Below are 69,564 nucleotides of genomic sequence, written 5' to 3'. Positions count from 1 at the left end.
GCTATTCGGGGTCTTTTCTGATTCCACACAAATCTTAAAATAATTTGTTCTAACTCTCTGAAGAAAGTCCATGGTATTTTGATAGGGATTGCATTAAACGTGTATATTGCCCTGGGTAACATTGACATTTTCACAATATTAATTCTGCCAATCCATGAGCATGGAATATTTTTCCATCTCTTTGTGTCTTCCTCAATTTCTTTAAGAAGTGTTCTATAGTTTTGAGGGTATAGATCCTTTACATCTTTGGTGAGGTTTATTCCTAGGTATCTTATGCTTTTGGGTGCAATTGTAAATGGGATTGACTCCTTAATTTCTCTTTCTTCAGTCTCATTGTTAGTGTATAGAAATGCCACTGACTTCTGGGCATTGATTTTGTATCCTGCCACGCTACCGAATTGCTGTATGAGTTCTAGCAATCTTGGGGTGGAGACTTTTGGGTTTTCTATGTAGAGTATCATGTCATCGGCGAAGAGGGAGAGTTTGACTTCTTCTTTGCCAATTTGAATGCCTTTAATGTCTTTTTGTTGTCTGATTGCTGAGGCTAGGACTTCCAGTACTATGTTGAACAGCAGTGGTGAGAGTGGACATCCCTGTCTTGTTCCTGATCTTAGGGGAAAGGCTCCCAGTGCTTCCCCATTGAGAATGATATTTGCTGTGGGCTTTTCATAGATGGCTTTTAAGATGTCGAGGAATGTTCCCTCTATCCCTACACTCTGAAGAGTTTTGATCAGGAATGGATGCTGTATTTTGTCAAATGCTTTCTCTGCATCCAATGAGAGGATCATATGGTTCTTGGTTTTTCTCTTGCTGATATGATGAATCACATGGATTGTTTTACGGGTGTTGAACCAGACTTGTGTCCCAGGGATAAATCCTACTTGGTCATGGTGAATAATTTTCTTAATGTACTGTCAAACACCTAAATTTTAAATGATTTCTTTATCTTTCAATCTCTGTGTTCAGCTGTCTCCTGATTTGTCTGTATTGATCTTACAAGAAAAGCTGTGGAATGTGGTCACCCTTTTGTATTTGAAACAGAATAATTTGGCCTCAGCCGCAGCAAAACAGATCATGGAAGAGACCTACAAAACAGAGTTTGTGGCCAGTGGTGTGAAGAAGAAACAAGTGGTGATTATATATCTCACAGGGGGCTTCAGGCCAAAGCCTTGCAACTTATAGTAACGGCACAGACTACTCGAGGAATTGACCCCTTATTTTATTGGGATGTATGAGAAGTTTTCACAGGAAGTAGACTTTTTCTCAGAGCTGTCTTTTTGCTGCCTTGCCCCACCTCAAGAACAGCGTTGTGGACAGACTTCTTGACCTTGTGCCTTTACTCATGCCATCCAAACCCTTTAGAAGTGGTCAAAATTCTATAGACTCTGAGTGCAGAGCCCAAGGTAGGGTCCAACCTAGGATCCTGAGATCATGACCTGAGCTGAAACTAGAGTCCAACATTTAGCCAATTGTGCCACCCGGTGCCCCTGTAATCTTGTTTCTTAAATCAGCAGTCTATTTGCCAGGACCAAATCCTTTCACAGCTGTACTAGTGTTCTTTGTTTGTTTGTTTTTGTTGTTTTTGTTTTTGTTTTACCATCAACATCTCCTGCATAGCCTTAGAAAACAGTATATTGCTTAAAACTTCTTTCCTTAACTCAGTAACTGAAGAGCTGGAGAATGTATCATTTTCATCCCTGAAGGAGATTCTCCATCTTGCCTGTCATTACCTTAGAACCAAAATAATACATAAAGGCCACATTTTAGGAGAAACAAGGATTACAGAAAAGAGGGATCAGTGTAAGAAATAAAGTTACTTCCCACTACAAAGAGAGAGAGATTCCACAAACTATTTTGTGTCCATAAATTCAACAAATAGTTGAAATAGACTAATTCTATAAAAGATGCAAATTATGAAAATTATTCAGAAGACATAGATAACCTGAGTAGTCCTAGATCTACCAAAGAAAGTAAATTTCTAGTAAAAATCTTTTCATCAAAGAACCTTAAACCCAGAGAGTTTGGGGGAGAAATTGTCAAACATTTAAGAAAAAATAATACTATATCTTCATACAAAAACTTTCAGAAAAATTGAAGAGGAGGAAAAGAAATCAAAGGGAAGGGAGTATTCTCTAAGTTTGTGGGGTTTCATTGATATCAAAATTAACAGAATTAACAAAAAATAGAAACTATAAGGCAAAAATACTAATGAATTTAGACTCAAAAAGCTTTAGCAAAATGTTATTATATCTATTCCAGCAACATACAAAAAGAATAACCTTGAAAAATAGCATTTTCCATGAGTGTTAACATATCACAACATGCTAAAAAAGAAAATGCTGTGGTCATTTTAATGGACATAGAAGCATTTGGCAAAGTTCAATACTCACTAATGATAAAAGTTATCAGCAAACTAAAAGTAGAATGGAACATTTTTATCTGATGAGAAGCATCAACAAAAACCTTATAGCCAAAATGATACATAATAGTGAAAGGCTAAATCCTTTCTAACTAAGATTAGAACAAGGCTGACATCCAGCATTGTATTCAAAGTTTTAACTAGTGCAAAAATAAAAAGAAACAAGATTCATCCAGATTAGAAAGGAAGAAATAAAACTGTTTCAATTCACAGATGATATCATTGTCTCATAGAAAATCCAAGGAATCTACGATAAATTTACATTAGTTTTATGTGAATTTTGCAAGGTTGCAGGGTGCAAGGTAATATAAAAAAACATTAAATTTCTATTTACCAGCAGTGAAACATTGAACCCAATTTATAAAGCAAATACTATTTACAAAAACACCAAAAAATAAAATACTGGTCATAAATTGAACAAAATTTTTGTGTGATCTATATACAGAAAATTAGAGAATACTGATTTTTAAAAAATGAACTAAATTTGAAGATATAGAGCATGTTAGTTGATTTTAAGTTTCAATGTTGTTAGAAGTGCCTTGGTGGCTCAGTTGGTTGAGCACCCAACTCTTGGTTTTGGCTCAGGTCATGATCTCAGGGTTGTAAGATTGAGGCCCATGTAGGGTTCCTCACTCAGAGCAGAAAATGCCTGAGATTCTCTTCTTCTCCTTCTCTCCGGAATAATAAGTAAATAAATAAAATATGTTTTAAAAATATGCACTATTGTTACATTTGATGTCAATCAAGAAAAAAAATCCAAACAAGCTGTGTGCTTTATTTAAAATATCATTTAAATTTATATGGAAAAACAAATTCAAAGCAATCAAAATAAACGTTTTGAAGACTGATTGTAAAGCCTAGCTAATCAAGACAGTATTAAGGCTTAAATTAAAGTTTTTTCTTCCATAGAGTATTTGCCTTTGTTTCTGTCATGGAGTTGATGATACTACCAATCAGAAATTTCTTCAGATTCTTTACTCTGGGGTTTCAGATAATAAAGGTAAGTGGATTTTAACCCCAAATCTGAGTGCACATTTGTGCTTAAAAATTTTCAGAATTTTTTTTCCTGCTTATACCAGAACCAAAATTAGACATGTATTTTTCCCTGTTCTCAAGCTCTACTCACTGAGGAGTTTGTGCTTATGGAGTCTTAGGTCCACTTGGATGCCCCAATTTGAACTTTTTTACTGCTCCTATCCTTGGCTTTGTCATTTGTCCTTTTACTTGGTAAATCCCAGTCTCTAGTAGCCAAGGATAAACACAATAGATAAAATCAACACAAAGGCTATTTTGGAGGGTTTTTTTTTTCTTTTTTTATCTCTAATGGATTCCTAATTTAAAAAAATAAAATCACACTTCTGAAGTACTGCAGTAATTTTGCATCATCTCAATTTTAAATACATATATTCTAACAATTTTAAGAGAATTGTATCAGAGAGGTTTCACCATATTTCCAGTTAAATGTTGAAAATGAAAATCCAAACCCTTATATTTTAGGAAAGCTAAAAACCCCTCTAATGCATATGATATAAGGGGAAAGATAGAGGTGGGGTGTGTGTGTATGTGTGTGTGTATAAAACAGTGTAAAAATTTTTCTTCAATAGTTTTTTCTTTAATATCCTTTTGTCTTCTATTCTAAAAATCAGGTCATATTTATTATTGACTTGAAACCTGGATTTTATATTCTGTAAAGTGACTTTCTCAATATTTTCTACTACTGAATGTTAAGTAATGAGAGAATATTGTCACTAGTGTTGATCATGTCAGAGTAGCTTTTCATTCTTTCAAATAAACTTATTAACTCTTCAATAAAATTGAGCAGTTGGAACATGAAATTCTCTATTCCTGAAGTGAGGTTTATTTCTGAAAGATTTTATACTTATTAGAAGTACTGCTCATAAATATTATTTTGGAAAATTAATAAGTAATGCTAATGAAGAGTAAAGAATGTAATGGGTGTAATGGAGGAAAATGAATGTGTCATTTGACACCAAATGTGTCATTTTATCAATTATAAAAAATGTGTGAAATTCCTAATGCTGTTTTTTTTTAAACGCTCATTACTGTTTTAGAAAAAAGAATTAATATAATGTAACTTTAGCATGAAAAGAAATATTGCTCATTAATAGGGATTTATCAGATAAAAAGGTGCTTAGAAGGGATCATATAATTTGGGAGAAGCTATGGCTTAGCTAGAAGACTTATCTTGACATTTCACATATCAAACATATCATGTTTACTTGTAATGTACACATTTATCTGGGTCAGTGATGAACTCAGTCAGTTTGACAGGCATCATATAATACAATCAACAAAATCTAGAAAAAGGCTTTTCAACATGAAATGATGTCATAATGCATTAAAACGCACATATAGATCATTTGACAGATGCTTTAAATCTCAGACTATTTATTTTAATTTTTTTTTTTTTTTTTTTTTATGATAGTCACAGAGAGAGAGAGAGAGAGAGAGAGGCAGAGACATAGGCAGAGGGAGAAGCAGGCTCCATGCACCGGGAGCCCGATGTGGGATTCGTTCCCGGGTCTCCAGGATCGCGCCCTGGGCCAAAGGCAGGCGCCAAACCGCTGCGCCACCCAGGGATCCCGACTATTTATTTTAAAATAAGAAATACATATAATGTTTTTAAAGCAAGATGTTATTTATAGTGTGCTAAGTGCTATGTCTTTGCTCTGGTATTTTCAAGTTCTGTAAAGTCCTCAAACATGGTAAGATATTCAGAGTTTCTCCATCTTCTAAGGTCTACTTTGGGTTGAGAGCTTGAAGAAATGGCAGTTGCTCATCTTTCCAACTTCATCCAGAACTTTTTTCACTTTTTTTTTCTTTTTGCTACTCAGCATCCACTAGTTTGCTTCATACATTCTGACTATATCTTCTCTTGCTCTTTGGCTGGGTCATTATTTCCATTTTCTTTATAGGAACATTCTTGAAACTCACACTCCTTTTCCTGATTTTCACTCCCTTTAGATTGTTTCTAATATCATATTTTGAGGGATACCCGCCATATTCATATATCTAAATCTATCAATAAAATTTCACCTGGCCAGACTAGGGTCTTCTTAAAATTAGAGGATTCAAAACTAAACTCACTACCTTTCTTTTATTTTTTTTATTTTTTATTTTTTTAAATTTATTTTTTATTGGTTTACAATTTACTAACATACAGAATAACCCCCAGTGCCCGTCACCCATTCACTCCCACCCCCGCCCTCCTCCCCTTCTACCACCCCTAGTTCGTTTCCCAGAGTTAGCAGTCTTTACCTTCTGTCTCCCTTTCTGATATTACCTTTCTTTTAAAATTTGTTCCACTTAACTGATGTCCTTATCTTTATTATATCATTATTCTTTAAAGACATGAAATTTTTTTAAAAGATTTTATTTATTTGAGAAACAGAGAGGGAGGCAGAGACACAGGCAGAGGGAGAAGCAGGCTCCATGCAGGGAGCCTGACGTAGGACTCGATCCTGGGTCCCCAGGATCACGCCGTGGGCTGAAGGCAGCGCTAAACTGCTGAGCCACCTGGGCTGCCCAAAGACATGAAAATTTAAAACTATCTTTAATGATGCCTTTTGTTTATATTATTATATTATTCACTTTCTCCATTGAATTAATTATAAAGATATACTGATTTTTTTTTCAATAAATTCACATGCTTCTGTATCATACATTTCCACTGTTCCATCCAATTGCAATCTTCAAACTCTCCTTTCCTTGGAGTATGAATCCTATGCAATACATCCTTTTGCTAGCATGAGCTTCCTAAAACACTGCTCATATCATTATCATTTCCCTCTTTAAACATTCTCTAGAGTTCTTCATTCCTATATTTATAACACCCAAGTGTGATAATATATCACTCAAGTATTTTTTATTTACCAAGATTATCTTCAACTTTACCTTTGAAATATATTAACTCTGAGCAAATTGCAAATTCTACTTTTGCTATGGTCCTGTTATACCTACCCCACTCTACCTCCATACCTTTATTTTGCTAATCCCTCTGCCTGGAATATACATTAATAATTGTACTGGGAATAATGCTTTCATTCCTACCTATTGAAAAGAGTTCATAAAAAAAAAAAAAAAAAGAAAAGAGTTCATTTATTTTTTTTCTTAATGACAAATAGCATGTATCATCTCTATAAATCTATTCTGAATATATTAATCAGAAGTAATCTCACCTCATTCTTATCCTAAACAACACTTGGTAGAAGAACTATTTTACCCATGTCATTTCTAAGTTTCATATTATGGGAACCATTTGTAACTATGTCGCCTACAAGAATCACTTGAACAGCAGAAGAGGGTCAAAAGATTAATTAAAATAAGTATCTTTTAGGAAGTAATTCTTGCTTGTGAAAGCATGTGGTTGTTTCTAACCTGTGTGGTTTTGTCTTTGCAGAGTTGTTGATTACCTCAGGTGCTTTTCAGTAAAAGAGAAAACATTATAGCCTCCACGAAACATTTTGGAGGAAATCTTTAACAAAGAATATTAATGTTTTTTCCACATCTGATTTCCCACCTCTCCTCTTTTATTTTTTAAATGCTAGAATGCCTCAATAGTAAATCCTAGCACTTAAAAAGCTAGTACAGGCATTCAAATGTTAGCCTTATATTTGGAGCCCTATATTTTCATTTCAATGTGGCTGCTACTAACAAGCTCTCTGATCTAGAGCAGTCATTCTGCTATGTGCCTGATTGCCCTCTCCTTAAAATAAGGAACTAGGCTATATTATCTCTCAGTTGCCTTCATATTCAGAATTCTACAATTTTTTAAATTATTAAAAGCCGTATTGAAATGTACAACTTAAGTCAAATCTCTTAGGAATTCAGCTGAAACTATAAGCAAGTACACAACAATCTAATAAGTTCAAAGAATCTTCTCTATCAGGCAACCAGACAGAGTGGTTTATCATGGTCACAGTGAAAGCTGCAACCCTTTTCCAGTTGGGTGGAAGCCACCAAATAAACTGATCTTGCTCAGCCATGGCCAGTGCTGACTCAGGCCTTTAATACAACTAGCAAGTATCAATGCACATATAAGTTATGATTTAGATCTAGTACAACCATTAAATGCCTTTGAAAATGATGACTAGGAGGCATTTCAAGAGGCCAATGCAATTCATCCCTGGAAGAGCTTACAAAGCAAAACTTAATGTCTTTTACCTTCAATCCTTGTTGAAACTGAGTTTGAAATCAGTGTATAATTAGAATCAATATTTGATTTTTCTTATAACAAGAACCTATTTAGGGATTTATTTAGTGCTAGAGAGAAAGAGAGAGATCAGAAGACTTTTATATAAAAACATTTGTATACCCATTGCAATGCTCTCCATACTTCCTCATGAATGGTTTGCACACTGCTATACAATGCCAGGTTTTGGTGAGTGTGAAACATATCCTGACAGTTTAATTGAAATAACTATTGAGCATGAAGAGAAAACACCTGTTGCAAAGGAAATCAACAACAACAACAAAAATCCCTGCTGAATTTTTCAGACAAGGTAGAGAAAATCAGGACTGTATTCAATCAAAATGAATCAATTAATGTATCAAATGGGAGAAGTGTTTTCCATATTTAGGCATTGAGAATTATTGCTGAAAGACTATTACTGAGCCTTGGACAAGTTACACTTCCTGATCCTCAGATGGTTTTTTTTGCTTGACTTGTTGGAGTCTTGTGAGAATCTACTGAGATTGTAGAATATAAATCTTATATACCCTAAAACACTCAGTATTAAATATCAGCTGATTTGAGAGACATGTAGAAATCAGAATATTTTAATAGAAATCTGAATTTGTGATTGCTTTAGAAAAAATCTGCAGTGTCAGAAGACCTGTATTTCCTTTTCTCTGCATGCCAAAACTATGCTAGAGCTGAGTAGCTAGTTTAAGAGTTTAGCATAATTTTGCGTTATGCCATGCTGCCAAACACAGACCAGCTTCATCTTTTGCCACTGGATCCTTAAACACATTTTTCATGTGATGCTCAGGATAGTTACTCTGGAGAATTTCTATTATTTAAAAACTTAACAGAATACATATGTTTAAAAATATTTTTAAAATACCTCATATATTCCCATGTCACTTTTAAATTTCCTATAGTTGATTGGGGTAAAGGTATTTACTATAGGGTCACTAATTCCATCCTCATTTTTCATTTAGGGGTTCCTATATTTCTAGGATATAGAGAGCATGTATGTGAGGGAGTAATATATATATTAAAACTGATGTAATATATTATCAGCAAATACAAAGAAATAATTTGAAAAATTCACTCTAGATGGATATATCTTTCACATGGATCTTGACTTTAATTCTCAGATTTTATATTGCAGTAAAAATATTAAACAAATAACTGCAAATTTACCATCCTGTATCTGTTTGATGTTTATACTCTGCCTTATTTTCTGATATAATTTAGAATAAGAAATTCAACTGTTGAAAGTAAAAACAAATAGTAGAACAAAAAGACCCTTTCAGAATATAAACAAAATGAGGACAGAATATGTTATAGATTGTGATGATAAGAGGGGTACATAGGTGGCTTAGCTGGTTGAGTGCTGGACTCTTGATTTTGGCTCAAGTCATGATCACAGGGTCCTGGGAAGGAGTCCCAAGTCCAGTCCAGCTCCAGCTCAGTGGAGAGTCTGTTGAGGATTCTCTCTATCCCTCTTCCCGTTCTTTCCCACTCGCACATGTGCACACCTTCTCTCCCTCTTTCAGAAAGAAAGAAAGAAAGAAAAAAAGAAAGAAAGAAAGAAGAAAGAAAGAAAGAAAGAAAGAAAGAAAGAAAGAAAGAAAGAAAGAAAGAAAGAGAAAGAAAGACCACAAGTATGGCAGCCTGTTAGGGCCCATTGAAAGGATGTACTCTTCTCATTTGACTAATTCTAATGAGGTTGATTCTAGTATTACAAGTTGCTTAGAAGCCAGTTAGAATCTTGAAAAATACATCTCTGAAACAGAGAAATGTGTATTGTAGGATATCATTTGTCTCAAAAAGTTAAGAAAAGTATTTATGTTGTTTTATATTACACATACATGACACACACATAATATCTCTCAAATGATATAAAAAAATCTTTTAACATTGGTTGTATCTGGAGAGGTGACTGCATTTCCAGAGGACATAGTGAATGAAAGAATTTTTATTGTTTTATTTTCAATATGTGTTGAATTTTGAACTCTGAGTTTATCACTATTTCAAAAACATAGAAGTTAGCAAAATAAACAGAAAGAACAAAGCAGTTGACCTGATTTCATTTAATCAGTTTTCTATCAATTATGTACTCAGCTGAAATTTTTAACCCAGATGAGAAATGCTGTTCAATTGGATCATGATTAGCAGCCTTTTATAAAAATAGGTAAATGTAATCTCAGAAAGAGTAATTACTTTTGGAAAGCAATCTTTAATTATTATAATAATAATTATACATATTATAATATACATAATAAATAATATATAGAGATATCTACAAATAATCCTTTTTAGAAGGTCAGAATAAAACTCCTTGAAAGATGTGCCTGATGAAAACCACATTATTGGAGACATTTTCAGATACAGTTATTTCCATATCAAATGCCACTTCTGAGCTGAAATGAATCAAACTTTTTAAAAAATACATAGTTAAGGATTAAATTTTCAAAAAAATAAAAATACTTTTGAAATATGATTATGAGTTAATGAAATAATTATTATAAATAAAATAGAGAAATAAATACATGTTATTTGCAAAAAAAAATTGAAAAAGCAAATGTATATTCTCCTTGTCTCTATTCTATATAAGATTGCTAAAATACAATTTTTCAAAAATGTTCTGATACAAACTACGGTATTAAGGTATGGACTCAATGTGTATTGAGTTATGATGTCTTGAATTTGTTTAAACTATTTCTGCAATGTCTTGAGAAAAAACAACTAAGGGCAATATTCTTTATATTTGTCTTGATCAACTGTGTGTGTGTGTGTGTGTGTGCATGTGCACGCTTGCTTCTTGATTGGCGGATGGTGACTGTCATCACTTTGAGACATTATCAGTTATGATCTCTTCTAGTATGTTGCTGGTCAAACTCATTCTCCCCTCTCTAGTACTTAATACACCACTGTTTGACCTTTCTGCTAAAATCGTCTATTATTCTTTGCTATTGTCTGTTTTCCTTCCTTTTGTTTCTCTAGGCCTATACATGAAATTGACTTATTTCACAGCTCTCCAATCTTCTTTCAGTTCTGTCAAATTTGTTATTAAGCTAATTATCCTCAAACATCCATATTGTCTTTTTGTAATAAATTCTTTGTGTACCTTAAACATACACAATACATTAGTTATATCTCATCAAAGCCAACTTTTAAAAAAATGATATGCGACATTTCAAATGCAATTTAAAAAATTATTGTAACTTTGAACAGGTTAAATAAAATTTCTTTTTTAATGAGAAGAATATAAACTCTTATTGATGAGAAGTAGGAGTGAAATGTGAGAACACATAAAGAAAATGCAAATCCAGTGATATCTTTTCTGCTTCCTTTTTTACCATCAAGAAAACTTTGACCTAAAAATGTTTCAAGACAAATTAATCATCATTTCCATATTATGTCCTTTATATAACAGACTGTGAATGGCAGACAGGGAACCTATTCAGGCTTAACTCTCACTGAAACCAAAAGGGTGCAAACTTGGATTTGTTTCTAAGGTCTCAACATCGTGATTCCCCTTGCAGTCTTTCTCCTTCTTAGGAGCAAAAGAGCATAGTGACCAAACCCACTTAGAGGAAGAAAAGTAGTCCAGAAAGTAGAAGAGTAGAAAAAGAATACTAAAGAAAAACTTAAAAAGAAGAATCCTTTGCAGAAAATTGATCTCCTAAGGTGTAAGATCCATTGTGGTAAAGTAAGATTTGAGCTACAGGAGGGGCAGGATGGCGGAAGAGCAGGGTCCCCAAATCACCTGTCTCCACCAAATTACCTAGAAAACCTTCCAATCATCCTGAAAATCTATGAATTCGGCCTGAGAATTAAAGAGAGACCAGCTGGAATGCAACAGTGAGAAGAGTTCGCGCTTCTACCAAGGTAGGAAGACGGGGAAAAAGAAGTAAAGAAACAAAGGCCTCCAAGGGGGAGGGGCCCGCGAGGAGCCGGGCTGAGGCCGGGGCGAGTGTCCCCAGGACAGGAGAGCCCCGTCCCGGAGACGCAGGAGCTGCACCAACCTTCCCGGGCGGAAAGGGGCTCGCGGGGAGTTGGAGCAGGACCCAGGAGGGCGGGGATGCCCTCGGGCTCCCGGGGACACTAACAGAGCAACTGCGCGCCCAGGAGAGTGCGCCGAGCTCCCTAAGGGCTGCAGCGCGCACGGCGGGACCCGGAGCAGCTCGGGGGGGCTCGGGCGGCGGCTCCGCGGAGGGGGCTGCGCGGCCCCGGGAGCAGCTCGGCCGGGCTCGGGCGGAGGAAGAGGCTCCGTGCGGAGGGGGCTGCGCGGTTCCAGGAGCAGCTCGGAGGGGATCGGGGGCAGCTCCGCGGAGGGGGCTGTGCGGCCCGGGAGCGCGAATCCAACAGCGCAGGCCCCGGAGCACCGGGCGCCGGGACACAGCCCAGGATCCCGCCTCCCCCGGGACAGGCAGAGGCCGGGAGGGCCCAGGACAGCGAGGACGCTCCTGCCCCAGCTGAGCAGATCAGCGGCCCCGCCCGGAGCCTCCAGGCCCTGCAGACGGAGTTCCTGCGGGGGCTGAATCCAGGTTTCCAGAGCTGCCCGGCCACTGGGGCTGTTCCTCCTGCGGCCTCACAAGGTAAACAACCCCCACTGAGCCCTGCACCAGGCAGGGGCACAGCAGCTCCCCCAACTGCTAACACCTGAAAATCAGCACAACAGGCCCCTCCCCCAGAACACCAGCTAGACGGACAACTTCCAGGAGAAGCCAAGGGACTTAAAGTACACAGAATCAGAAGATACTCCCCGGTGGTTCTTTTTTTTTTTTTTTTTTTTTTTGTTTTGTTTTGTTTTGTTTTGCTTTTTGATTTGTTTCCTTCCCCCACCCCCTTTTTTTCTCCTTTCTTTTTCTTTCTTTTTCTTCTTTTTTTTTTTCCGTTTTTTTTTCTTCCCTTTTTTTTCTCTTTCTCTTTTCTTTCCTTCTTTCTCTCCTCTCTTTTTCTCCTTTTCCCAATACAACTTGCTTTTGGCCACTCTGCACTGAGCAAAATGACTAGAAGGAAAACCTCACCTCAAAAGAAAGAATCAGAAACAGTCCTCTCTCCCACAGAGTTACAAAATCTGGATTACAATTCAATGTCAGAAAGCCAATTCAGAAGCACTATTATACAGCTACTGGTGGCTCTAGAAAAAAGTATAAAGGACTCAAGAGACTTCATGACTGCAGAATTTAGAGCTAATCAGGCAGAAATTAAAAATCAATTGAATGAGATGCAATCCAAACTAGAAGTCCTAACGACGAGGGTTAACGAGGTGGAAGAACGAGTGAGTGACATAGAAGACAAGTTGATAGCAAAGAGGGAAACTGAGGAAAAAAGAGACAAACAATTAAAAGACCATGAGGATAGATTAAGGGAAATAAACGACAGCCTGAGAAAGAAAAACCTACGTTTAATTGGGGTTCCCGAGGGCGCCGAAAGGGACAGAGGGCCAGAATATGTATTTGAACAAATTCTAGCTGAAAACTTTCCTAACCTGGGAAGGGAAACAGGCATTCAGATCCAGGAAATAGAGAGATCCCCCCCTAAAATCAATAAAAACCGTTCACCACCTCGACATTTAATAGTGAAGCTTGCAAATTCCAAAGATAAAGAGAAGATCCTTAAAGCAGCAAGAAACAAGAAATCCCTGACTTTTATGGGGAGGAGTATTAGGGTAACAGCAGACCTCTCCACAGAGACCTGGCAGGCCAGAAAGGGCTGGCAGGATATATTCAGGGTCCTAAATGAGAAGAACATGCAACCAAGAATACTTTATCCAGCAAGGCTCTCATTCAAAATGGAAGGAGAGATAAAGAGCTTCCAAGACAGGCAGGAACTGAAAGAATATGTGACCTCCAAACCAGCTCTGCAAGAAATTTTAAGGGGGACTCTTAAAATTCCCCTTTAAGAAGAAGTTCAGTGGAACAGTCCACAAAAACAAGGACTGAATAGATATCATGATGACACTAAACTCATATCTCTCAATAGTAACTCTGAATGTGAACGGGCTTAATGACCCCATCAAAAGGCGCAGGGTTTCAGACTGGATAAAAAAGCAGGACCCATCTATTTGCTGTCTACAAGAGACCCATTTTAGACAGAAGGACACCTACAGCCTGAAAATAAAAGGTTGGAGAACCATTTACCATTCGAATGGTCCTCAAAAGAAAGCAGGGGTAGCCATCCTTATATCAGATAAACTAAAATTTACCCCAAAGACTGTAGTGAGAGATGAAGAGGGACACTATATCATACTTAAAGGATCTATTCAACAAGAGGACTTAACAATCCTCAATATATATGCCCCGAATGTGGGAGCTGCCAAATATATCAATCAATTATTAACCAAAGTGAAGAAATACTTAGATAATAATACACTTATACTTGGTGACTTCAATCTAGCTCTTTCTATACTCGATAGGTCTTCTAAGCACAACATCTCCAAAGAAACGAGAGCTTTAAATGATACACTGGACCAGATGGATTTCACAGATATCTACAGAACTTTACATCCAAACTCAACTGAATAGCCAGGGGAATTTTAAAAAAGAAAACCATATCTGGGGGCATCACAATGCCAGATTTCAGGTTGTACTACAAAGCTGTGGTCATGAAGACAGTGTGGTACTGGCACAAAAACAGACATATAGATCAGTGGAACAGAATAGAGAATCCAGAAGTGGACCCTGAACTTTATGGGCAACTAATATTCGATAAAGGAGGAAAGACTATCCATTGGAAGAAAGACAGTCTTTTCAATAAATGGTGCTGGAAAAATTGGACATCCACATGCAGAAGAATGAAACTAGACCACTCTCTTTCACCATACACAAAGATAAACTCAAAATGGATGAAAGATCTAAATGTGAGACAAGATTCCATCAAAATCCTAGAGAAGAACACAGGCAACACCCTTTTTGAACTCGGCCATAGTAACTTCTTGCAAGATACATCCACGAAGGCAAAAGAAACAAAAGCAAAAATGAACTATTGGGACTTCATCAAGATAAGAAGCTTTTGCACAGCAAAGGATACAGTCCACAAAACTCAAAGACAACCTACAGAATGGGAGAAGATATTTGCAAATGACATATCAGATAAAGGGCTAGTTTCCAAGATCTATAAAGAACTTATCAAACTCAACACCAAAGAAACAAACAATCCAATCATGAAATGGGCAAAAGACATGAACAGAAATCTCACAGAGGAAGACATAGACATGGCCAACATGCACATGAGAAAATGCTCTGCATCACTTGCCATCAGGGAAATACAAATCAAAACCACAATGAGATACCACCTCACACCAGTGAGAATGGGGAAAATTAACAAGGCAGGAAACAACAAATGTTGGAGAGGATGCGGAGAAAAGGGAACCCTCTTACACTGTTGGTGGGAATGTGAACTGGTGCAGCCACTCTGGAAAACTGTGTGGAGGTTCCTCAAACAGTTAAAAATAGACCTGCCCTACAACCCAGCAATTGCACTGTTGGGGATTTACCCCAATGATACAAATGCAATGAAACGCCGGGACACCTGCACCCCGATGTTTATAGCAGCAATGGCCACGATAGCCAAACTGTGGAAGGAGCCTCGGTGTCCAACGAAAGATGAATGGATAAAGAAGATGTGGTTTATGTATACAATGGAATATTACTCAGCTATTAGAAATGACAAATACCCACCATTTGCTTCAAGGTGGATGGAACTGGAGGGTATCATGCTGAGTGAAGTAAGCCAGTCGGAGAAGGACGAACATTATATGTTCTCATTCATTTGGGGAATATAAATAATATTGAAAGGGAATATAAGGGAAGGGGGAAGAAATGTGTGGGAAATATCAGAAAGGGAGACAGAACGTAAAGACTGCTAACTCTGGGAAACGAACTAGGGGTGGTGGAAGGGGAGGAGGGCGGGGGGTGGGAGTGAATGGGTGACGTGCACTGGGGGTTATTCTTATGTTAGTAAATTGAACACCAATAAAAAATAAATTATAATAAATAAATAAATAAATAAATAAATAAATAAATAAATAAAATAAATAAATAAATAAAAACTGATGGCTGGGCAGCCCAGGTGGCTCAGTGGTTTAGCGCCGCCTACAGCCCAGGGCATGATCCTGAAGTCTCAGGATTGAGTCCCGCATCAGGCTCCCTGCATGGAGCTTGCTTCTGCCTCTGCCTGTGTCTCTGTGTCTCATGAATAAATTTAAAAAATATTTAAAAAAAAAAAAAAAAAGATTTGAGCTACAACAATTTCTTATTCTTCAATCATAATCATTCACACATGTCAGATGAGTTAAAATAATATTTGACTTCTACACAGAAACCACCAATGCAGATTTTTCTAGGTATTACACATGAAAACACACTTAGATGTTTCCTATGATCTTTTCACCTACTTCAGTCAATGTTAATATTTAAATACTTTCTCAATCTTCTCCCCAAAACACCTTTTATTCTACATTCTTGTGAAGCATGAATAAAAGAGAAATGAAATTCTGTTTACTGGAAATGGGTTACAAATCAAAATAACTTTCACAACCCTCAGGCTATGTACAGAGAAGACAACTGGATTTGCAGTTTTGAATGAATTAATTGGTTCCTTTACTCAACGGAAAATGTGCAAATCTAATAGGCAAAATAAGACATATCTATGTTCTAATTTTATCTGTAACACAATTTTGGGGGAGATATTAATCTCCCAACCTAAGTTTTCTAACTACTGAAAAGGAATAATAACATTTCCAGTTGCATAGAGTTGTTATGAGCATTTAATAAATATAAAAGTTTATAGTGTACCTAGGTTATCACATGCATTTTTTTATTTTTAATAACAGTATGATTGATTATTATTTTTTTTAATTTTTATTTATTTATGATAGTCACAGGGAGAGAGAGAGAGGCGCAGAGACACAGGCAGAGGGAGAAGCAGGCTCCATGCACCAGGAGCCCGACGTGGGATTCGATCCCGGGTCTCCAGGATCGCGCCCTGGGCCAAAGGCAGGCGCCAAACCGCTGCGCCACCCAGGGATCCCTGATTGATTATTTTAATACATTTAATTTAGTTATTAAAATGCAAAAAATACAGAAAAGTTAGAGAATAGTGTAATTCTTTGAATGGCTATTGTTCAGAATAAATCCCTTTTAAAGATCTGTTATTTGCTTGGAGTTCTCTCATTTTTTAATAAAAGTAAAATATGATTATACAAAATTCAAGTAAGTGGAAGAATAGAAGAATAATAAAATGAAAACAGTATATATCACAACAGACAAATTGGTACCATTTACTTTGGATGAAGTTTATTACAAATAGAGCTAGAGATAGGAGTTTTGGTTAAAAATACATTAGTCAAGTTTAAAATCTAGGTTGGCTAACATCTGAGCCTGGGATATCTCTTTAAAGAAAGTTTATTTTCAATATCTCTGATTTCTGAGAAGATGTGGTCTTATATTTCCAAGTTGTGATTTTTAATTTTTATTTCATACTATAAAACAGCTATTGATACCAACTGATATCAATCGTTGCCTTTGGTTTATAGCCCATTATTTTCAATTACTTGTGTTGCTTTTATTTTATGTCTTAATAAAATACCTTTTTCACCTTTAAATTACTGTTTTCTTATCTAGCCAACATTCCTGATGCTCCTAAAATTTAAACACTTTCTGAAACAATTTATTATAATCATTCACATATAATAACCACCAGGACAAGAGTATGTCTTAATTTATACAATATTCAGTGCTTATGGATGTTGTCCTCTCAACATTATATATAATAAAGAAAACATATACATTTCCAAAAATCCTACATTGTAATAGCTGCTTCTGCTTGGTTATGCTTATATAAAACCTATAGAATTGCTCTGAACATTTCTAGAGATTTTAGAATTTTTCCTATCCTTTTGGTCAAAGTGACAAAATACCATGACTTACTATCAAACTGTATGAATTTTCTCCAGATACTGTGTTACAAACAGTAGAAAATATTGGTCTAATTGGGCTTCTTTGTAAACTCCTCATGGCTGAACAAGTTTGATTAAAGTGTATGGTGATGGTTGAAACCATAATCTAAGATCTATATGATAATCTTTATACTATATATAATAATATATATAATGCTATATATACACATACTTCATGTAGTAGCTGTTAAATTCTATATGTATGTTTTTAAATAAGAATATATATGGAAGTAATATATAATTATGTTTGTCTATACATATGCACACATATATCCTTGATGATCTTATATATGTCTTTAGAAGTGTAGGGAATCTAAGAGCAAGCCAATTATCTTCTCTTAATGTGCACATAAAATAACTAGGTCCAAAGAAGCATCTTCCATATGAACAAGGGTCATGCTTGTGACAAAATGGTTCAAAAACTGAGTGAGCATCTTGACATCTCACTAATCCCTCCTCCTCTCATTCTTGTTTTACCGTCTTGGCTTCTCACTTTCTTTCTTTTTCCTTAGATATAGGAAAAACTTCTCTTACTTAACATTTATTGATTGATTGACCACCATGAACTGTGCTAGTGCTATTTTTGCATGTAATTCTATTTATTGAGGTTTGTTTTTACATCTTACTAAATAATTTTTGAATGGTACTTTTAAACTAAAATTCTCCAAATGACTAATGATTTTACAAAAGCAAAGACAGAACAAATCTGTTTTGAGTCAGAGATATACCAATGGATTTAACAGAATATGAGTTTCTTGATAAGATTTTAGATTCCAAATTGCAACTAACCTTTAAAAACTACCATTTATTAAAGTTTAAAGTGACATCAAATTAGATCTGCAACTATCTCGTAAGGTTATTAAAGTACTCCCTCCTCTTTTTCCCAATTACATGTCTGTGTGAGCCTAAATTTTCTTTATAAACCTGAAGCAAACAAAATATCACAACAGATTGAATGCAGAAGCTACGATGAATATCTTGCTGTCTTAAACTATACATTAAAGACAAATGTCAGTTTATAAAACAATGTCACAACTCTCATGAAAATTATTATTTGTTTTGGAAACTGTATCATATTTTTCATTAAAATGTTAATTTTATTATTTATGAAATGTGCTTATAATTATATTTAAATGCAATAATGAATATTTTAAAGTTTCTCAGTGTTAATTTCTAGTAAGGTAAAGATCAATAGATCTAACTTACAAAATCAAAAACTGTTTGTATTCCTTAATGATTTTTAAAAGTGAGTCTAAAACCAGGATGCCTGATTAAGCATTTGACTCTTGATTTCATGTCAGGGTCATGACATAGAGCTCCATGCAGGCTCTGTGCTCAGTGGGGACTGTGATTGAGATTCTTTCTCCCTCTCCCTTCCCCCACTTATGGATACTCTCTCTCTTTCAAATAAATAAATCATTTTTTTAAAAAGTGAATATAAAACCAAAAGTTTGAGAACTACTGTTTCAAACTATCCCCAAATAAAACTGTAATTAGAAATTGAATAGTTCATCATGGCTGACAAAGGGATATGTCCATGTGCTGGCCCCCTTTTCACTACTGGCCCCTTCTCATATGGAGATTTGATATATTTTCTAAAATTAATCTACTTTCAGTGAAGCCCTTAGTATTTTCTTGCCCAGTATGACATTTTTCCAATCCAAATTCCCTCCCAATTATGGATGCTGGAATTTGATTGGTACTGTTTCTATTGTTTCAATATCTGAAATATATTTATCTATATCTATAGCTAAAGAGAAAGATAATATACAGATGCTAGGCACAAAGAAAGCATAAGTTTAACAAATTCTTTTTGATTGATTTAAGATTGGTTTATTGTAATAAAGTAGACTATTTAAAATCATAAATTCTATCACTCCTAGAGTCGTTGTTATAAGTATATTCATGCATTCATTTTAAGACTTTAGTTTTTTTCTTCACGCATGATGGAATGGGTTGAGGACATAATGTGCTAATGTCCAATGTAATGATTTGAAAACTAGATTTCTACAACTCAAAGGAAGAAATAATAAATGAAATACTAGAACATTCTGGGAACACTATCAAGAAATCATTTTAAATGTTGGGTTTATTTGTTGATTTTCACTGAGTGTAAATCTGTATGAAAGATCAGAAGAATCCTTTTAACACAGGATGCTTATTTATTGGGACTGTGAAACAATACCTTTGACTGAATTGACTCGTCTCCAGAACAAGACTTAAAATATGTAAGGGTCTGTAGGGGGATGGGCGAATTAGGTGATAAGGATTGAGGAGGTCACTGGCTGTGGTAAACACGGGGGGATTTATGGAAGTGTTGAATCACTGTATTGTACACCTGAAACTAATATAACACTGTATGTTAACTGACCAGAATTAAAATAAAAACCTTAACAAGTAAAAAAATAAAATTCATGAGGGTTAAGTATCTGATTATCCAGTTTGGTTAAAATAGAATTTTAAAGGTTGATACATAAATTTGATTAGAATTCAGTGATGATTATTAATATCATTTATTTTCTAGTAGATCACCTTTCTTACCCAAAGTGATACCAATGTAGGATAAGATTTACTCTTGCTCACTTTGGAAGCACATATACTAAAATTGGATAATATTTACTCCAACAAATATTTATTGTGGATGCCCCAGTTAATGTAGTATGTTCTGGGACTTAAAATAAAATTAACATTTTAGAGAAACAGTATCCATAATGGCAATATAAAAGGATATCTGAGTATATTTTTAATTTATGAAATTGTAGACACAAATAAACTACAAAATTCCCACATCTTTTTATTTCTGCTCTAGATGTATCCTAAGAATGTGGGAGGAACAGCAATGATTTTTTTTTTTAAAGATTTTATTTATTTATTCATGAGAGACACAGAGGGAGGGAGACAGAGACACAGGCAGAGGGAGAGGCAGGCAGAGGGAGAAGCAGGCTCCATGCAGGGAGCCTGATGTGGAACTCAATCCTGGGTCTCCAGGATCAGGCCCTGGGCTGAAGGCGGTGCTAAACCGCTGAGCCACCTGGGCCTCCCCTAATAGCAGTGATTCTAGTAAGCTACAATGTGATTATTGTTAATGACTCATTTGTCCATATTTATGACTGTTTACTATTAGAGTTGAAAATAAAACTCCAGATGCAATTTAAGAAATAAACCCAAGTAACCTGATGTCACATTTCCTGTCAAAATAATTTCCTTGCATATTATAATTGCTGCTTTCCTTTCCAAAATGGCAGAGATACAATAGCAGCCATATAAGTAAATTTATTTTAAAAAATAATTTATATCCAATAAAGGATAGAATAATGTTAAAGTTCAATAACTATTATTTTATTAACTACTTAAGATTGGATCATTTAATAATATTTTTAAAGCAAAGTTTTTCCTATGAAAAAATTCCTGGAAAACACAATTTTAATCAGTATTTTTTGCAGACATTCAATAAATATTTACTTGGCACAAACGCAAGGGGTAAGAATGAGCAGGAAGCTGAATAAGAAATTCCTTCCCACAGAGAGTTTAACATCTAATAAACTTCATTCCCTTATTTTCTTTTTCAATAGGTCAAAATCATATTGGATTGGTTGTGGCATCAAAAGTGAATTCTTCAAATATACTTCACAACTTAGTACTTGTAAAAATAGATTTTAGGAAAGTGCTTCTGAATAATGGGGAAAAAACTCTACAACTGGATAGACTAAAGTCAATAATTATTTTTTCTTTTGATCTATTTTTAACATTTCTAAAATAACAAAAGCTGTTTCTAGAAAGTGAATTATAGTTTTCTGTTCACTGAATTTGGTGAATAAAGAGTTAAATCCACTCTGATTTTAATTCCTCATCCTTTTCTTTTTGCCAGAAAAAAGAAATTATGAATAAATAAGTTCCAGAGAGAATTCCAGTATTCACAACTCTTTTAAAAATATTATCATTTACCCAACATTTTTTTTTACCATATTTTCATTTACCCTAGGTAAAATATACAGGAAGACAAGTCCAAATTCATTTACTCAGCAATTACTGAACATCTACAATGTGGCAGGACTGCAGTATATTAGTCTTGAAAATAATAATATGAATCAACTATATTAGTTGCTTGTATCCTGATCAAGAAAAGTAAACACACATTCATCAAAATGTATTGATAAATTATGACAAGATTTAGGACATAAAAGATAGAATTCCAGCTCCTAAGAAGTTTATTAACTGATGAAGAGAAATTTAAATGTGTACAATTATAATATAGTGTGCTAAACTATAGCAAACAAAAGTGACCAACTTTCATATATTATTTAGATTTTTAGGGAAGACGTCCACAGCATTAGAAATTAATTTCTAAATATAAGGAGGCAATACTGTGAATACAGAGTATTATAATGAGTGAGAGAAAGGATTATGTGTCTTAAGAAAGGTGTAGTAAATGCTCAGCATTTTTGGATTACAGTGATATTAGGGACATCAGACTGCATGGATGTAAATCCTATCACATAGCTTATTATTCCGTGACCGTTAGCAATTAGCCATATCATGGATAGGATTAAAAATAACAGTATCAACCACAAAGGGTTATTTTAGAGACAAAGCACAGTAATATACATAAGGTAATTAAAACTGCCAAGCACCCTTCAACTACTAAATAAATACTATCCATCATTATTGGAATGATGAACATAGGATATCATTTTCAAGTGGGGAAGAAGTAGGATTTAAAAAAAAAAAAAGCTCAAATACATAGCACCCAGATCTTGGGTTCTAAAATGAACCCTAGGTAGGACTGGGCAGACATGTAAAATATGAGCCTAAAGCATTTGCATTGACAGAAAATAAGAAGGTACATAAAAAGAAACAAAACACAAACAATCGGGGTAGCCTGGGTGGCTCAGCAGTTTAGCATCACCTTCAGCCCAGGGTGTGATCCTGGAGACCCAGGATTGAGTCCCACATCGGGCACCCTGTGTGGAGCCTGCTTCTCCCTCTGCCTGTGCCTTTGCCTCTCTCTGTGTCTCTCATGAACAAATAAATAAAATCTTAAAAAAAAATCTACAAACAATTAAACCCACAAACCTCACAATGATGGGGGTATAACAAAGAGACACAAGCCAATTGAAAGAATTTCCAAGGATTGTAAACTGGGAAAATTTTAGCAACAAAGTAAATAAAGTATTATTGGGTTATAACCCAAGGAATAAAATAAATATCCATGAGTCCATACTGACATAAATAAACGAATGGATACATAAAGAGATGATATTCCCTTTTCTACAATGTGTGTAAACACTCTGTCCTCAAGAGGTAGAGTATGAATCCCACTCCTTTAGGTATGGGCTCCAAACAGCGATTTCTTTATAAAGAATATAATATGAGAAAAGGGAGAAGAGTCACTTTAAAGTGATTAAACATGACAAGCACTACGCAGGTGAATATGAACAGTATTAAGCCATTTTAATAATATGTATAGTTGATCTAGCTAGATAAAAATGGCACTGTCCTGTGGCCGTCTTCCCAGGAACATACACCTGAGCCTAATCATAAGAAAAGCATCAGACAGACCCTAGTGGTGGGACTTTATTAATGTCAAACAAGCCTACTAAGGTGAGATGTGCGACTGCCACCAAACTACTGCCCAAAAAATACTCATTAATTGACTCTAATCACATCTCCATTACTGTTCTTGTAAAATGTGAAAAGAGCCCAGATATGTAATATTCATCTTGTGACTTAAAAAAAATCTGTGGTCTTCAAAAATGTTCTTTTAAAGGTACTCCTATTCCCTGGATCGATTTACGACTCAATTAGAATGAGTTATGTTTATAGATAACAGAGTGGGAATAGTAACACATATGAAAAGAAAAAGTTAGTGGAGAATGAAGAACATTGGAAATGAGAACCCAGTTTAGAAAAAAAAAAAAAAGTCAGGAAAAGTAGACAATGGTGTGGACAAACAGAAAAAGGATAACCTGCTACGAATTGTCTTTGTAGTTCTATTCACATCCTCAAGTGTTGTGTCTGTGTGTGTGTGTGTGTGTGATTTGTTTTGTTTGTCATAACCTACCTAATAAGAGATGTCTTTAGTATTTTCAATTACCTAAGGATGAATCTTAAAAGCCCAAAGTGAGATACTTTCACGAGTGAGTCATGCAACATATTTCTTTATGAAGCAAATACACTTCAAAAACTTAAAGGTAACTGTTTCTGAATCAATATATATTTGAACTGCAGTACTAGAATTCCATAACAACAGAAAAGTAGAGAGTAGTTTGTACTCCTTGAACCCTAAACTTGTGTCCATGGATTTTCAGTTAATAGTTATCTCAACCTGCTACGTATTAATACATAAACTGTCTAGTGTATCTTAAGGCTTTGAATTTGAAATGTATTGATACAATAAGCTTTTGAAAATCTGTTGACTGCCTGCTGAAAACCATTTCCAAGAGAGAAACATTTCTCAAAGTATTCTCAGAAAGCAAAGATAAAGTGATGTTAATTCAAAAGCAGGGACTATGTGAAATGTTCTGTCCTCTATCCCTCTCCTTCAACTCACAAATCTTAACTTAGGAAAGGCTGGGAAAAGTCTTACTTGCTTTTCTTTAATTGTTACTATAGCCTTTTCATGAATCTATTGGACATGATATCCAATTTATTTTGTAAATAATAATATCCAGTGGAACTATGTTCCATATTATGCATTTTGAGCAATGCTGTTCTAGCAGAAATGTAACTTTAATTATGAACTAAGAAAAAAAAAGAGCTTGAAGCTAATCTTGGGGCAGCAATGCCTTACTAAATTGTAAAATGGGCAAATCCCTTAAGGCTTCTGTATTGCTTTCTTATCCAGGTAATTCTAATTTACCTTAATACCCTAAAGATATGTGATTTTATCTTTTTTCAGAGTTGTAAACTCATGCTAAAGAAAAGTTTCCATTTACTCCTCATGTTATTGCTTACATGTTTTTTGGTTCATCTGTACCATTCATGGTTATTTATTTTTTAAAATTGAGGACCACTCTAAGTTGCCAACTTATATTTTAGAAATACGGGATTAACCATAACAAGCAAAACCTATCATATCATTTCATTATATTTTAACACTAAATTCTTGGAAGAATGCAAATTTAAGAACAAGGAACAAAATTATACTGAATAAATATATCCATTGTAATGTTTTTCTATTTGCTAGCAACCAACTTTATAAGAGACTGATGCCAAGCCAGTTATTTCAACTTTTTAATTTAATTTAGCTAAGAATTAAGTATGATGCTTTTATATATTAACCCTTTCTGTATTTTGGACCCTATTAGAACAATGTGTCAGTAACAGTAAACACTTCAACACTTGAAATATTATAGCACTGATGATAATCCAAGGAGTATGGTTTCTCCTCCTCCTCCTCCTTCTCCTTCTCCTCCTCTTTCCTCTTCTCATTCTCTTTCCCATACTATTTTGCCTTCTCTTTCTCTTCCTTCTGTTTCTCCTCCTCCTCTTCCCTTTCTTCCCCTCCTCTCCCTCTCTCTCTCTCCCTCTATCTCTCCTAGGAGAAGTCTCTGAGCTTTACTTAGACACAGGAACCATGGCTGCTAATTTTCTTCATAGTTATGGCCTCATGACTAAATTGGGAAAATGATATCTTGTAAAAAAGTCATACATGCAATTTACAGGTTACCTCTTTAAAAATGAAGCCTCTTGCCTTAGACATCCTCTTCTATCCCATGGGCAGGAAGGTATACATGGCAGTGTGCCAGCTTTAACCAATGGGTCAAGGACAACTCCTTAGGAAATGGCACAGTACCAAAATAAAAGAAACACAGGTACTTGAATGAACTTATAAGGAAGAACCAGGGTTTTATTTCTAAAGACATGTTGTGATTTTGCGAGTTGAGTCTATGGGAAGCCATTCATGGATACACATTGATGAGCTGCTTGAATGAACTGCTTAACTTGAGATTTCTGGTAACTCGCCTGTGGAGAGAAAAACATCAGTCTTTTTTAACTTGAGTAATGGAGCATTTGGGAAATATGCATGGAAAAAAAAAAACCCAGAAAACAAAATGACCTTTATTTTTGGTTGAACTTGACAAAATATAACGTCTAACACTTCTCCTGGGATAGCTACATATCTGTGGGGCTCTGTACAACCTGAAAATGTAGGATCTCTTTTTTTTTCTTAAAGGAAATAAGAATTTTAAGATGGTGACAACAGAATATTAAGCCAAGCACTGAGTCCCTGAAACTGGCCATTTTCCCATCCCTTATATGTAAATTGTGGAATCTATTAGTCAGGATATTGGATTTCTTATGCCATCACAAAAACTTTCCTGACCTTCTTCTTATTTGTCAAACACTGTGTGTTCTTGAGCCCAAGAGAGTTTGAGAAGTATCTAGGCATAGTCTGTGTCCTGACCAAAGTTTGTATAATTAATGAGAGTAAGAGGAGAATCTTTACTATAAGCTGAAAAGCAAATCATAAATAGAGAACCAGGAAGGGCTTAAGCCACACTCATATTGACCTTTTTCCCTTTCTTACCAAACAAAGTACTCCCCTGGGCTGATGTGAGTGATGGGATGGACTACAGCAGTATATTCTCAATGTTTTAAAAAAAGAAAAGCCTCTATTCTGTGGACTGGACAGTGTACACTATATGGATTGAAGCATCTCTATATTTACAAAATTCTGTTCACTTACCCCATTAACTTTACCAAGCATTGGTCATTTGGTAATAAAATCCTTAATAAGCATGGGACACATGGGAGATTCCTGGTCAGCACCAAGAGTACTGGAGTTAAAGTGTTAGTGTAAGAGTTAAAGAATAGTCTTTATTCATTCCTTTCTTCTCTCCAAATTTTCAGTCAACTGAATAATTTGGATAAGAGTCTACAGGAATCAAAACATCAGTTTTTTGTTTGTTTGTTTGTTTGTTTGTTTGTTTGTTTTTAACGGTAGCACTAGGATTTATTAAACTGTCTTAGTAAAGGCGCTGGGGCTTGCCCATGGTGCTCTTGATGTATAAATCCAGATATTTGCCGATTCTTGAGCAAGGACACTAGGAAATTGACAACTAAGTGGATGTTGTACAGGAGCTCATCATCTGTCATCTTCACGTGGCCAACAGCCACTGCCAGGCATACCACCTTCTTCATCTGGGATTTGATGGTGGACTTCACTTCATCCACTTTGGCCACCATGTTCTCATTGTGGGTCAGCAAGGAAAGAAACTTGCCAGCTTTATTCAGGCCTGGACCCAGGATTCGTGGGATCTGCTTGATCAGAGATTCTGAAGCCAAAAAGGCATCATACCATCATACCTCTTGGCCAACTTCTTGACTAAAGAAAAGTTTAGTTATTTAAAGTTATTTAATAAAAAGTTTTTTTTAATTTTTGTTGAGTTTCTTCAGCACCTCAATGTCCATGTGGGGAATAGTCATTGCCTTGGCCTCAAAGGCTACTGGTCCCCCAAAACACACACGGAGAACTTGGGTTGGGGGTTGGGGTAGACTTAAGCCTGACGGTGCCCGAGAAGCGTCTGTCCTTCTGAGTGTCATAGTTCTTCAGGCTGATCTGCAGCTCCACCATCTCCATAAACTTCCAGCCTGTGCACTGGTTCCCATGCAGCATCCCCTTCACTGCCTCGTACAGGGTGTGGCGGAAGGCTACTGCTCATGGTAGCTTGGCCCGCAGTAACCCGCAGTTATTTTGTATATTACTAGCAGAGTTGCATTGAAGAACTTGGTTTGGACTGACCAAAATCAAATCTAATACTATTACCCCCCACCACACACACACACACACACACACACACACACACACACACACACAATTAACCTGTGGGACTTGCATGTGGGAAAATTTGGTTCTTCATAGTAGATACTTATCAAATCAGCCACACTGAAGATCTTATCTCAGACCCCGTGTCCCAAAAAGGATCAAAGAAACTAAGAGATTTGTGATTCTAACAAAGAAAAATGTGGCCAAAGGATGGCTGCTGAAACCATGACCCTCTTGTTTGAAAAAGCCAATAAACAATAAATGGAAGACTGGATACTTCTTTCTATTAAAAAGAAAAAAAATAACCCTGAATTTCCAATTTTATGAGATGGTAGGAATCTGGAGAGAAAGAAAAACAAACAAACAAACAAACAACCCAAAAAACAAAAAGCAAAACCCTCTGAGTACAGAATTGCTCTATCATTCACCTCTAGCAACTTGGCCAGGCATCTGTGTCTTACAGAACAAAAGAGCTTTTAGTTTTGTTTTTGGGGTCCCCACCCTCCGTTTTCAGATCTGCCATTGTACCAAGAATGTAGCAGCTATAGATAATATCTAAACAATTGAAGCATTATTTTCAAAATCAGACTGCAGGCTAGACTTTACTAAAACCTATTCCACAGCCATTAAGTGACTCAATTTAATCAATGGTTTCTTAGGGTGTATAACACACTCAGTTGTGGATTTTCACATTCATGTGCTTTTTTAAATCATAAAATGCAAATTATCAAATAATAAAACTGTCATACATTTTGAAGAATTATCTTGGAAAATATTTGATATAGAATATTTGTGGGTTTTTTTTTCTTTTAAAGAATTGCCTTAAAAAAGGAAATAAAGAAAACAACCAAAATCTAGATTTCTATAATGCCAGGCATTTTGTCTTCAAAACCATTTAGAAAATGACTTTAGTCAGATAAAGACTTGGCATAATGAATTAGTACATTAACACTAAGAGCAGTAGGTTCCTGACTAAACTGTTATTTCTCTTGTCATTTGAGAAACTTGCCATTTACAAACTTGCTTAGGGCTTCATTTTTGAGGCAAATGAAAACAGGATTTAACTCCATGGCTTCCACTGACATTAATGGAATCCATTCATCTACCTGGTCATGCTCTGCTTAGAAATTTACACTTTAAGGCTAATATTTACTACACTATATGCTGTGAACTTGCTTTAGGAAAAAAGAAAAAAGCAAATGTAAATTGAATTCACTCACTCTTTGATTATTATTAAAATAATTTTCTTGAACATTTGATGTATTAGTGTCTTATTCATAGCATACATTTCCAGGATATAGTTTCTCTTATACATACTTTGATTTTTTTTAAATCAAATGAAACAAAGATTGAGTTAAATCCTCTTTTGATTCTAATCTTCACTCCTCACCCTCAAGAAGAAACATTACTTCTTCTATTTTGAGAACTTGAAGTGTACAACATTTAGGGTACCCTCAAAATTGGGATAAATAAATTTCTCTAATATGTCAATTACACAAATGTGTGTCAAAAATATCTTTAAAAAGAAGCTTTTTAATAAATAATAATAAACTGATTTTTTCATCAAATTTCTGAATTCATATCCAATTAGTAATGTTAGCACAATTCCAAATTAAATAGGTCTTATAAGTAGAGACCTTTTAAGTAATAAACAAAAATGTATGCCTATGAAATAATATGAAATACTATTGAAATTATGTGTTCTTAAGAATATTGATTGAATTGGGAAAAAGTAACCATGGTAGATTACTATTATTGTTTGGATACTTGAAAGGGTCATACTCATACTCCTCTATTGCCATGTCTTTTGTAATGCTTTTTAAGGAGCTAGTATACCTCTTTACCCGATTGATACTGTGCTTAGCCACATGATTCACTTTGGTCAATAGTCCATGAGCACATTTGATATAATCAACATCCAAGTAGAAGCATTAAGAGCCACCATGTTTCTGTTATCTGCCCTGCACTTTTTCTACACTACAAAATCAGCATGTTCGGTATCAAGGCTGCTCAATTGTAAACCAGATCTACAGCCAAACTGTTGAATCTGACGTATTATATGGTTGAGAAACAAACTTTGCTATTTATTAGGACACTGAAAATATGAAGCTATTTGTTACTGACAGATAACACAAAAAAGATTTACTTATCAGTTTTTAAAAGATTTTATTTATTTATTTGAGAGAGAGAGAGAGAAAGAAAGCGCACAAGCTGGGGAGAGGAGTAGAGGAAGAGGGAGAAGCAGACTCCCCACTGAGTAAGACCCCAAGACCCCGGGATTATGAACTGAGCCGAAAGCAGATACTTAAACAACTAAGCCACCCAGGTGCCCCTCATCATCATTTTTAAAGGTAAGATATTACAATGGCAGAATAACTGAAATTATATAAGCTAAAGAGAAGTCAAGCCATTAACAGTATTAGTAATACTTGCCACTTCCTGTCTACTCATATTTGTTTAAGCGAGGGTTTGGTTGTGATCAGATAGATGACTAACTGAATGATCACTTTTTTTCCTATTAGTATTTTAAATGGTCTCTTAGAAAATGGGTCCCACTTGGCTTTAAAATAGTGCCTTAGATTGGTGGCTATCCCTGATCTACAAATGTTCTTCCAGAAAGGAAAAGCATTTTGTAACAATATTAGAAATAGCAACATTTGGGGATCCCTGGGTGGCTCAGCGGTTTAGCACCTGCCTTTGGCCCAGGGCGCGATCCTGGAGACCCAGGATCGAATCCCACGTCGGGCTCCCGGTGCATGGAGCCTGCTTCTCCCTCTGCCTGTGTCTCTGCCTCTCTCTCTCTCTCTCTCTCTCTCTCTGTGACTATCATAAAGAAAAGAAAAGAAAAAAAGAAATATCAACATTTATCATAAAAGAAACATATTCCTTATATTGTTTTGATTCTTAAGTCACACTTAACTTTGCAAAAACAATGGTTATAAATTCTCAGTTTTATAACAAAATAGGCCTTACATAAGCCATCTTTTTTATTCTATTTATAGATGAAGAAATGGGAGTTAAATGACTTGCTAAAGAGTTAGCTATGGCCATATAGAATATTTTAGTGCCATGCATAGATGTAAGTCTTGGAATCACTATTTAATCATATCTATGTATAATTCTTTAATGCTATTAGTAATCTCTTTCAATTATCTTGAAGCTTTAAAAATGTATGTATGTATGTATCTTCGTATGTATGTATTTATTATGGAATTTACTTATTTATTTATTATGGAATTATGAGATTGACCAAGTTAACAGACTTTTAAGTGTGTAATATAATATTGCTACCCATAGGGACAGTGGGTAAAACAAATCTATTTGTGTAACTAATTTTTTTTTTACATTGATTAGGGACTCTCCATCTTCTCCTATCCTCAGTCCCTTGAAACCAGCATTCTACTATTTGTTTCTGTGAGTTTGACTATTTTACATATCTCACATAAGTGGAATTATGCAGTATTTGTCCTTCTGTGACTGGCTTATTTTACTTAAAATAATGTCCTTAATATTTATCCATGTTGTTGACCAATGTCAGGGAACTTCTGGGAATTTTATGGTTTCAAACCTAAGTTTTTTTAAAATCTATTTTGACTCGATTTCTGTGCATGGTATAAGATATGGGCCTAATGTTACTCTTTAGTATGTGGATATGAAATTTTCCCAACATCATTTTTTAAGATGATTATCTTTTCCCTATTTTATATTCTTGGTATTCTTGTTGTTTATATATGCACGGATTTATTTCTAAGTTGTTCATTCTGTTCCTTTGTTCAATATGTCTGTTTTTATAATAGCACCGTACTGGTTGGATTATGATAGTTTTAAATTTAAAATAAGGAACTGTGATGCCTCCAGCATTGCTTTTCTTTCTCGGGATTACTTTTGTAATTTCATACAAATTTTAGAATTATTTTTTCTGTTTCTGTTAAAAAGTGTCATTGGAATTTTGATAGGGATTTTCTTAAATCTCTAGATCATTTTGGGTAGTGCAAATATTCTAACAATATATAATTCTTCTAACCCATGAACACAGGATACCTTTTCATTTATTTGTGTCTTCCAAGGTTTTATAGTTTTCGATGTATGATATTTTGCCTCCTCGGGTAAGTTCATTTTATATTTTAATAGTTTCATCTTTTTGATGCATTTTTGATGCAATTTTAAAAGGGATTGCTTTCTTTTTTTTTAATTTATTTTTTATTGGTGTTCAATTTACCAACATACAGAATAACCCCCAGTGCCCGTCACCCATTCACTCCCACCCCCCGCTCTCCTCCCTTTCTACCACCCCTAGATCGTTTCCCAGAGTTAGCAGTCTTTACGTTCTGTCTCCCTTTCTGATATTTCCCACACATTTCTTCTCCCTTCCCTTAAATTCTCTTTCACTATTATTTATATTCCCCACATGAATGAGAACATATAATGTTTGTCCTTCTCCGACTGACTTACTTCACTCAGCATAATACCCTCCAGTTCCATCCACGTTGAAGCAAATGGTGGGTATTTGTCATTTCTTTTTTTTTTTTAATTTTTATTTATTTATGATAGTCACAGAGAGAGAGAGGCAGAGACACAGGCAGAGGGAGAAGCAGGCTCCATGCACCGGGAGCCTGATGTGGGATTCGATCCCGGGTCTCCAGGATCGCGCCCCGGGCCAAAGGCAGGCGCCAAACCGCTGCGCCACCCAGGGATCCCGTATTTGTCATTTCTAATGGCTGAGTAATATTCCATTGTATACATAAACCACATCTTCTTTATCCATTCATCTTTCGATGGACACCGAGGCTCCTTCCACAGTTTGGCTATCGTGGCCATTGCTGCTATAAACATCGGGGTGCAGGTGTCCCGGGGTTTCATTGCATCTGTATCTTTGGAGTATATCCCCAACAGTGCAATTGCTGGGTCGTAGGGCAGGTCTATTTTTAACTCTTTGAGGAACCTCCACACAGTTTTCCAGAGTGGCTGCACCAGTTCACATTCCCACCAACAGTGTCTCCCATTCTGTAGGTTGTCTTTGAGTTTTGTTGACTGTATCCTTTGCTGTGCAAAAGCTTCTTATCTTGATGAAGTCCCAATAGTTCATTTTTGCTTTTGTTTCTTTTGCCTTCGTGGATGTATCTTGCAAGAAATTACTGTGGCCGAGTTCAAAAAGGGTGTTGCCTGTGTTCTTCTCTAGGATTTTGATGGAATCTTGTCTCACATTTAGATCTTTCATCCATTTTGAGTTTATCTTTGTGTATGGTGAAAGAGAGTGGTCTAGTTTCATTCTTCTGCATGTGGATGTCCAATTTTTCCAGCACCATTTATTGAAGAGACTGTCTTTCTTCCAATGGATAGTCTTTCCTCCTTTATCGAATATTAGTTGACCATAAAGTTCAGGGTCCACTTCTGGGTTCTCTATTCTGTTCCATTGATCTATGTGTCTGTTTTTGGCCAGTACCACACTGTCTTGATGACCACAGCTTTGTAGTACAACCTGAAATCTGGCATTGTGATGCCCCCAGATATGGTTTTCTTTTTTAAAATTCCCCTGGCTATTCGGGGTCTTTTCTGATTCCACACAAATCTTAAAATAATTTGTTCTAACTCTCTGAAGAAAGTCCATGGTATTTTGATAGGGATTGCATTAAACGTGTATATTGCCCTGGGTAACATTGACATTTTCACAATATTAATTCTGCCAATCCATGAGCATGGAATATTTTTCCATCTCTTTGTGTCTTCCTCAATTTCTTTCAGAAGTGTTCTATAGTTTTGAGGGTATAGATCCTTTACCTCTTTGGTTATGTTTATTCCTAGGTATCTTATGCTTTTGGGTGCAATTGTAAATGGGATTGATTCCTTAATTTCTCTTTCTTCAGTCTCATTGTTAGTGTATAGAAATGCCACTGATTTCTGGGCATTGATTTTGTATCTTGCCACGCTACCGAATTGCTGTATGAGTTCTAGCAATCTTGGGGTGGAGACTTTTGGGTTTTCTATGTAGAGTATCATGTCATCGGTGAAGAGGGAGAGTTTGACTTCTTCTTTGCCAATTTGAGTGCCTTTAATGTCTTTTTGTTGTCTGATTGCTGAGGCTAGGCCTTCCCAGTACTATGTTGAATAGCAGTGGTGAGAGTGGACATCCCTGTCTTGTTCCTGATCTTAGGGGAAAGGCTCCCAGGGCTTCCCCATTGAGAATGATATTTGCTGTGGGCTTTTCGTAGATGGCTTTTAAGATGTTGAAGAATGTTCCCTCTATCCCTACACTCTGAAGAGTTTTGATCAGAAATGGATGCTGTATTTTGTCAAATGCTTTCTCTCGTTAGATGGGATTGCTTTCTTAATTATTTTTGGCAGTAGAGGAAAAAAAAATATTGACTACAAGGGAAATGAAACCAATATCCTTGAAATAAATATGAAGTAATGAAGAGGAAAAGATGATGGAGCAGGGAATAGATAGGGAAATAAAAGGGGAGTTGGGAGGGCATCAGGGCAAACCTCATTTAACACCTCACATAAAGTTGAACTATCCTAATTATAATCATAACAATCACATACAGAGAACTTACTGTATGTCATGTATTATTACAATTACTTTATAAATCTTTATTAACCCATCCAGCTATGATGTCAAGTAGGACGTTATTGTATAATAACGTCATATAATGTTATTAATGACTAAAGTGAGGAGAAATTTAAATAAATTTAATAAATGTTAAATTTTATACACTTAATCAATATTATAAAAAGTATCAAAATTGAATTTGTCTAAGACTACATAAGTCTTAACAGTGAGGTTACAGGGCTAAGTTCTTTCCTAATAAATGTCTGGAAGCAAAGTCTTTCAAATAATACTCTTTCAAAGATATCTAACTTATAAAGCTACTAAATGGTTTTCTCTGTCTCTTTGTCCTGTATCTTATTTTATGTTTTACTTAATTTAAGGTGAATTATCAACACATCCTACTCACATAAACATATTCTTTTTTTTAAATTCCCATTTTTCAATATCCAGACTCTGTCAAGAGGGCAAGCAGAGAGAGGACCTTAATAAGTGAATTGCAGCTATGCACTTATTTTCAATCTGTGGCTGATTTTAAAGTATCTACATAGTTTTCTTATAAACATTAATTGAATAGCTACACAAGATTCTTTTGGATTATGGATACTTCTCAGTGAGTTGGTGTGTGAAAGCTGTATGAGTAACACAAGTTTATATATATTAAGTCAGCCCTGACTTCATATGGCAAAAAGCCATCATAAATGCATGCAGGCAGTTTGACACACAGACCACAGGACTTGCATAAAGAAAACTATGAATAACTCTACTGTTCATAAACACTGTCTGAGACATACATCTCCATGACATTTTCTTGAACAAAGAAAAGTCCCTTAGAGACACGAGCTTTTATAAATACATTAAAAAGACATCTTGCAAACTCCTGCCTCCATTTTCCAAATAGTTGCTCAGTATTCCTGGAGGCTTAGGGTATATTTTTATCTGACTTCTAGGTGTCTTAAATAATTTCTGGTATTTTCAAATGCAAGGATCAGGCTTCAATTTTTATTTTACAATTTAGAAGTGAACAGAATGACTTTATTTCCTTTAAAGAACTTATTTCATTGTCCAAATGGCTCTTGAATAACTACACATTTTCTAGCACATTATCTAAATATAGTATGATTACATCTCTGCAGCTTGGCATATGTTCACCTCAGTCAACCTCTTGCCTTTTGAACAAATGTCTCCGATTAATATAGATAGATACACTAATCACAAACTACATGGCAAAGGTGAAAAGACATAATTTTCTCGTAATGTACTTACAACATGTCATATTGTCTTTTCTTGTTCTCTTAAATTTTACTAACTCATTGAATGTCATGTTAACAACAGAGAATATAAGTCCACAAATTTTAAGTTTGGTAATCATGCAGAGATATGATTTCACTTAAACTATTTTACAGAGTGTGGCATGCTTTACAACTGTTATGTTTCTTAAAAAAAAAAAATCCACCTTCCTCAGTTTAAAATGAACAACTGGATCAAATCTGTGTTATTTTCCCACACTCATATACAGAAAAAATATTTATTACAAAACTAAAGATATAAAATGGATGACTAACCCATGTTAGAGCCTAGAAATGCATATTCAGCATTTAATGGGTTCTATTGAACTCCTTTCTTAGAATATCTCTAAAATTCCTGAGCAAAAAATGTGCCATCAACTGAAATGCTCACCTAAATGGTAGCAGATAAAGGATTGGTACACATCCAATTTATAGCTTTGTGGTTTTTAAAACATGAACTTTTGCACATTCCTATATTATTTGTAATATGGGTCATTGAAAAATGCATGTAATTTATTTTCCTCAGTTTAGGTATGTTTCTGATTCTCTGAAATGGTGGTGATGTAAAGTGTGTCTAATATTAATATACAAATGTATATGTTATACTATTTTCTTTATAGCTGTATTAAGGTATAATTTATATACCAGAAAATTTTCCCATTTTAAAATATCATTGATGAACTCTCAGATTTGGGACTGTTTGGGGACATTTTCTTTTAGCTATTTTTTTCCTGCGCATGTACCATACTTTCCTGTCTCTTTGGATATATTATAACTTTTTTTTTTAATACCTGGACATTTTTGATAATATGTTTTAACAATTTTCATATCAAATCCCTTACCTCAAGTTTTGTGTTTAGATAAATATTCCCCCAAAATTTATCATTGTTGCTATTTTTCTTGTTGTTTCTATTTATTTACCACTCTTCTGAATGATTTCTGTAGATTCTGTATTCACTGTAGTGTGCAGCCACCAAGATTCTGCTAGCTTTTATTTTTTCAATATTTGTGTTTTATATGTTTAAAATTGGCTTTCTAAGATTAATCTTTCATTACTATACTTTGGTCAGCTATTAACTGGTCAGAAAATTTCCTTAAAAAGTGTTGTGTTTCATATTTTGCCAAAGAGATCTCTGTGAACTTCAGGCAGTTTCTAAAACAACCTTAGCTTTCACTTCCTACTTAGGTATGGTCTCAAGGTCAGCCAGAGGTGAATGGCTATGGCCTTTTCCTATTCTAGTTCTATCCTAGAAATGTATATAATCTTCCACATATTTGTAGCCTTCTAGATCTCAAGGAATATATTGTAGCTTTTTAAATGCCCTATGATCATCTAGTTCATTATACTTTTTTTCAATGTTTTTCATGATGGAGTGCCAGTTTTGGTTACCACAAAGAAAATCACAGTCTTAGACAATTATGATGTTGCAGGGTGATTGCTATACTTGTTAGTAACGGCCTGGGGATAGATTTCTATTTTACTCTCCTAGAAAGATGAGCTACACATCTTAGAAATGTATTTCAGTGGAAATATTCACTGTTATTTGGGGGTGAATCTTATAATTGAGCTTCAAAAGACATTAGCTCTCCATTGACGGTGATACTGTAGTTTTTCAGAGCTACTGCATAACAGAAATAGGGTAGTAGGGGAATTCTAAAGGGCATGGGAATAACGCTAAGTTGAAATGCCACAAACAATGCTCTCTTACAAGGAATCAGTAGGTTTTATTGAATGGATGATTTTTCAGTTCATTCTATTTCATTGGTTAATTTTCATAGTTCTGAAACAATTAATTTTGGTCATTTGCCAGTTTTTTTTGTTTTTTTTTTGTTTGTTTGTTTGTTTTAGAGAACTGCAGGTCCTTAAGCAACCTGGAAGTTAGTATTCTTTGCTGTACCTTTTTAATGTTTCTCCTTCCTATTGGTAGGAAATTAGTGATTAGTCCTTTTTTGGAAGGAAGGAAATGAACTTCCAGGCTTTGTGTTCTTTTTTACTCACAATTGTGTAATTTTTTGGCAGTATTAAAAGACAATAAGGAATATCATTTACCCATACAAAAGAAAGACTTCAAATTTCATCTTGGTACTGATAGTTGTTTATGAAACAAAGCCCCAAGGCTACAAAAGTTAAATTATGAGAGGTTAGAAATATTTTATTTGTAAAAGTTTTATTTGTTCTTTTCTCTGCATATGTATGAAATGTTTTTTGTGATCTTTCCTGATCTCCTCTGATTAGTTTTCACATATTAAGAGTAAGTTAAATTCTCTTGCTGTACAATAAGACTGCAAACTCAGACTTTGATAACAAGGAGTGCTCTTGGGGATCCCTGGGTGGCTCAGTGGTTTAGCGCCTGCCTTTAGCCCGGGGTGTGATCCTGGAGACCGGGGATCGAGTCCCACATCAGGTTCCCTGCATGGAGCCTGCTTCTCCCTCTGCCTCTGTCTCTGCCTCTCTCTCTCTCTCCGTCTTTCATGAATAAATAAAATAAAAAAATCTTAAAAAAACAAACAAACAAGGAGTGCTCTTTCTAATACTAAACAACATAAGAAAAGAAAAAAAAACAGATAAGTAGACAAGAAAAGGTCATTTGACATTTGAATTTGGAAAATGTGAGAAAATAAATCTTCCTAGAAATGCAACAGAGCCTACTCTTGTTCATGCTTAGGTTTGGTATGGGAAGTTCTCTGCGAATTATAAATGAAAATTAATATCATCATGTTAGGTACATGTAAATATATCCTTAAGCTTATGTAGTTAAGTATGGTTAAGCCTAAGCATAACAAATAATATGCAGTTCTCATCCTATATTGTGGCTTCAATTATCAACATTTTCTCTCTATTTATAATATAGTGAGATAAACATTTCAATGTGTTTATGGTAATATTTTAAATTCTCAGTTTTATTTTATTTTCTCAGTTAGTGGTAGGTAGATAACCAAAATAAGTGGTCACCTTCAAACTACTCAGTCATGATTCTAATAGGCAGAGCAGAAATCTTTATTCATTTGGTTAACATTCTTTTGAGGGCACTAAACAAATTTCATAATTACATTACAAAGTGGCCCTACTTTAACACTATTTGGTCACAAATAGATACCTGATGTAGGGTTGGAATTACTCACTGTTTGATTTTCCCTTCCAACAAAGTCACTGAACACTTTGCCTCTATTGTGCTGCACATGTCCAAAATAATTTCATCCACATACTATCAGTAAAGACCGTAGCTGTCTTATTTATCAATGAATCCTAGCACATATGATATAATTCGCACACACATAATGCTTTTCAGTGATGGCAATGGATATGATTATCTTGCATTTATTAATTTTCCAGATGATATTAAGACACTTCCTCCTATAAGAAGCAATTTAGTTACTATCAGAATCCTATAGAGCCTATAAAATTGGTTTAACTTTTCTTTCTTCCCCAGATTTATTGAGATATAATTGGCATATAATATTCTATGTTTAAGGTGTATGAGGTATTGATTTGATAGATTTATATATTGCAAAATAATTACCTCATAGCGTTAGTTAATACCTTCATCTCTCACATAATTGCCATTTATTTTTTGTGGTGAGAACATTTAAGATCTACTTTCCTGCAACATTCATATATATAATAAACTGTTGCACTAATGCTGCAAATCAGATCCCAAGAACTTGTTAATCTCACAACTGGAATGTTGTACCCTTTGACCAAATATCTCCTCGTTTCTTCACCTAAGTTGTTACAAATGGCAAGATTTCCTTTCTCATGCCTGAATAGTAGTCATGTATATCTCTCCCATCTTTACTTATTCATCTGCTGACAGATATGTCTTCATTATTGCACATAATTCTACAATTAGCACAGGGGTCCAGATCTCTCTCTGAGATACCAATTTCAATTCCTTTGGATATAAACCTAGAAGCAGGATTGCTGGATAATAGGGTAGTGCTATTTTAAAATTTTTGTGAAAGATCCATACTGTTTTTCATAGTGGTCAATTTACAGTCCCACCAAAAGTGCACAATGGTTCCTATTTCTCTACATCTTTCCCAACACTTGTTATCTTTGTTTATTTGATGATAATAATTATTTTAAAAAATATTTATTTATTCATTCATGAGATACACAGAGAGAGGCAGAGACATAGGCAATGGGAGAAGTAGGCTCATGCAGGGAGCCTGATGTAGGACTCGTTCCCAAGACTCCAGGATCATGACTGAGTCAAAGGCAGATGCTCAACCACTGAGCCACCCAGGCATCCTTTATGGTAATCATTCTAACAAGTGTTAAGTGTTTCTCATTCTGATTTTGATTTGCATTTCCCTGATAATTAGTGGTGTTGAGAAGGTAGCAAGAGCCAGGGTCAACTTTGGACTCTGGTAGCTACAGGGGCCCTGGTTATCAGCATTCTCTCCTGCAGCTGCATAGTCTTCTCTTTGGCCTGCATGCCCAGTGGAGACCAATTTCAAGGGATCAGGCTGGAGGCATGCAAGTATATAGCTGGAGGGCCTAGTTCCAAGCATGAACACAAGGTGGGGATTAGTCAAGGAACCTAGGCTGGTGTTGCACTTGCAGAAGCCTGAGCTGGTTACAGGCTTCATTCCCAGGCTCCAGTGGTGGTGGAGAGGGACTCAGGTGACTGGCATCAGTGAATGAAAATACTTGCAGGGTGAAAGCTGGCAAGATCTACCATAGTCCACAGTAGCTGTGCTGGCCTTGGCTTCATCAGTGGAGAATCTCCTGAGTTTGTCTGCAGAGTGAGTCTCTGTGAACTGGGATCACTCCTGCTGCCTATCTGCCAATAATAGTCTCTGATTTTATTCTTTGTCTCTAGCTGCCTCAATACATCTCAGCATTGCCAGTTTGGGCAGAGTGAAACTAGAGTGGTACCATTGGCCATGCCCTGGGTGGCTAGAGAATCTGGTAGTTCATCCTTCTTGTCCTGCAAAGAGAACTCTTTCTAGCTGGGAAAATGGAATGCCAGCTTGTGGGGTGGGATGAGACAAGTAAAATGAAGTTGTCTTCCTTCTTTTCTGGTGAAATTATTCTTAGCTTTTTTGTTCCACAGTGTTGATAAAACTTCCTGTATGGACTCTAGACATTTCTTGGAGCAGTTTTTGTCCATGGATACCTGTGTAATCATTGATCTTTGTGGGGGTATAGGGTTGTGAGTCCTCCCACATTACCTCCCCCATCACCTGATACTGGTTTAACTTTTCTTAAAATAAAAAGAAAATAATTTACCTAGGTTCAGACAGGAAACTATAGAGTAATGAAACAAGAAGCGATTTATGTAGAGAAATGAATATCTAGACCACTAAAGTAAAGAAAACCAGGCATATGCAAATATATGTTTTTGTAGTTATGTATCTCTTTAAGTATATAACTGATAGAGAGATATCCAAAATAGAAACACAGTAATAAAGATTTTGTCAGATTTGTTTACTGATGTGCTGTTCCCAGGACCTAAAAAAGGCCTTAAATCTTAGTTGGTATTCCACAAATGCTATCTGAATAAAAAATAAAAATTAAAAAATAGAACAGGAATAAGACAAGAATTCCTGAAGTTGATCACTTTTATATTTTTTCCAATGCTTAATATGAAATATTTTCCCACCATAATTGCTTACAGAACTATTTTGGAAAGCATACAAAACATATTTATAAGTATATACATTTTGAAATCTGATTATTTTGAATATCTCAATGTGTTTCCTTAAGTTTATATTATAGTGAATGTTTGATAATTTCATCTGCTCAGCATTCAAATTCATTCACATTTGAGGTTCCCTACCACTAAGGAAGCTATGCATATTCATGTCCGTACTGGGGCATAATCCAGTCTCTGCCCATCAGGTACTCCCACAAGTACAGTGCATGTCTACAGGTAGGCAAAGATGAAGGATGCATTCAGAGATGCAGTAGGAGTATCCTATAGCAATGCTATGTTGTAGTAGCAGCATCCAAGATACACTCTTCCTCTTAAGGCTGTGGTTGAGTTTCCTAGTTTTGGCACTTTAGGGACACTTCAGTTCTGGGCAGTTTTCCAATTCACTCCAGCCTCTCTTCCACTACCACATTTCTATTGTATTCATTATCTGCCCAAGTTCGCCAGTGTTCTTTTCTGTTGTTTAAACCAATAACGTTTCAACTTTGCAGGGGAACCCTGAGTAAAGCCCTGAGTCCTAGAAATCTTTAAAGTGGTGACAGACCCAAGCAGTGTTCTCCCAGTTGGGGTTACCAGTGATAATGGTGATGATTTAATTCTTCTTTGAACCTTGTATCTGTTTTTCAAGTGGGTCAGAATGTGAATGTCAATTCAGAGAGGACTTTATAATTGCTTAATGGGATGTTATTGACAAAACTAAGATTTTTGTCAGCAAAATTTGGAAATTAACATTGATGGAATATTTTTAACTAACTATGGGTATTATATGGATTTTTCCAGTTATCAATCACAAATTTTACCTGTTATTTCCATTTTACCAGTTATTCCACTAATGTTGTATCTTTGTTCCTAGATCTAATTCTGATTGCTTTTTAAATTCTTTTTAATTACATTATATTGTATTATCATGACTTCTTAGTCTGCTTAATCCATTACAGTTTCTTGGTCTTGTTTTGTCTTTCATGACCTTGGTACTTTTGAAGATAACTAGTTAATTATTTTATAGAGTATCCATTAATTTCATACTTTTAAATATTTATTTATTTGAAAGATGGAGCACACTTGCAGGGGTGGGGAGAGGCAAAAGGGGAGAAAGAGATAGAGAATCTCCAGCAGACTCTGCAATGATCTTGGAGTCAGACACAGGGCTCAATCTCATCACCCTGAGATCATGACCTAAGTTAAAATCAAGAGTCTTACCTTTAACCAACTGAGCCACCCAAGTGCTCCTCAAATGTCCCTTAATTTTAGTGCGATGCTGTATCAGGTTGATATTATGTATTTTAGACAGAATAACAAAGAAGTTACCTGGTGTTTTGTTTTGTTTTGGCTTTTAGTGCACTGCTTCAAGAGATACATGATAAAACTAGGTCCTATGACAGGAGTTCTAAACATTGATCTCTTAGGTTAGGTGGTGTCTGCCAAGATTCTCTACTATAAAGTTACTATTTTTCCCTTGTATTTAATAAATATTTTACTAGGAATACTTTAAATATTATGCAAATATCTGTTTTCATCTGATCTTAACTCACTAATCATAGGTTTCATTCATGGTTTTTTGCCTGCAAAACAATTGCCATGGTGATTGTCTAATGGTAATTTTCTGTTTCTATCAATTCTTCTACATTTATGAATTAGAAGTCTGATGTAAGGAGTAATTGTTCCTATCTATTATGTATTTATTTATTCTTATATAATATATATATTCAATATCAATATGGACTAATGGATATTTTATGGGTTATAATCTATTACTGTCATTATTCAATGTATTGTTAGTTATCCAATATTGGTCAGAAAAATAAATTCTACCTTTGTACTTCCTTTATTTTAGGTATCTTTTGGGTGAGTAAAACTCTTCTTTTAGTGGAGACTTTGAGGTGGATGTGGGGATACAGAATTCCCTAAGTATTTTGAAAACTGATTTCCCCCCCAAAGTATTTGTATTTAAAGGACAGTTGGGTTGTAAATAAAATATTTTAGGCAAAGCAACAAGTGTTATCGTGAGGATGTGGAGAAAAACAACCCTCCTGCACTCTTGGTGAGAATGAAAACTGGTGCAGCCACTCTGGAAAACAGTATAGAGGTTCCTCAAAAAGTTAAAAATAGAACTACTCCATAGTCCAGTAGTTGCACTTTTAGGTATTTACCCAAAATACAAAAATACACTTACTCAAAGGAATACATGCACCCCTATGTTTATTGCACCATTATTCACAATAGCCAAATTATGGAAGAAGCCCAAGTGTTTATCAACTGATTAATGGAAAAAGAAGATAGATAGATAGATAGATAGATAGATAGATAGATAGATAGATAGATGATAGATATAGACAGATAAATAATAGATAGATAGATAGATAGATAGATAGATAGATAGATTATCCATAAAATAGTCATTAAAATAGCCATAAAAAAGAATGAAATCTTGCTATTTGCAACAACAGGGATGGAGCTAGAGAAGATAATGCTAGGTGAAATAAGTTAAATCAGAGAAAGACAAATACCACATGACTTCACTCATATGTGGAATTTAAAATCAAAACAAAGGAACAAAGAAAAAAGAAGAGAGAGAGAAAGAGAGACAAACCAGGAAAGAGTCTCTTAACTATAGGGAACAAACAGTTACCAGAGAGGAGGTGGGTTGGGGGAATAGGTGCTAAGTGCTCATCACTTAATCATGATGAGCACTTAGTGTAATATATAGAATTATTGAATCACTATATTGTACAGCTGAAACTAATATAACATGTATGTCAACTCTATTGGACTTAAAATTCAGAGATTTATAAAATTTGAAAAAAAATACTTTGTGCAGTTTTCATTTCTTTGAGTTAGAAAAAAACAAAACGCTGCCCAATAGGCACCTTCTTGTGTGTGTTTCTTTGATTAAAATTTTGCCACTTTATTTTTCATTTGCTGTTTAAGCTATTTTGTTATGTTTTGCCTGGGAATATTATAGATTGTATTTTTTTTTCAAATGAGTAATTTTACTGGGATATGTCCCTAAGTAGTTTGTCTTGAATTTGTCTTCCCAAGTACCTGATGGACCTTTCAAATATGTATGTTTAAATATTTCATTAAAAGTTTTTTGAAAAAAAAAAAGTTTTTTTGAATTAAATTTTTAAGTATTCTTTTTTTTTATTTTGTTCAGGGTCTCAAATAAAACAATTGTTATAACTTATTTGTCTATCTTCCATTCTCACTACTTTCTTTCTAATCTGATTTTACTTAATTTATTTCATTTTTGTTGTCTTGGCTATTCCATACCTTTCTTCAATGTTCCTTGTTAAATTTTCTCTTTACTCTCTTTTAGGCACCTTGCGGTTTATTATTGATTTCTGAGATAATTCTGTTATTTTCTTTCCATTCTTTCCTGTATTTTCATTTTTTTATCTTTGTCCATTTTTCCTTAGTATTCTAATTCCTTAATTCAAGTAGTTTTTCATATATTTATATTGTTAATATGTTTATTTTTATTTAGAAGGCTTATTCGTTTTCTTCTACTTTATGATTGTTTCCCCTCCACCACAGGGAGAATTTTCTTCAGTTAATGTATATTGAATTTGGTTCTCTGATCAATCTGCTAATCATTTCCTGATAATTTTGTCTTGTGCAGGTAGGGAGCCTTTCAAAATACCTAAGTCATGACTCTCTCCTCTGTAAATGTAGCAAAATCAGCTTTTTCTATAATGTTATGTTTTTCCTTCCTGTTTTTCTCTATTTTCGAAGAAAATAATTAGACACAAAAACTGAGGCAGTCATCATTGGCTTCAGCTATCTGAAAGCCCTCATATGATAACAGCTCATATATGAATGCTTGAAACATTGAACTTTATTAAGGGAGACGATTAATAACAAGAAATTTAAGATTAGTTGAAAGGGGGTTGAAACCATCCCTGTGGAACAAGACAAGTCAGTGCTATTCCTAAACTCTTTAGAATGTTTTAAACACTTTCCAAACACAACAAGGAAAACATACAAATTTTAAAATACTAATGAAAGGTCTTTCTGTTTGACGACACAACACAGATAGCTGGAGGAAACGATCAAGTCTAATATCTTTATTAAGAAGCAACCACAATAGATCAGCTCTATTAGATTGCTCCCAAACTGAACATTCAACATTTAATTTCCTTACAACTAAATCCCTTACTAATAAATTAACTACAAATTGCAGATTGCATGAGCTAAAACTCAGTGAGACAGCTATCTCAATGCTGCAAGAAAAAGGCCACGAAATAGCAATGGTCATTTAGAAATGCCATTAGCTATCTGGCTACTCAAAAGATCTCAATTCCAATGGGAGAAATGGCATTCTGCTCTAAGGTGCCCATTATATTATTCAAATAGAGAGCATTCAACCCCATCCTAAGACTGTGGCATTTGAAATAGTTTGGAAAGTAAACACCAGGGAAAGAGAAAAGGGAAACGGGAAATGAGATATGCTCAATAGAAACAGAGATTGATGGATAATTTACTCTGAAAGACTCCAGACACTTGGTTATTCTTTGTAACTTATGACTATACACACTCTGTTGCTCTCTTTGTAAGACTATAGGAATGTCTTTCAAATGTCTTGACTTAAATCATTTAAATCAATTAACATTTACCAAGGTTCTTCATTATGCTAGGAATATAGAAGTGAAAGGCACAGATGAATAAGAATCACTTATTATCCGTTTTCTTTCAGAAATAATTTTAGTGCTATGGCCATGTTCGTGTCTGCAAGAGTCTATTTGGTATGGGCACAGATTTGTAAACATGGAGAATGGGAAAAAGTACAGTGGAGGAAATAAGTATGTAATGGAAACCACAGGAGTGATAGAGATGCTAGCTGACATGATGACCTTTATATAGGCAGTGTACTTAAGATGGACACAAGAACAGATACATTTTTAAAGAGAAGAAATCTGTGAAATAATACTAGAGAGAAGGGCAGCATCAACAAACAGGAGAGAACTATTAATCAATAATGACTAGTTTGAATGACTGAAGTATAGAAGGCCTTCATTAGATTAGAAAAAAATACATTTTGATATGTGGTTATGGGGGCTTGGTTGTCAGACTAAAGTATTTGGATTATGATTTAGGCAATATGTATAGTATTGTTTTCTTAGAATTTTGTCTAGAGCTTTTTCTCCCCTTTTTTTTTTCCTTTCCTGATATTATTCATTAAATGTTTCAACTAATGCATATTGAGTACCTCAGATGTGTTAAACACTGTTCTCAGTGATGAGCACAGAGTAATCAGCAAGGTAGATAATGTCCTGGTTTTCACGGAACTTGCCTTTGAATTGAAGTAGCTACATTAATGGTAAATAATAATAAATAAGTAATTCAGAGAGTGGGAAGGGCAGTAAAAGAAATAAAATATGATAATTGAAAAGCAATTGATTGATTGGATGGGTTGACTATATTCATGACACCTATGACCAGAAATACCATATTTTACTGCAACTTTTAATTATGGTTTTCTAATCCCTCTGGAAAGGAGATCTTCATTGTCTCTCAATGAATGCCTATATCCAATCTTTGCTTCATGTTCTCAGTGCATAGATTTTTTTCAAACTGACATGCCCCAAATTCCAGCCTTAAGTCCTATAATCTTGGGGAAATGGCTCTTTCTAGGATTTATGACTTACTTAAAAGCATTTATATAAATGTAAATTTGCTAGTGGAACTAATAAGCCAGTATTAATATCTTTGTAAAAGTTACTTTAACTCTAAAACAAGATTCTAGGAGAAGGGCAACAGAATGGACATGTTTGATGTATCCAGCAGAGGAGAAAGGGGTCAGGGTTAGAGAAGCAAGCTGTGGAGGCAGGGGCAGATATGTAGTGAATATTGAATATCCAGAGGTCACAAAGCACCCACGAGGCGTAAAGCAGCAGTCTTGCATGGGAATTCTGGCTTTGAATGAGAGCACAGAAAAACTGGAAAGAGCAAGTCACTGACTCAAAAAAGTGGTCCCTGGCCATTTTCTCTGGAATGATTACACGGTTTGTCAATATCACAGAAGGCACTCAAGGATCAGCTATGATGTCTAATATCTCCTTTCACTCTATGTTTCACAATTGTAAATCCTTTCCTGTTGGGTTTATTGCATTTGTGGAAATATTTGGTCTCGAAGCTTTAACTCTTATAGATAAAGAGGAAATCAGGTTAACAGTGACTTTAGGAAAGTTATTATATTTTATTTTACACAAAAGGAATAAGAATATCATACTAAAATAATTAAGTTTAATACTCTAATAAGGTTTTCAGCTTTTTATTTAGCAATAACATATCCAATATGATTCTTTTTCTCATTCTTGATATCAGACTTCAGAATCTCTCATTTAATTGCAACAAAATACTTGTAAATCAATACTTATTGAAGATAAAATATATACTAAGAGGAAATAATTTTCAGACTGGTCCATAAGTGAACATGTCAAAGCCTGACTGGTTTTATAACAATAAATGCTTATTTCTGCCACCCAAGTCTAGATGGCATCATCAATATAGATGTATGCATTTTTCCCAAATAGATTTAGGAAGAAAGTGCTAACAATCTGGGTTTATCTTTTCCTTGTTTTCTTTCTTTCTTTTTCTGCTCTAATTTTCATGGAAAAGATAATATCATCCTTCATTATTTTTTCATATACAACCATCATTCTCTACTTAATTGTCTCTCTTAATTTTCCTTAATAGGAGAGCTCACCATTCAGTAATGGAAATTCCATTAGGTATACGATGTACTGTAATTAAGGTGGCACAGTGACATAGGCAGCAGAACATACTGGTTATGAACATGGATTTTGGACTTACAAAGATTTGACTTTACATTAAACATGTATCACTTCCTATATGATCTTGGATTAAGGTACATGATCCTGTCTTCCAATCAGAAAAATAGGAACAATTACACCTACCTGATGAGATATTTTGAAGATAAAATATAATAATGCTTATAAAATACTTAGCAGGATGCCTAACACATAACAGTACTTACAAAATGAGTCATTAGATTAAAAATGTGGCCTAGGTTGGATGGAGAATTAAGGAAAGATGTCAATATATCCATGATTTTCTCAAAGGCTGAAAAATGCATCTAAATTCAAGTAAATAATTTTGGTTTTACTTCTACTATATGCAACATAGTTAAAAATTCTTTGAGTAGAAATAATTGCCCATCACAAAGCTTCATATTTATTTATTATCTGGAAATGAATAGAAGTCTCACAGTCATTCTGTAAAAGGCTAGCACTCCATTATTGTTTGGAAGTGTTGTATAGCTTTTGATGTTTATGCTGTTGTAAGAGGGCAATTCTAGGCCAGTAAACCAAAAAATAGAAATTAGGGAATTTGCAATTCCCTAATATCATATGATATTGAAAATTTTTTATACACTTATTTGCCATCTGTATATTTTCTTTGGCAAGGTGTATGTTTAGATCTTTGCCCATTTTTAAAATTGAGTTGTTTTGTTACTATTGAGTTTTAGGTGTTCTTTGTATATTTTGGATACAAGTCTTTATGTTTTGCAAATATTTTCTTTCTGTCCATTGCCTGTCTTTTCATTTTCATAAAAATTTCTTATGCAAGGCAGTTTTTAATTTTAATGGAGTCCAACTTATCAGTATTCTCTTTCCTGGTGCTTTTAGTGTTGTATCTAAAAACTCCTCACTAAACTCAAGATTGTCTCCTGCCATCTTCATGAAGTTTTATACTTTTGCATTTTACATTTAGGTCTATGATCCATTTAAGTTAATTTCTGTGAAAAGTGTCTAAATTCTCTTTTCCACTCATTGGATGTTCAGTGATTCTAGTACCATTTGTTGAGAAGACTACCCTTTCTCTATTGAAAGAATTTTACTCTAATAAAACTCAAGCCAATTAGAGTCTCACAAAAGAAATTCCTTTCAGGATAGGTTAAGAACAGAATGTTCTTAGTACAACAAAGAGGCTACTTTCCCCTCCCTATGCTGGAAACCTGAAGGTATTTTTTACTTATCTTTACCCTGAGAATCTGCTTGGGTTCCTGGAGGTAAAAATCCATGAAAGCATGGGGATCTATCTAAGATTAGGGTCCCCGGAAGATGTAACTCAAGCTTGCCCACACTAAACAATTCATCAATCACAGTTCTAAGTGTTCCTATGGAAATGTCCTCAAGGCAAGTCCCTGCTTCTTGGCTCTTGCTCTTGATAAGTTATGATTTTTTTTTTTTAGTTATGATTGTTGGTATATATCTTTGTCTCCTTTTTTCTTTTTTCTTTTTTTTATGGCTAGCACCTTAGTGTGTGATCACAATTCTTTGAATGATCTAAGAGTCATAATTTTACAAATTATTTAACTTTTCCTATTATAAAGACAGGAGTGATGACATACAAGCTCTTTACATACCACACAGGAAACTAGAAGTTTATTCTACTTTTTGATCATATACTTGACAATAATTTATGGTATGCTTATGTAAATCTGTATACTGGCCTCTAGATTTGTGTATGTACAAAATAATGTTGGACAAGATCAATATTTTCAAAATAGTTTTCTATGATGTGTTAATAGATATTCGAATAAAGCACTATTTGTTGGTCAAACAAAATTGGCACACATTTGTTGAAGTCCCTCAAAAAACAGCTGATAAATAGCATGTCTCTTCTCTACATGACTGCACTTGAGAAGTAAAATGAAGGAGTAGCAAATGAAAGCAAAAATCTAACTTGTAGAATGTTCAGGATACAGAGAATTATTTTGGGTACAATTGACATGTAGACTCACCTAAACAGTATCCCAAAATTGTGCAAACTCTTCAATTGCTTGGTCCAAACCACAGTGATCTGGACAGCAGTTTTCTCAGTGATGCAGAAATACCAGGAGGAATAGTAGTAACTGAATTTGCCCTGTGAGCAGTTTAATCTCAAGAGAAAGAAAGAAGACCAGGGTGATGCATTACCATATTCTTGCTCCCTTACCAACCAAATCTCACTTTATAACCCTTTGGGACAAAGTGAGTAATGGCAGAGATAGAAGCCAGGAGCACTTTTAAAAAGGTTCTGTCCACACAGAATTCCCCTCCTGGAGTTAGGGGAAAGCCATTTTACTGTGAAAACAGAGTGTAATAACTTTCAATATTACTGAACCTTTATTAGGCCAATGCCTACAGAGATTTTCCAAATTGGTCAGGATCAGACTTTGATTTGTTAACTCAGTTTTTATCTACATAGATCTCTCAAACTGATAGTCTGTATCCAAGTGCAGACTTTGTTTTGTTACTCTGAATAGAGTATTGGTTTTGCTTTCTTAATTTCTGCAAACATTTTTAAGGGGAGATTTCACCTAAATTGCAGATTTGCAACTCCTCAATAATCTATAGATGGAAACATTGGGCTTCTTTTCCAAATGGCAATATTTACCAGCACCCAAGTAACAGCTGTTCTCACTAGACAATGTTAAGTACTCTTTATTTTGCCCGTTTTCACCAATTACCCAATGTGATCATAATGTTCTTATATAGGACTTGCCTCATTCATTTATGTATCTGTCTTCCTTAGGCATTTGGGTTACTGCTCTAAATAGAACCAAGCCTCCTTACATTTTAGCTCTCCTATCTAATCTACAGGTAACATCTGAAGCCTGTTTGGGATTATAAACTCCAGCAGACCTTGAGCCACCTTGGTTCCTACTATAAACATTCCTTCTCCCTATTCCTTATGCCTGGTCCATTTATTTGGCATCCTACCTCTTTCCTTGATTTTCACTCTGAATTTGGCCTTGAAAACCCAGTTGTGCCCATGTACCATATCCCCTGGCACCTAGATATTGTGTGTATAATTTGTGTCTAAATCTCTGAGTCAGCCAAATTGGAACCAAGAGGTCCAGAATTAAGGCTATTATGCTTCTATTTTCTAGATAAGCCTATGGATGCCTTGACTTGATATGAACTCAGGTCACACTTATTTATGGTATAATGTACACTGTTGATTCTAGCGCAGACACTGAACAGCATGGCTGTGAGTTAAAGAAAAGCTGACTATACTGCCAAACTGGAGAAACCAAAACAGATGGGAAGCTGGAGAAATAAAGTATAAATGAGAATATGAAAGTTTTGGCACTTATTTATTACCAGGAACTTTTATTTTTTATTTTTTTTAAATTTTTTGTAAATTTATATTTATTTATGAGAGTCACAGAGAGAGAGAGAGAGAGAGGCAGAGACACAGGCAGAGGGAGAAGCAGGCTCCATGCACCGGGAGCCCAACGTGGGATTCGATCCCGGATCTCCAGGATCGCGCCCTGGGCCAAAGGCAGGCACCAAACCGCTGTGCCACCCAGGGATCTCCTATCAGGAACTTTTAATAAGCATAAAATAATCCTTGCAGAAGAAAACTTCTGTGTTTAAATCAGGGCCTTTATTTTTCATTATAGTTTATACTCAGAAAAAGTGACAAAAGCAAACTTATCCATGAACAATGCAAGATTATCTCAAAATGAAAATTGTAATCTTTCTACAGTGGAACAAATTCTTTCTTTCTTTCTTTCTTTCTTTCTTTCTTTCTTTCTTTCTTTTCTTTCCTTCTTTCTTCTTTCTTTCTCTCTCTCTCTTTCTTTCTTTCCTTCTTTCCTTCCTTCTATTTTTACAAAGATAATCATCAGTTAATTTCTACAGTCCCAATAGTGCTTTCTATTACATTAACACTTAAATGAAACTAGCCTTTGGTTACTGAATTTCCTGCTGAACATTGGATGACATTTGTTTGAGTTTTCTCCAAAGGCCTTTTTAATAAACCAGGGTGTGAGTCATAGCAATGGCTGCTGGAAGTGTTGACTAGTAATCCTTCAGGTTTCTTTAGGCTCTGCTCCTTCTTAAACATAACATTTTTCAATACATAGAAGAAAACTCCTCTTAAAAATGTTGTAACATAAAACTGCTTTCTTAACAAACAGAGACCAGGATTGGGTGGACTAAGAGGTCCAGTCACTAGTCCTAGAAGAAAGAAGAATCCTTATAAGAATATTTTTTCTATTCCTGTCATTGGATGAGAGACCAGAGGTGAGAGTTCTATATCAGAGCTGGAGAAAGGCCAGGAGTGGTGGCAGAGAGAGCAGGATCATCCCATAGCCAACGCTGTACAGGGATCCAGGAAGTTTCCAACAGAGGCTCCTGCCATTTTATGGACCCAGACGCTGGAAGAGGTTACGGGGGAAGGGCTGGGTATGGAAAGGCACTAAGAATTGAGTCAGAGTGGAGGAAGGTGTTTTCAAGCTATCTACCTCTCCCCTATAAGGAGAAAGCAGAGTGTCTTAGCAGGATCTTAGCTAAAACCCATCATTCCTTTCCCTGTCCTCACATTGGAGGCCTCTATATGGAATATGAGTCTAGGAATGTAGACATGCATTGGAGCTAGGATGCTTGATTGCACCTCTCTCCTGAGACTTCATTGCACCAGCTGTATACACAATCTGGTGTGAAGTATACAACTGTCCCCTGTGATGCTTATCAGATTAACCTTCTTCACACAAAGCATTCTTTTTCATCCTTGTGACTCTGTTCATGCTGTTGCATCTCTTCAGAAACATCTTTGTCTTCTACCTCAGATGAGCTCTTTTCTTTTTTTTTTTAATTTTTTATTTATTTATGATAATCACACACACAGAGAGAGAGAGAGGCAGAGACACAGGCAGAGGGAGAAGCAGGCTCCATGGACCAGGAGCCCGATGTGGGATTCGATCCTGGGTCTCCAGGATCGCGCCCTGGGCCAAAGGCAGGCGCTAAACCGCTGTGCCACCCTGGGTTCCCAGATGAGCTCTTTTCTATTCTTCTGGTCTGTATTTACCTCACCAATATTTAGTTTTCTATGGCACATTTGTTTAAAATGATCTGAGACTTAAGGAAGAGGGTCCCCTGTTTTAGATAGCCCTGCTATGGATATGGTCATTCTATAACCAGGGTCCATGTCCTCCTCATTTCTACAACATATCCAGTGTGCTCAGAAATCCACAACCCTATGCCCTCAGGTCGTGACCCAACAGTGTGTACAAGCTGAGGCAAGGAGGATGGTCAATGAGTGGCTTTTTGGTGATGAGGATGATGGATGGACATTGAACAGTGCAGACTGGGATGTTTATAGGTTTTTGCTATGTAGATAAAGCCTGGAGCAGAAAAAGAAAAAGGGTTTCTGGAGCTGGGGGCTCAGAGACTTTTATTACTGTACCACCAAGTTCTCATGGAAAAATTACTGGAGATGAAATAATTTGAATTTACACCTGACTTTCAATATTGTTAAAAAAAAAAAAAAAAACCTCCATGTTTTTGGCAGTAGAGATCAGAAGATGTTTAATATAAAACTTTTTAGCTTGATCTATAACTTTTAAATATTTAGATAAGTGGTGTGCAGATCTCAGTTTGTACTCTTGTATGAACCTTAAAAATATTAGGAGCATGTGCCTGAGTTTGCTAACATTTCTACAATAGGTATTTTATCCATAATCTTTATTTATTTTATCTGGCAATCTTTATATTCAACTTTTTTTCTGCTGTAATTTCATCGTACTTCATATATTCTTCTAGCATCATATTTTCACATGTGCATTAGCTATTCCTAGGTTTTCTAGGAATAGAAAACCTAACCTTCCTAGGTTTTCTTTTCCCTTGACTAAGAATGTGTTCTTTTCTTTTTTTTAAGATTTTATTTATTTATTCATAAGAGACACACAGAGAGAGGCAGAGACACAGGCAGAGGGAGAAGCAGGCTTCATGCTGGGAGCCTGACATGGGACTCGATCCCGGGTCTCCAGGATCATGCCCTGGGCTGAAGGCAGCGCTAAACCGCTGAGCCACCTGGGCTGCACATCATGGCTACTCCTTTCTCTACCGCGTTGATGGCACCACACACAAAATATGACCAGTACTGAATTTAGGCTCAGATAAATTCTTTCATCTTCATTATTCTGAACCCTGTCATTCACCAATACCCTTATTTTCCAGTGCCTTTAGCTTCACACATTATCTCACCCTTCTTATTTTACTGTTTGGACTCTGTAAACTAATTCCTGAATGTCCACTTTGTCACTGAAGTAAAAATATAATAGTGTGTTGTTTCTTGAAGTGACTCTCAAGCTCTACACTTTGCAACTGGAACAAATCCCTGTCAGGGAAAGGCCTTCAGGAAGTGTTGGGCTTAAATCAGCCACAGGGTAGTTCTGCAGAGGGGGATTATACAAGGTGTACAAGGATAATTCTTATAGGGGTTATAATAATAATACAACAACTAACAAGATTTATCATTATTGTTTTACATTATATGGCATACTTTATATTCACTATATGACTTACTGTTCACAGTTACTCTGCAAAGTAGAAATTATTTTTCTATTGAAGTTGAGGATATAAACATATAGAAATTAAACTAATTTGTCTGAATTAATATAGTTTGTAAACAACTTATCTAGGATTCATACCCAGGTATGTATTATTTAAACTCTGGTCCTATCTTTTATATTAGACTTTCTCATATTAATCTTTTTGTGGTCACCAGCTACTAAAATGTTTACTACATAATTTTTTTTCAGTAAATGTCTACAAAATTCATGAATGAACAAATTATTGAGAGAGATGGATAGATGAATGGATGGAAGAATATATGGACATATGGATGGGTGAATGGGTGAGTAGATAATAGATTTATTGTTAAAGGTCACCTATTATAGGGGATTAAAATTTAGATGAGATAATGAAGCCCTTAATGCAAACGTAGGACAAATACTACCAAGCAGCAAACAGAAACATTTAAATTTCTGCATTAAGTAATATAATTAATGTTAGTAATACTCTTCCTCCTGAAAAGAGTTCAAAATAGAAATAATCATAGCAGAGGTTTTAAAACTTTAGTAAACATAAAATAATCTAGGGTATTTCTTTAGAATGTAAATCCCTTGGCCCTACCACTAGGGCTGCTGCTGAGATAGGACCAAGGGGTATATATTTTAACAATCTAGCAATACTAGATGATTCTGATGTAGAAGTTCATGAACTATACTTTGGGGATCTTTCACTGTAAGTAAATAGACAACATTTTTCCCCTTTATCCCCAGAAAGGAGGATGAATTTAATTCTTAATAGTCTTTACTAGAATGATCCATTTACAGTGCTTTGGTCCATGTCCTGCTCTCAATTCCAAGAATCTCATGAGTGTCATAAGCCACTGAAGTGAGGTTGTCAAGCCCCACAGATCAGTGTCTGTAAGTTGGTGGCTTTCTAGCAGCTGTACTCCATGGGCTGTTCTGACCAGGCAGCAGCAAGTTGGACTCCACAGAGGTTCTTAGCTTGCTGGTCTCAAACTTTTGTCTCTAATTTGATCATTCCTTCCTCTTTCTCTCTTTTCCACCTCTTTCTTTGACTTTAGTAACTGTCATCTAGTCTGGGAGTAGAAAAATCCTCTATAGAAATTTTTATTTGAGACTGTTTTTTGGATTAACCAGCAGTTTTTAAAATTAATAGACAAGTATCTGCAGTCTTTATTTTATGGTTCAATAATAGATTACTAGTTTCACAGTCTAAGAAAGGAGAAAACAGCACAGGTGAATCAGTTTGAGGAACAATGGCAACCCCTTAAAACATCAAAGTAGGCAAACAAAGAATACTCTGAGTTCATAAAAATAACTTGTTAATTAGTGTCATACTTTGGGTTATATAAAAGATTTTGGTGTGTGAATAGAAAGGCCAGAATACTTTCTAAATGAAGACAATAAAAAATCATGATTCATTGGCTACTGGTGAAATGGCTAAAGTTCTTTTTCAAAATATTAAGACTCAGAGACCAAAATAAGATAGATTAATGGTGATTTGATTGTGTTAAATGGAAACAACTATCAAAACTTCTGCTTTGTAACTTTCACATTTAAAAAAAAAAAATTCTGGGATCCCTGGGTGGCGCAGCGGTTTGGCGCCTGCCTTTGGCTCAGGGCACGATCCCGGAGACCGGGGATCGAATCCCACATCGGGTTCCCGGTGCATGGAGCCTGCTTCTCCCTCTGCTTGTGTATCTGCCTCTCTCTCTCTCTGTGACTATCATAAATAAATAAAAATTAAAAAAAAAATTCTATCTTTCATAGTGTACCTGAAGGATCATGCTTAGATCTCAGGACTTTGTGAACTTCTGTTGAAACATGATACATTAAAAACATTTACCTCTCTTGCCTTCCAAATTCTAAATGATGCAGAAGGTTTTCAAAGGAAATACACCTCAATAAAGAGAAAAGGAAAAGCAAAAGCAGCAGCATTATTGAAACTGAAAAGCAGATAAAACGGTGTTCAGTGACTTAGCAGAATCAAGAAACCTGAAACCCAAGCTGATTAGTGGAGCAAATTCCAGTCACAAGATGGCTTACCTGCAGAACCCCAACAAGTTCCAATAATAACAAATACCAAATAGCTCTGAAAGTGCCAATGGAACTGAAAGCACTTAGCCTAACAGGTCCCTTCCCATCAATCTACATAGCAAAGAAATAACCCATTCCAGCAAAACAAAACAAACAAACAAACAAACAAAAACGGCAGCTTTGAAGCTACTGAGCCCAAGAAACAGAGTTCAGGGAAATGAGGTTCTACTAGGGCATGGAAGCAATACTGAAACAGAGGAATTAATTGAAGGCCTATATTCCAACACTTGAAACTCACAGCCCCTTTCTGATTTTGTTCTCAGGATGTTGGCAAGATTCTCTCTCTCAAGCACGAGGTTGGAGAATTCTCTCAGAGGAATTTCTTAGTCCAAGGGGAAAAAAGTCTATAGATTTTGAAAATCAGACATCATTCGACAATTTCATGAAACATTTTTCAAATTAAAGTGCCACCTGCTTCTGAGAAATTCTTTCCTTATACTAAGAGTTTCCAATCAGCTTTACAGTGCTTCATTTTTAATATACTAGACAACCAAAGATTGCCAGATACTTGAGGAAAAAAACTGGCATGAAATACAAAAACAACAACCAAAAAAGGGAGTAGGAAATAAACAGAGCCAACTCAGAATAAGAAAAATAAACTCTAATAATGAAAATAATAAGAAGAAATATCTAGTGACATATGGCATAACCTTAAGATAATTTAGGTATGTATTTTAAAATGCAAATCTGGGTAACAGCAATTATTGTATTTAAAACATGAAACCAAAATTAGTAGATGATATGGACACTCGAATAAAAATCCATCAAATTGTGAAAGTATATTATATAAGACTATGGACAAAAGAAGAGCTAAATTAGCAGTAAACTAGAGCTAAATTAGCTGAGGTGTCTACTTCTGTGGAATGAGGATCAAGGACTTAAAGGAGAGGGAATGGGGAAGAGGGAATTGCTGGGTTTTATTTTTTTCATAAACTCCATAAACTAATTTTTAAAGCTACTTTATGTTCTACTTGATAATGTCACATTATAAAAATATTTTCTTGATATCCAGAAAATTAAAAATATTCATAATGTGTGTCTATTTTCTGATAAATGAAAAAAAGTATGTGGCATTTGTTTATTATTGTAACTTCTATTCTTACTGCAGTATTTGGATATAGAGATTCTCACCAGGATACTGCAGATGACAAAATTGTATATGGGAAGCATGTAGTCCTGAGAATTACTGAGCTTTAAAACCACTGAGCTATCTATTTCAAATGCCACATAATCACTGTGTGTGCACAATCTTAAAATGCCTAGTCTTAGAGTCTGCTCCCTATAACAGGAACATGACTATGCAGTACACATTGAATCTATGTTCTTTATGTTAAAGACATAGATACAATGCAAAAGAAAATTCATTCTTAAAAAAAAAAAAAAAAGCAACAGCCTAGGATTCCAAATGAATCATACACATGAAAGAGAAACAAGCAAAATATAGTTTACCAGCATTGTTATTGTAACAGGCTCTTAGAATCATTTGGTACACTATTAAAACATTTATTATATGCAGATCGCCAGGAAAGTACAAACAAACCACAACAAATTTGTTCTCCCCCTTAGGACAGAGCAAGCTCTAAAGATCCTATTTTGTCTATTTGTGTTTCCATGTATTCCAGCTTTGAGAGTGAGGATTAAAAAAACTGATTTAAAAGTTTTTTTTTTTTTTGGTTTTTTTTTTTTTGTACTTCATGAAGCTTGCTGATAAATTCCCACAATAAATTTCTTCTTTTGCTTAATAAAAATGTATCCATGGCCTTTAAGAATTCAGGGTCTTTTCTCTTTAAATTTTACTGCCAACTCTCATCAGAAGTAAATAGTCAAGATTAACAATTTAGAATTGTGTGGAAGAAAAAAGTCATAAAAAATAACCCTCAATGTTTAAAGTGAGCACTTTGTGAATGATTGTTAAATGAATAGTGACAATCCTCATAAGACTTTATAGTCTGCAATATATAACCAAATATTATCTCACTTGATCCTATCAAAATTGTGTTATAGGGAAGGCAGTCATTTTTACTGAGAAAAATTAACTTAGGGTAATGAAAGTTCCAGAAAATACTCAATTAACAGAAAGCAGGATCGGTCCAGATTTACAACTTCTTATTCCAAATCCACTACTGGTTACCCTAGAATTCTCTATCTCTTCATGAGGACAGATATTAATAGACTAATGATGCTTTACCCGAATATGAGCAAAGTAGTCTTTTAAATTGAGAATTCTGAACAGATGCTTACTTGTCTTCAAAAGCTCAGTTTATTTCACCATTCTAGTCAAAGGTGACTTCTCTGCATACATGGAAAAGTGTGCCAGGGACATCCTTCTGAGTTCTTTGTCCTCCAACTAATAGTTGAGACATAATAACAAAGATAACAACAATAACAGTGATGATAATGATGAAGATTTGGTATCTACCAAAATCATTTACAATGTGACAGACAATAAATGCTGTACAAAATGTATTTAATCTTATGAGATTGGTATTAGAATTATACTGATTTTACAGCTGAGGAAAATGAAGACCAGAGGTTAACTCGCTTACCTAAAGACAGCTCAAAAATGGGGAAGCTATGCAATCTGACTGCAAAAATATCTCTACCTAAAACTTCTAGTTATGTCTTTTTAACATTGTCTCTTTTGCAAACAGGTGCACACATGTAAATCAAATTTATTTCACAATTTAGAAACAGCTATCCCTCCTGAAGTTTATTACACCTGTAGAAACACCTTTTCACTAATCTCATGGTGCCCAGCAAAGTCCTGAACACGAGACACCAAATTAAGCGATATTTTTCATATATATTTGGATATCTCATTAGCTGACACTGTGTGTCCAAATGAAAACTGAATTATTCAGTGAGCAAAAACAGAGGTGGGTGCTATTAGTCAGGAAGCAGTTTTGCACTCAGAGCTATCTACAAGATTCCAGACTGGAGGATGATAAAACCACACTCCTCAACTGCAAACGCTATCAGGTAAAGGAAAACTATATGGGCAAAGATTGCCACCTCAGTCCTACTTTGGAAACCAACTTTGCCAACCATGAATTCTTACAGTCTTAGCACACAATTTAAAAGCAAAAGCACTCTCCTCATCCTCCCATATACCCAGATGCCATACTGCAGAGCAGCCAAGAAGGCATTAGGAAATTGAATTCCTGCAAGACTAAGGATTTTTCCAATTTTTAAAAAAGATTTTGTTCATTTATTTGAGAGAAAGAGCAAGCCCATGAATGGGAGAGAGGGAGAAGGAGACTCCCCACTAAGCAAGGAGCAGATGCAGGACTCAATCCCAGGACCCCGGGATCATGACCTGAGCTGAAGGCAGCCACTTAACCGGCTGAGCCAATCAGGTACCTGAATTTTTCCAATTTTGGACTGAACATTACACAAGAAACTATTTCAATTACCAGTTTTGAACATGATAATAATGAAAATGGAATCCCCACTCCCTTTAGTCATCTTGTGAAGACTTGAGGCAGATTTGATTAGTCCAAAAAAAAAAAATGAAAGCTTTATTTTTTCATTGAGTACATAAGATATAGCTTGCATACGTTTGCTTAAATATTTATAAACTTCATGGAGCCAGCTGATGGTAGGGGACACTACTGTGCTTCTGCCATCTTCCAGAAGTAGTAGTCTCCTTGTCTGTGCCTATGCCTTTGCTCACAGGTACTTGCGTGTGTCTCCTCACTTGTCTCACCCCCTTCTGTCACGATCTGAAGCTTAGGTCAATTTATAACTCTAGCCTCTACACCCACTCTTCCTTTCTCTCCTCTGTCTCTTTTCTTTCCAAGTTAGTTAATTCTATGATTGTCCTAGAATTGCAGTCACAAAAGAAAATCCTAAAGAGACTGTTTTTATTGGAAAAAAGAAATAACCGAAGAGTGAGGAGTGAGTGGGGGAGTGTGGTGAATGACAGGACAGGAAAAATAAGATTTTTGCAATGCAGTCTCCAGGGAAAAGAAGACAGAAAAGCCAGGGCCTAAAGAATTGAAGAGAAGGCAAGGCAAGTGGGTTAGAAGGTCCTACTAGACTTTGTTGTGAAGGTTTAATACATAGAATTAAAGGTGGAGATTTCCTGTTTAGTTAAAAGCAAGCTAAGGGTGTGAATAAAAGGCTATTCAATACATTTTCCATTAAGACTTCCAAATAATTTTGCAGTTTGAAGTGCTCACAGCCAGGAGGTGTATCTTCTAAGGAGCCAGCTCCAATTACCTCATGCTTTTGTAAATGTATGAATATGTGTGCTGTCAGGAGAGCTGGTTCTATTTATCCCACAGGTATTTTAACTGAATAAATCCTACTTATTTGGATGTCTTTTTATCCACCAGTTATAAATGTGTGTGGATAACTCTCTGTTCTACATTGTTTATGTCTGGAGAGGCTTCAGGTGCTTTGCTTGCCTGCTTTTGCTCCTGAAGACAAATTTTTAAGTGACCAAGTTGTACACATTACACTCTGCTGGTTGGGCCTGTTCAGGAAAAAGAAAAAAAAAATCAGAAACAAATTTTATTCTGATACTATTGCTAGTGATAGCAGAGGGAGCACAGACCAAGTCTAAATACAGATCTCCCAGATTTAAAAAGCTGGGGAATTTTTAAAAGCTAGGCTGGGGTGGAGATGGGAGCAGTGGGATCCTGCGGCATCTGCATTTTCTAATTGGCCTTACCTAATGGAAAAGTCCAGTTTCTCTTATCCTCTTAGCAAGGGGCAGTTTTACAACTTGGGAAAAGACAGGCCCCTTTACCTCCCACAGAAAGTAAAACATAAGATGCACTCTTCCTTGATGATTCCATTTCAAGAGATGGCACCCAGGTTCTTGAGAAACACAGTCCTGGGTTGTAAATATTCCAAGAACCTGGAAGAATATTTATGCACATTTCAAAGAGACAGAGAAAAGGTTTATAATTACACATTTTCTAAAGTAAATGTTCTAAGAAAAGTGAGGTTAGGGACCTGGAGTCAGGAGGAAATCTGCCTGAAGTTCAGTCAACTGAGAGAAGAGTTAAGGTGATTTTGGTCAGATCATGATCACAGTCATCCCTGTCAGATGCTTCAGTAGGTCCAAGTGGACCAGAAAGTAGTCATCATTGCTGCCTGGGTTGCTGCTTTCAGCAGTATGGTATAAATTTGCTGCCACTATCACCAATGTCCCATTAATGCCAACTCTATTCAGTTATCCAAGGATTCTTTATTTAATACCTACCTTGTGGAATACTCCCTACTAAGCACTAGACATTGAAGGGGGTCCTCTGGGTTTCCCTCCCTTGAACCTTCACTATCATGTTCACCATGAGCAATGATCCTGCCTAGAAGCAATAGAAACATTTTTTCAGCTCTTTGCCTTTGCCAGAGAGGCAAAACCAAAACAAAGCAGAGAAATGAAAAAACAAAAACAAAAACAAAAAACAAAAACAGAAACAAACAAATAAACAAAACGACAGAGTAGGATGATTATTCTCTAACCCTTAAGCAAGTTTTATACTCCTGCTATCATAATCTGGGCCTATAAAAATAAAGTAGTAATAAAAGACTTTGAAAAGAGAGAGAGAACATACAGAACCTTTTCTTTTATTTTTTTTTTCAAAATAACTGGAGTTATAATACTGTACTAAATCTCAACATTAGAAATGCTTGCGTCTGCTGTAGATTAATTTCTTTGTCAAGGAAGGAGGGGATCTTTTCCACCTTCTTTACACCTATTCAGTGGTGGTGAAGCGCTCAACTCTCCCATGTCCACGCATATTCTCAAGGTGAAACCCTATAGAAAAAATGCTGTAGAAGCTCAGAGGCTAAGAGAAAGAAGGACCCTTTGGGGTGAGTGGTGATGCCAAAAGATGAGGAACCAAGAGAAAAAAAGGAAAACAAAGGGGCACCAAGGAAGCAGTTCTCTTGAATCTCTCCACTATGGATTTGTTGCAGGGAGCCCAGTGGGAAAAATAGAGAACTGATTTACTCCATTCCCTGGGGTTCTGTGTAAGGGTCTCCAGTAAGGAGCTATACTTTTTACACTTATGAATATTAAAGTCAGAGTGATATCTAATTCAGAATGAAAGAGGAGAGAGAGAGGAAGGAAGAAAGGAAAGACTGGAAACTATTTATAGAACTCCATTTTTTCCAAATAACAGATCATGGGATTTGCAGGTCACAGTCTTTTCATTCTCCACAGTATTCTGTGTGTGTGTGTGTGTGTGTGTGTGTGTGTGTGTGTGTGTGTGTTTCTGTGTCTCGCTCTCTCTGAGAGACAGACAGAGGGAGAGAGCATTCTCTTGAATATTCTAAGCTTGGCATCAAACCCTTTGAATTATTCACTATAACCCTATGAAGTAGGTGGTATTATTATAGCCATTTTCTAGACAGAGAATTTTGAACTATGGGAAAGAGAAATACTTGCCCAAGTCACACAACAGGTGAGTAAGTAGCAGAGCCAGGAATCATGAGCAGACAGTCTGGCTCAGACCCTGTGCTTTCTCATGAGACTCCACTGTCTCATTAGGCACAGTTTTCTAGATTGAAACGGTACATGGTATAAAGGAGAAAAGTAGTTATTATTTAGGGCCACAATTCTAAAGGATCTTAGTGAATAAAGCCTTTTTTTTTTTAACCTTCACTGCTTTTCTCTTAGTTGACACCTCTGAGAGAAACACACTCACCTTAAGCATCAGTCATGGCATGTGATATGAATCCCAAAACTTTATGTGCATACCTGAGATGATTAGATCCCAGCTGTGAGTAATTGTGGAACACGGGCATAAATTATTTTTGGTTGTTTTTGTATGTTTGCACATAATCAAATTTAGTAGAGCTATGCTGAGCGTAGAGAGTGAAATGTGACTAGCCGCATGTCCAGAGAAAAGGACAACAATGGAAATGAGCAAAACAAAGCAGACATTGAAATGTGTTGGTGAAGAGTGTTTGCTGTATATTTGACATATAGGAAATAAGAAACTAAAAAGTGGATAGGACAGAAGCTGGGTGGCTCAGTCGGTTAAGCATCGGACTCTTGATTTTGGCACAGGTCATGATCTCGTGGTCCTGTGATTGAGCCCTGCCTGGGGCTCCAGGCTCAGTGTGGAGTTTACTTGAGATTTCTCTCTCTCTCTGCCCTTCTCCTGTTCATGGTTTAAATACATACATACATACATACATATTTTTAAATGGATAGGACACTCTATATTTACTAAAATTATTGAGTTAGAACCACAGACCATAGGAAGTGAAAGGTTGACCACAAGTTAGCAAAGTATGTTTGTTAGACATAAAGACACCCAGCATGGAGCTCAACATATTTTACATAATTGTGTCAAGAAACTAAGGGGTGCCATGCAAGGTTATTATAAATTAATTCCCCAACATACTCTCTCCAATTCTATTAATGTATTAAAGAGCCACCACCAGAAAGGTAAAGGGTCATCGACATTAGCAAATTATCTTTTTATCATTGGGAGGACTTCCATAGATAATCTCCATCCACAGTTAAGTAACTAGAAAAGAGTTGGTGATCTGAAAGGGCGATCAGTAAACTTTTTGTAAGGATGTCGCTTGAGCTAAGTCATGAGGATGAGTGCATATTCATTAGGAATATAGAAATGAGGGAGGAATATGACTAAGAACAATCAAGGTCTAGAGAATTAAAAATATTTAAGCATGGATGGATCTGAAATGTATATATGTTGCTTTCAAGTGAAGGGGGTGAGGTTGAAGTAAAAAATAAGAGTGAAGAGATAAAGAAATCAAAAGACAAAAGACCAGATCTCAAAAGACTTTGGGGATATCTCCATGTCTGTAGTCTGCTATGAAAGTGACTTGAGGCCACTAAAGGGTTTTACTTTGGGAAGTAATATTAAGACATTTATATTTAAAAATATTTATTTATTTATTTTAAACAGAGGAGGGGCTGAGGGAAAGGGAGAGGAGAGACGGAATCTCAAGCAGACTCTGCACTGTGCGTGGAGCCTGACATGGGCTCCATCCCACCACCCTGAGATCACGACCTGAATCTAAATCAAGAGTTGATTGCTCAACCAACTGAGTCATCCAGACACCTCTAAGAGATTTTTACAATATGAAATTAACTTGTAGAGAAGTGGAGAATGCTTGGAAAAAGTGAAAGATTGGAGACAGAAAGATCAATTAGGAGATTGTAATAATCTAACTCAGAAAAAATAAAAATTTTCAAAAAGAAAGATTATGGTACTCTAACAATCTGGGTTTGATTATTGTAGCAGATCTACTAAGAAAGACGAATAGAAGGATGAGTAGATGGACAGATAAACAGGTAAATGAGGTAGAAATATACTTACATAATTTATTAGAAGGATCTGTCCTTGCACAATTGCAGGAGTTGGTTACAGAGTCTGTGTTAAGACTGCTATCTTCACATCAGATCCTAGAGCTTGAAAGTTACAGGGCCGGCAGTGAGAAAGAGAAGATGGATAGGAAGTGTGGGGAGAATAAGGATCAACTAGAAATATGAAAAGGGGCTGGAACCCACAAAGACAGGCTAGAACCTATTTAAGTGTCTTACTGCTTCCAACTTCATGATGTAGCTGTCCTAAGGAGAAAATGATGCTCTTCCTCATAAATTTAAATAAGCCCCTGGCCCAAGAGTTGGAGAAAGACCGGAGAGAAGGTAGAGTAATTGATGCTCCAAGCCAATGAAGCAAGCTAGTAGGTAAGTGACAACATGCATGAGTTATAACACATTCAGCAACCCCTGCATCAACATTGTAAGCATTAAAAGTATTACATATATATATATGCATGCCTGGGTGGCTCACTCAGTTAAGTGTCTGCCTTCAGCTCGGGTAATGATCCCAAGGTCCTAGGATTGAGCCCTGTGTTTGGCTCCCTGCTTACCAGGAAGCTGGCTTCTCCCCTTTTTGTCTGCCCCTCCCCTTCCCTCCATTTGTGTTCCTTATCTCTCTCAAATAAATAAATAAAATCCTTTTTTAAAAAATATTATATATATATATTTGTGTTTCATTTTTACCTTCTAACCACTAAAATGTCTTTTTGTGACCCATCTTGGTTGGGATATACAGCAAAGGAAACTCCAAACAATATAGTTTACCCTAGCCAAGTTGATACACTACAGACATCAGCAGAGACTACGATGAAATGGTTTGATAGAAGTCGAATAAGAATTGGTTTCCAATTAGATATGCCTTATGGGATAGAACAATATTAAAATCGAAGGATTCATTAAATTTAGTAACTACAGTCAAGTAAAATAAGATTTCAGGGGTAGATTCTAAAAAAGAGATTAAAAAATAAATAAACAGAAAGTATTTTCCAGGAATTTGGAAAGCAAAGGGTAGCACAAAGGACATAGCTTTGGAAGAACCATGTTAGAGACAGCAATATAATGATAATAATAGTATGGAAGACTTCTGCATTTTATCATATTTATTGTCTTATGGCAGAAGCCCCTGAATGTAGGTTAAATTGCAGACAAGAGGTGGATAATCTGCAGAAGTAGAGTTCTATAGATGCCAGTACAATATCATACATGAGTATAAACACAAGTGGACAGATAAGTGCCAATCCAAGAAGGGACATCTTTTCTCTGAAAAGGAGATAAAGTAAGGACTGTCATAATTCATAATCACAACATTCTCAGTGTTTAATTTTACACACATTTACCAACATTGAAAAAGTAAACATCTTCCTGTTAATTTTTTTCTTATACTAACTTCATGATAGTATTAATTGTATTTGTGTCCAAATTAAACCTCCTGAAGTTTTATAAGAAACTGAAATTTTGTATAAAATATAAAACCTATACGAAAGCTTAAATGTTGTCACATATCTTAATATGTATGTATGTGTTCAGTAAATATTCCTTACGAATTGTGTTAGATTCAAAATTATCAGTAGAGTAATGCAAGTTGAACTATAAATCTATTATATTTGAACCTATTGACAGATTTTCAGTATCAATTAAGAGTTGGTAATATCTAGAGTTCCAGGATTTTCCATGTTAATTATTTGGAGTAAACTGCATTCCCTCCTCTAGCAAAATCTGCTAATTAGATGTTCAGAGTTGGAAACAACAACAACAAAAAAGCTTTTGGAGATTTTCTAAAAAAAAATTAGGAATTTATAAAAATATACCTAAAGGATGACTTTGTTAAGTCGGCATACTCCTTGTTGAAGCAAATCAGCTGTTACCTTAAAAATTAAGGTCATATTCTTTTTTGCTTAAAGGTAAATGAAATGACATAGGATGAATAACATATGCATTATAAGACCAAAATATTGTCAATTTTTATCCTATTAATAATACACAAAATGTATTGATAATTTTGTTGGTATATTTAAAGAAACAGTACATTTGAAAAATAGGAACTTAAAATATTGGATCATAACGTATCTGCAAAATCGCCATTATCAGAAAAATAATTGTGAATCTTTTCATGATTTTTGGGCTAAGCTAGCTATAAATGAAATCTTATACAGTTTTTACTTTATTGCTAACACTCTGTGATTTAAAAGCAAAACAAAACAAAAAAGGGAAACATTAAAAAGTCTTTTTTTCCCAAATGTACAATTAAGTGAAGCTAAAATACATATTCATTTTAATTTTGTAAGGGGGAAAATGCTGTCACATATTAGATGAACAATTGTTTAGAAAGTAACCATAAATTCTGTCATGAAAGTAAAAGTGAATTATATTTAGTTATGTAGAATGATGAGATATTTTCATCAATTCTTTCATGTACTCATAAATTGAGAAAATTCATTTCACATAGGTTTCCTTTTGCCATTTACTTTCAAAATTCAATTCAATTCAAATTCAAAATTACTTTCAGACTCTGCTAAGAATACTAGTCTTATTTCTATTGTGATTGTCTTTGCCCGTTTTCCTTTGACATGTGATTTCTGAGCTCTCTTTAATAAAGGAGACATGTTGTTAATATTCTTTAATTTAAGCCATATCTAAGCCTCTACGAAAATCTTTCTCTCTGGATAAATATCCCCCTACTAATAAGGACTTTATAATGTCACTTATCGTATGAGTCAAAACATATTAAAGAAAAAAAAAACTGTTGGATTCATAAGTAATACATGTATAAAAATGATAAATGGAAAAGAACGTAGTTGATAAACTGATAAAGCAAAACTGCATAGTTTAGTGCCCTCAGGAAGCCATTTCCTTCCAAAAATATTGTTGATTTATGGGACTCAGGAAAAATATTTTTAACTGAGCCTAGAATCCTCATTTTAGAAACTGAATTTCTATGTTAATTCATCATGGAAATCGCATTTCTATTTCAAATTAGCAGGATATTTTGCCAGTTACTTGGTGAGTAGAGGGACTCCTTAAAGAAGTCATTGGTATTAATAAATGTAGGACTAAGGCTAATACCAATTCAGGGAAATCATCGATATGTGTTATGCAGACAGTCACACAACTTATTGTCTGTAAACTTAAGTTTGCTTTCACAAAAGAAGGTATAAGATTTTACTAATTTGAATACTCAACAACCCTGTTGTTTTAGGACACTGTTGTGTGAAGATGTATATATACTGTATTCATCATGTATTTTCACTTCAAAGGTTTCTAGGGAAAAATGGTAGCTTAGGAGAATTGTATCAAAATTCAGACCACCCACTGCAGTTGGACCTTTCCATCTCAAATCTCTAGGTGAAAACCTAAAGTAGAAGAATAATTACAAGTACTCTTTGAAAGATACCAGGTTATGAGATATGGTTATTGAAGGGACCACAGCACAAAATATTTCCAGAGAAAGCAGTGTGAAAAGGTAGGTACCCCTCTAAGTGTAGGCCAAGCACAGAAGTGTTAGATGCTGGAAGCCTGAACACACTGGGATGATCCTGCCTCCATATGCCACTTCCCACCTCCTTAGACCCGGCAGCAAGGGAGCCCCAGATACCAAATTTGGGGTCAGAGGCAACTTAGGGCCCTATGAACTTTAAGATGAATGAGAAAAAACATATCCATTGATAATTTTTTCCCTTTACATTTTCATATGTCTTTATGGGAGGATTGGTCTTTAATTTTCCTTTCTTTTAATGTCCCTGTCTTATTTATTCGGACTTCCTAATATAAGGTACAGAGCATTCCCTGTCTTTCAACTCTACAAATATTTTGTGTATAATTGGAATTAGTTTGTCTTGAAACATTTGGAATATCTTATGTAATAAGTTCTATCAGTATATTGCTTTAAAAATGAAGAAACAGAGACACAATGTTTGAAAAAATGGTACAAAGCATCTTAGGCATTGTTCCAAAATACAGAAAAAATCAAATATAAATCCTGGCAATAAGAACCAATCTTATCTAGTGATGATGAGATTTTTCAAACCAGGCTAGCAAGGATCTTGGAGTGCACAGTTGTTGTGTTCATACAACCTTTGACTTGGCAATTTCTCTGGTACACTAGAAAAAAATCTTAACACATTTTCATAAAGAGGCATGTTAATGGATTTTATTCAACTATTTTCAACATCAAGGTTTAAGAAACGCTTTTACATAAATTATCAGAAGCATCAGAAATAAAATGTAGAGGAACCTGAGTGGCTCAATCAGTTAAGCATCCAACTCCTGGTTTAAGTTCAGGTTATGATCTCAGGTCATAGAATCAAGTCTTGCATGGGGCACCACATGCAGCATGGAGTCTGCTTATTCCTCTCCCTTTATCCCTCCATCCACTCTCTCTCTCAAATAAATAAATAAACTTTAAAAAAAGAGATATAAAATGTAGTATATACACAAAATGGATTCTTCAGAAGAGGTCAGAAATAATAACACAGATTTGCTAAAGCAACATGGATACAACTCAAATGTATAATTTTGAATAAAATATCAGAAATTGATGAGATTTGTAACAAGAAACAATATATGCAAACCAAGAACTTGAATAGTCACAATAAATATAATTTTTAAGATTTATTTATTTATTTATTTATTTATTTATTTATTTATTTATTCATGACAGATACACAGAGAGAGAGGCAGAGAGAAGCAGGCTCCATGCAGGGAGCCCGATCTGGGACTCGATTCTGGGACCCCAGGATCACGCCCTGAGCCAAAGGCACACACTCAGCCGCTGAGCCACCCAGGTGTCCCATACACTGAATATATTTTAAAGATTGGAAACAATTAAAAATAAATGGTTGGAAGGAACTATAAGGATATTCAGTGAATAGTTAAGAGAATGGAAATGAGGAATAAAGGAGAAATAATAAAATGAAAAAGCACAAAGTAAAAAAGAAGCTTTATAGGCACTGATATCGATTTTTATGCCTTTCATTTATAGTAA

The 69,564-nt window shown here is 35.4% G+C and overlaps 1 pseudogene; it reads right to left on the bottom strand.

The window, feature by feature from the left end:
* Positions 1-26,546: 26,546 nt before the first annotated feature.
* LOC140631870 (large ribosomal subunit protein uL1 pseudogene) lies at positions 26,547-28,416 on the bottom strand (annotated as a pseudogene).
* Positions 28,417-69,564: the final 41,148 nt, after the last annotated feature.

Source organism: Canis lupus, chromosome 4, assembly GCF_048164855.1.
Source record: "Canis lupus baileyi chromosome 4, mCanLup2.hap1, whole genome shotgun sequence".
Lineage (NCBI taxonomy): Eukaryota > Metazoa > Chordata > Mammalia > Carnivora > Canidae > Canis > Canis lupus.
This window is presented reverse-complemented; position numbering and strand designations above follow the sequence as displayed.